Raw genomic sequence first — 72,089 nt, 5'->3', positions numbered from 1 at the left:
GAATTCTTGGACTCATGTATTTCTATCATTGTTACCCGATTTTGGCTCCTCTACATGCTCCAAGCTTTCGGTGGCCTCCACCCCTTGCAATATCGACCCCTCTATTTGCATACTGTCCTCATCTACGTTGGGAACATTGCTTTGATCATATACTCTCGCACTTCGGAGAGCTGAAGGTACAACATACCACCATCGAGGTTGTCGGGGGTTTGGATAGAAAATTACTAGTTCAAAATCACGTACAAGAGAGATTTAACTTTACGACATGTATCATGTAATAAAATTTAAAAAAAACATGAGTTCATGCACATGTTCACAATAGGCCGGGAATACAAACGTGTCGCGCAAATCTGTCTATCTTTTTTCGGAATCTATTTCGAGAAATCCAGATAGACATCGTCGAACTGTTATCCCAACTTTTTCAAGTACCACTTTGAAGCAGTGCACATTGAATAGGATCATGGAGATGCTACGGTATTCCACCGTGATAATACTTTGCAAGTTTCCAAAATACTCCATCTCATCTATAACAGTGCTTGGATCCGTTACTCGTTATTGGCTCTCTTGCTCGAACTTCGCCATGATACCACAATCTGTTGTGGAGCGTCTCTATCTCAGACTCCAAGATTGTAGGAAAGTCTGGAAGGCTACCTGTCTCCTCTCGTATTGACAGTATAGATTGGATAGTACCTTTCAAGTGGTAGATTGGCTCAAGCACTCTATCCATCGCATGTCCATGAACTCTTCTAACTAGCCACAAAGGGTGCACTCCTCCTTGGGATGAGACGTCACCTCCCTGTAATAAATTTTATGGCCACGTCCAATGTTTTTGTATATGATATTCAATTAGTTTGCAAATATAATGCATGATTAATATACACTTTTCTTACCGTTTGCTCAAAATTTGAGATTGCTTGATCAATGATCTCTGAAGCATCGTATGTGTTCTATGGACAGTGTTCTATGGACAATCGATGTTTTCGTCTAATTGCTAACTTACATTGAGAGCAAGGACATGGAACATGCTGATTAAGATACACCTTGCGATCTTGAACATCACGGCCTTCATCGTTTTCCATTTGGTTTACGTTATGACAAACGATTTGTTTCTGTTATTATTCTTCTTTTTTTTATTGTTTAAGAAGGGATTTCTTCTCTTGTAACTCAACAAAATTAACGTATGTAAAGTTTCCATCCACCTACGGACGGGCCTATAGTATGTAAAGTCTAATATGCTATGCATGGGGATAAGGAAGTAGCTACCCTATGTCGGAGTGTTTCCCGTCCCGTGGTATTGCATCGGACCTCGCCGCCTTTTTTCCTTTGTGTGCGACTCGATATGTAGAGCGTAGAAGGAGGTAGTGCAAAGCATGTCAATAAAACCATCCGTTCACCTCCAAGTCCAATCTCTCTTTCGCTTTATTGGGCCTGGATACACAAGCCTTCCATACCTTTCTGAAGCGTCGAACATACCTAAGGTACACCCTTAACAATATATGTATATATATATATATCTCTCTTTCTCTTCTACTAGTACTACCACCACCTCTCTCTCTCTACTACTACTACTACTACCACCACCACCACCACCACTACTCACCTTCCCGAAGCGTCAAACATACCCAAGGTGCACCTTTAACAAAACCTCTCTCTCTCTCTACTACTACCACTACTCCTACTAGTACTCGCCTTCTCGAACACACCAAAGGTGTACCTTTAATAAAACCTCTCTCTCTCTACTACTACCACTACCATCACCACCACTACTACTACTGCTTGCCTTCTCGAAGCGTCGAACACACCCAATGTGTACCTTTAACAAAACATCTCTTTCTCTACTACTACTACTACTACTACTACTACTACTACTACTACTACTATTTTATACTACTACGATAAATTAAAGAATTATTACTACTACCACCACTACTACTACTACAAACAAAAAACGAATAAATTAAAGAACTACTACTACCACTACCACCACCACCACCACCACTACCACTACAAATAAGAAAAGAAGAAATTAAATAACTACTACTACTACTACTACAAACAAGAAAAGAAGAAATTAAAGAACAAGATTTTACCCTCTCTTTGTTTTTTATCCATTCATTCTCCTCTTTCCCTCCCTTTCTCTCTCGTTTTTTCTCTCCTACTACTACTAATACTCTTCTTCTTGTTTTTCTTTTTCTTCTTATTTTTCTTCTGTTGTTGCTGTTGTTGCTACTACTATTGCTACAAATAAGAAAATAAGAAATTAAAGAACTACTACTACTACTACTACAAACAAGAAACGAAGAAATTAAAGAACTACTACTACTACTACTACTACTACCACCACCACCACCACCACCACCACCACCACCACCACCACCACCACCACCACTACCACTACCACTACAAATAAGAAAATAAGAAATTAAAGAACTACTACTACAAACAAGAAAAGAAGAAATTAAAAAACAAGATCTTACCCTCTCTTTGTTTTTTATCCATTCATTCTCCTCTCTCCCTCCCTCTCCCTCCCTCCCTCCCTCCCTCTCTCCCTCTCTCTCTCTCTCTCTCTCTCTCTCTCTCTCATTCCTTCTTTCTTTTTCTCTATTCCTCTCCCTCTCTCATTTCCTCTCTTTCTCTCTCAGTACACATCATTTTTAACAAAAATAAGAAAAAGAAAAGGAGAAAAAACTAAAATAAACCAAGAGGGAGCAATGTACTCACCGCAAAGGCCCGATGAGGATGGATTCCACGACTTCTCTTCACGATGGACGCTCCTCTTTGCCCTTCATGTACTTCCTCCTCTTCTTCGCAAATGGTGGCATCGGCGGCGATGAGAAGCTCTTCTTCTCCCTCTTTCTCTCTTTCTTTCCCTCTTCCTCTCAAACACACGATACAATTCACTCTCTCTTTCGCTCCCTCTTTCACTATTTTGCGCAAAATGCCGCGCTTGGATTTCGACCCGCTTTTTTTCGTCCGAGTACCGTCGCTATTTGCGTAAATAGTGATGCCACTAATTTGCATCGGAAATAGCGTCACTATTCTCCTATATCCTTGTAGTGCTTCTCCTCCTCCTCCTCCTCCTCTCTCTCTCTCTCTCTCTCATTATATATATATTTGTGTGTGTGTGTGTGTGTGTGCACAATGCATTAATCAAAATATAATTATATATCTTTTATTAATAATTAATGAGTGCTATCTAATCATTTACATTATGGTATCATTATACATATTACAATGATTAGTACTACAAATAATACATAAATGGTAATGATACATAATAGTAATAAGTAATAATAATAATAATACACTAATTAGTATTATAGATTATAGTGGAAGCTACTCCTCTAAGAATAAAGGGATGCTTGACAAACCTCTCTCCATGAGAGTTTTTGTATTACACTTAAAAGAAATACAAATGGACCTAGCCAAGGCTAACTCTTTTTTGGGCCATGCAATGACAATTATGGGCAATGATAATTCCAAACATGCATAAAAAAAGATTCGAGAGTTTTAGGCTAGCTTTTCTCCTTTGTCTTAATGCTCAATGCATCATAATATTCTTGATAAGTGCTACTCAGAGGTAAAAAAGCATATTGAGAGGGTTGTTCAAGGAAACTTGGATATGTTTGGATGTACCAATATGCTAGACGGTTGGTCCAACATTCAACGAGACGACTGTTGATAAACATGATAGTTGGTTTCACCAAAGTGGGAGTCATTCTTAAAAGCCATAGATAGCACATGGAAGATCAAATCAAGTGAGTACATTGCGAAGATCTTATACAAAACCATTGAAGAGATGGGCCTCACCATGTTGGGCAAGTGGTTATGGTGTTAAAGATTGATATGAAAATGAGAATGTAGCTTAGCTCATTGCTATTATTCATGAATGCAAGAAAGTTGTGAAGCTTATGCTCAAGAGAGAAGTAGACTGCTTGACATCTACTTTGAAACAAGGCTATTGTGATAGAGGATGTTTTCATGCATGGATAGTTATGACTAGGAGTTTGAGTAAAGCGAGCAAGTGAGGGACAAGGTTATTGAGTTGGGTTCCTTGCTTGAACAAAGACAAGTGGTGGAAGTGTATGATTGATGTATAGGTCCATGTATGATGCCCATCGTATATGCCATATGTAGCATGGAGAAAAGGGTGGCAAATATATGGAGAAAGTATGAATGATATATTGTGTTATGCAACTAAGTTTAGAGTCACGTGAGAAGATTAAAAACTCCATCCCAAAGCCATGGCATAAAGCTTTTAGGGCTTCTCAAAGGAAGGTGTTGTTAAAATATATTCAGCAAAGGTGGGTTGTCGCCTATACACCATTGCATAGCATCACATGCTTGCTATATCTTGACTATTGGGGACTAGACTTGTGGAGTGAATGGTGATGTGGATTAAGATTTCAACACTATAATCCCATGTTCTATGTGCAAGATGAGGTAGCATACAAAGAATGTGTCAAGGAGATCTCTAGATTTAGATTATGAGAATGTTCCTTTTCCAAATTCTTTGTGCAAAACATGGCCAAGGAGTAATCAATTGAAGAGTGATGGAATATGAATGTAGGGGATACTTGCCTATATTGTAGGTACTGGGCCAATACACTAGCAACTCTATCTTAGAGTGAAGTCAGAGCATATATAAATATGTACACGTGACTATTCAAAATAGGCTCATTGAGAAGTCGATGTACATATATATTACAATGAGGAGGTCTTGAGGATTTTTAAGAGCGATGACTCCAAGGAGAGTATGCCCCTATGGATGTACAATTGTGATTATGCAAGAATAGATGTTCCAATATTTGATGATGAGGACAACTATTCTAAAGGCAACAATTAGGCCATTGAAATAGACATTAAGATCAAGATGAATCTAGTGCTAGTAGACATTGACATTTAGGAATGTCTCACTTGTAGGTTGACTCGGTCCTAAGCAATGCTCAAGGAGTTGCAAGAGCAAGAGACAACAATGGATTAGATTTCAATCTTGGCATATCTACTAGCTTTGATATAAGAAACTTTAAGCATTGCAAATGATTGAGAGACTTTCTTGTGTACACTTGACTAAGAGTGTATGTGTGTGCACGCGCATGCATGTGCATGAATATGCATATGCAAGTGCTTTTTGAAAGTTAAAAGGAAATGGAGAATCAAAGAGCTATAGCACAAGTTGATCCAATCACTCTTATAATTTCTTATATCATATGTATGTACAAATGGGATTATATTACAATCCATGACTAGGTCAAATTGTAGATTCTTGATAAATTAGGGGTGCTCTCTTGTGTGCCCTCACTAGCATCTGCATAAGGCATCATAAACATTTTATACAATGCTTAGGGGACTACAAAGGAGAAATTGGGACATCTATTAGACAAAATTATTTGTTGAACCAGGTAGGCAAGATGCATGTGATGCTCATAAGGTAAAAAGTAGGAGAGTATTGCATTGTTGAAGGGCTTGTAGCACCACATACAAATAATGGTGGTGCACATGGAGGAATATAGAAACTACATTCATGAATTGGGGATGGAGCATGATTGACGTGAGGTGGTCCCATAGTATGGCCCTTGAGAAGCACCTCCACCACATGGCACTCTGCATGTACAACAATATTTATGATCACCTCATGTGCTCTTCAATGAAGGCATGCAATTGTGGTAGTGTCTAGTCATGCTAAACTTGTTGGAACTCTTCATCCCTTTGGAAAAAAAATTCTTCAAGGATTCTTCATATGCATACAAGTCCAATGCTTCCCCTTGTAGTGCCAATTATAGCTTATTCCTGGTGATTTTCACACTTCATAAGTGTATGTCTTCAATTGAATGGTTGGTCTCCTTTGAAGAGAAGTCTAGTAATAACTAACCCATCACAAAGTGCATGTACAACATCTTTGCTAGATACAAGAGGCATTAGCATTTTTGAGAGGTTGCCTAAACACCTCAAGGACCATGTGCTTGGCATTCTCCTTGATACCCCTCATGGAGGCCCTTGGCCATATGTTGTGATTTGAGCAATATTCTTTCAACTTCCATTAGTTAGATATCGCTATTTTGATATTTGTGTTTCCATTTGTTTATCATATGTCATTGTTTTAAGTTATATTAAAGTAAAATTCTCCCTTTTATGTTCTTTGTATAGGTCACTTCTTCATTATCATTTCATAAGTAATTCCTTGAACCATGAGGAATGTGCTGAGAAATAATGTGTTAGGGATTCATAGAAGACATTTGGAAACTTTACAAGAAAGGCATAGGCTTCAAGAAAGAGTAAGAACATATTTTCAAAACATTCAAAGGGGTATGAAATAACTTATGTGCAATAACTTTATGCAAGTGTAATTATTTTTACATTGGCTTGTCTTGAAATTGATAAATATGGTTGGCTATGAAATAACTTTATGCAAGTGCTGTTAGCTTTATATTGTCTTGACTTGGAATTGATAAGCATGCAATATTTTATACACAACAACTTTACAAAAATATGGTTATTTTTACATTGTGTTCACATTGTCTTGTCTTGAAATTTATAAGTATGAAACTACTTCCGCACAATAATGGTTATCTTTACATTGTCTTGCCGTGAAATTGATAAGTATGCAATGACTTATGCAGAACAACTGTATGCAATGACTTATGCATGTATGGTTATACAATCTTGTCTTGAAATTGATAAATTTGAAACTGCTTATGCACAATAACTTCATGCAAGTAAGGTTAGCTTCACATTGTCTTGTCTTGGAATTGATAAGTATGCAACAAGGACTTATGTACAATAACTTTATGTAATGACAATACTCAATTATGGTTATCTTAATATTGTCTTGTCTTGGAATTGATATGCATGCACTGAATTATACACAATGATGTTATGCAAGTGTTGTCTTATCTTAAAATTTATAAGTATGCAACAACACGTTGTCTTTTCTTTGTGCTGCTAAGTATGCGATGACTTTATGCAAGTATTGAAATTGATAAATATGCAATAACTTATGCATGTCTACTTATGGAATGACTTTATGCAAGTATGGTTAGCTTTACATTGTGTTGTCTTGAAATAGATAAGTATAAAGTAACTTATGCACAAGAACATATGCATACTCTGGGTTAAACCTGACATGGCTCCTTCCTCAGCTGATGCTTACACCTTAGTTTACTTGTGACCCAATGACACTTGGGTTGCAAGGAAGATCCTAATTCCTCATTTGGACAAGGATGATAAATTTTACCATGTCCTAAATGAGTTTATGCAACATTTGCTTGGATTTGATAGATTCCTTCTTTTATAGGTATATCAATCTCATGTGGAGTAAACACATGAACAAGAGTCTTTGGAACTTGCAATTGTCACATATAAGCCTCTCTTTGTGTTGAGTTGTGCATACAAGGGAACCTCTACCTCGATCCTCTAGAGGAGCTTCTAATGTCCTTTGTAGAAGACATAAGATTACTAATCTCCACATCCTCATCACAGCATGGCTTCTCCAAAGCTAGATTTTCAATATCACAAGGACCAAATGGTGTATCACAATAAGCCTATACATTATCGATGATGGATAGAACTTGATGAATGTGAGAAAAATGGCTTTTAAAGGTAAGCCTCAAGCCATATAGATGCTTACAATCAGTAATCCAATTAGTGCTTGCAATAATTTGATTGCATACTCACATGATACCATTTTTCTTGTTTAATCATATGGGTCATCTTGAAGAGCATAGTTTCTACATTATTGACTTGGAGAGAGGAGGGATCAATTTCATATTGCTAGAATATATTCTCCAATGTTGACAATTGAACAATATGACTCTTACTTGATCCATAGATATTGAAGCACTTAGAGTCAGTTGCTCAAATATAGCCATGTTCAAAGAATTGATTCCGTACAACAACAAAAAAAACAAAACTCATAGTTACTATTGAAGTCATTACCTATCTCTTGCTTTTGTTTGAAAAACTCCTGCATAGTTCCTCCCATTCTAGACCCTGTTGAAGATGAGTTTCCCACAAGGGTGTATAGTATGTTAAGTATAGATCTATTGATCCTAGCATAAAGAAGAGTATACTTAATGTATTGCCCTACTCTCTCAATGAGATTATTTGTGTCAATATTACTGTGAAGAAATATGTGACCGATGGCCATTTTCTATGCCAAATACAAGTGTTCCCACACCATCTATTATGATATAACACACCACATTTGGATGAGATGAATAACATTGTACCATTTGTTAGAACATCTCATCAAACCATAACTAAGTTAAACAATGCATGAGATTGGACGAGAATGCATATACATGACTAGACTTATCTTGAGGAACCTTAATTCACTAGAAGATGGAAATTAATCACTACCAAACTCATTTCAAACTCATTTCAAACACATATAAAGTGATGCTTAAAATTGAAAATAATATAGCAATGTGTATCTAGGGGAGAATATTCTCAACCCAAGCCTTCTTTCTATGGAACCAATATAGAATAATATGGCATGCAAATTGACAACCATCGAGGTAGTCCGTAGTCCAACAATATGGATCATCTCCAACAATCTTGGAGAGTGCCTCTAGCTACAATTGGGACTTTTCAATCACAAGAGTAGTAGAGCATACCTCACCCATTCTAGAGACCATTATTGTCATTGTGATTTGCAAAGTCACAATCTCCTAGTTGAAACCATTGTCACTGTGTACAACATAAACCAGATAGGGATATACATACTATATTGGTTTGGAAAAATTATTGCATAAAGTGGACGATCAAACAAATTGGTCTTTAATGTACTGTCAATCGTCCAAGTATTATTCTTGGAGAATCTCTTGCTCATTTCTAATATTTACTCATCCTAGATAACTAGTATGAATGTTTTATCCTTGTCCTCTTTTACATTAGAATTATATAGTTGGTAGTGTATGACACCTACATGAACCGAAAATGCTTTATCACATAGATATAATAATATCTATAACACATAAATATAAAAATGTGTTACATCAAATACCTTGTTTTGGTCTTGTAGAAGAGCATCCAAGTACATCATTGTCCAACATCCTTGGAAAGTTTGCCAACAAGGTAGCAATAGTATTGATGTTCAAAGCAATTTTCTTTTTTCCATTCAAATCACTCAGCATCAAGCTATAGCTCTCTCTATCAAAAGAGAAGTACTTTGATGAGGTGAAACTGAGTGGGCTTGCTACAATGATACTACTTTCTTATGATGCTAAATCATTATCTTCAGCAAAGAGTTCATGCATCTCAACCTGGTCACTTGATGTTATATTTGACATTTCTTCATTCGTGTAGAATTCGTCAATCTCAATATCGCTCTCTATAATTCATATTCATTGACTATATAGACATGTATCACCAAAACATCATGACAATGTCACAATGCATCTATTGGAAACATGAGAGAGAGAGAGAGAGAGAGAGAGAGAGAGAGAGAGATGTACCTTGATGTGGAAGACATAACAACCAAATTGCAAAGATTTTCACCTTAGTAGCTTGGATGTGGCTGAAATAAGGACCTTAGAGCCTCAATCCAAATATTCACGCAATACGATTTGTGTGCAAAAAATTTATATTGGTAAGATCAAGAGCAATTTTTGTGATAATAGTTTTGAGCTACCTTTTGGATTTTGGTTGGTCTTGTTTACTATATTTGACTAGGTTTACATTTTTTGATGAGTTTACATTTGGTCTAAGTTGCAAACCACCATAATCTTGGGAGTCCATGCCACTTTATTTAATATTCAAGTGGATCCCATAGAATTTTTCACAATCGCACCTGAAAAGTTTGGTGGAGCCCATGCAACACGTAGTGATAAAAACTGGCAACTAATCAACTTTTCAATTGGTTGCGTGTACTTTCGTGGATGGGTTTACTTTGAAGAAGGACCAGCCATGATCGCTTCCATGTATCAGATGCATTGGGGGGTGTAGATCCCAACTCCTGGGGGTCTGATAGATAGTGTCGAGGGAGGGGGAGCAGTGGAGTGGGGGAGGGAGAGGGAGAGGGAGAGGGAGAGAGAGGGAGAGGGAGAGGCAAAAAAAGTGATGTATTGAAGTTTGCACATGACTAAGAGAGACCGAAGAAAAGGAAGAAGATAGATTTTTCTAATAAATCCTTTTTTCTTATTATTATTAGTTTTATAGGCCTAAAAGGGGCCACTTGGAACAAAAAGAGATGGCTTGGGAGCATGTTATACATGCCACATAGATTGGATTTAGATTCATGAAATCCGTCAATTATAAGAAAAGAGATGGCTTGGGAGCAAATTATACATGGCACATAGGATTGGATTCCTGTTTGTGAAATCTGTTCATTATAAGATATTATAAGATTATAAGATCGTATAGATTTGGGAACTTTGATGGGGTCATTTTGGTATTTTTTCCATAGATTCTTACACGTCTTTATTACATTTTATCACAATTAGTGTTCATATGATGCTTGCAAATCTATATTGTAGTTATTCTTATGTATGGACATTTTTGTGATTATTCTTACATGTAAACATTTCCTAAATTCAATTTATACCATCAATAAACACAAAATATATGATTATTCTATCATAAATCACGTGGTGGGGAGACTTGCTTGAGCTACTGTACCGAACATATATAATATATACACACGAGGAAATTCACTCTAGAGCACAAGAAGAGAGATGGAGGCAAAAATATTTTCTTGCTAGTTTTTCTTTTTACTTCTTCCACACACAATGTAATGAACACAAAGTATGGATAACATACAATATAAAGAAAAGTGGCCTACTAAGCTAAAGAATGAATAAATGATTATACTAGTCAACTATTATTATAACTATACTAGCTATAGGTAGGTGTAACAAACCAAATAGAATAATTGATAGGTTAGTAGCCATGTTATGATCATAATGACCGCCAATGTGCTAAGTGTAGACGTGCAAACCCATCTAACCATATAGTCCATCATTAATTTTCACACATGTCGAGCTTGCCATCTTAACACTTCCCCTCAAGCTCAACTACATCTCTGCAATTGCAAACAAGCTTCAAAATTTTCAAAGCTTCTCAGTACCGAGTGCCTTTGTGAAAATGCCAAATTTCTGATCCTTTGTGCTAACATATACCAAGTCAATCTCTCCTGCAAGTATCCTTTCTCTCACGAAATGGTAATGCACCTCAATGTGTTTTATCTTAGCATGAAACACTAGGTTCCTAGCTATATTGCTCATGTTGTTATGGTGCATGATAACTCAACCACCTTCCTGAACATCCAAATTACCCACCAATACTTTTTGTAGCCATACCACCTCACATGCTACCATAGCGACATCTTTATACTCAACCTCTGCACTTGATAAAGCAATCATTGGTTGCTTCTTATTGCTCCAAGTAACTACTACACTACCAAGGGAAAACATGAATTCATTGGTAGATCTTCTATCAGACTTGCTACTAGCCCAATCTACATCTTTGTACCCAAACACCGGCATATCCTTACATGCCTCATAAAAAAGTCCATAATGCAAGGTGGACTTCACATAGCTTAATATGCATTTGATTACATCCAAATGAGACTTCCCAGGTATCTGCATAAACTGACTTACAAGTCTAATAGCATAGGTCAAGTCTAGCCTTGTGATAGTCATATAGATCAAACTCACTACTATCTTTCTAAATATAGTAGGGTCTTCTATCTCATCCCCAATATCATCACTCAACTTTACATTTTGCTCCAAGGGAACTAAAAGAGGCTTACGTGTTGTCATACCATACTTAGATAATATATCCAAGCCTTATTGCCTTTGGGATAGCCATATACTATTAGCACATTTGATCACCTCAATGCTAAGAAAGTACCTTACCTCACCCAAATTCTTCATCTCAAAATTTTCCTTCAAAAGAACCTTGACATTAGTAATCCCAGTGTCAGTCTCACTTGTAATAATCAAGTCATCCATATAGATGGCTATGACAACCAAAGTTGCATCACCCTTCTTCACATAAAGTGAGTGATTTGCATCTAAAATGTAAAAGCCAATGTTGACAAGATACTCTCCAATCTTGTCAAACCATGCTCTAAATGCTTGTTTCAATCCATAGAGTGCATTCTTTAATGTGCACATATATGTGGGATGCTCTAAATCCTCATAACCTATTGGCTACTCCATATAGAATTCTTCTTACAAATCACCATGCAAGAAGGTATACTTCACATTCAATTTTTTTAAACTCCAACCTTTGGTTGTAGCTAAAGAAATCAAACATCTAATAGTTGCAATCCTAGCAATTAGACTAAATGTCTCCTCATAATCTATACCATACATATGTACATAGGCTTTTGCAACCAGCCTTGCCTTATACCTGCTAATAGATCCATGTACATTATGCTTTATTTTGTAGACTCACTTACAACCAATAGCTTTCTTTCCTTTAGGTAACAACAATATGAAATCCTAAGTCATGTTGGCCTCTAATATAGCCATCTCCTCATCCATTGCTACATCCCAATGAGCATAGTCAATAGCCTCCTCAAAACTAGTGGGCTCAACATCCTCAACTACCTTCACCATATAGGTAAAATGGTGAGTTGCATAACCCTCAAAACCAAATCTTCTAATATGTGTATTACTAGATTACTCAATGGAGCCTTTACATTACCATGTTCTCTCTGTATACTTGGTGTTCTAATTGAAGGAATACCAAGCTCATCATCCAAACTTTCTGAGCCACTAGAATCACCATTAAGAATTGCATGACTAGTAGACACATTATTACATTTTGACACTTTATTCTTCCCTTTGTTATTACATGCAACACTAGTAGATGCATCTAAAGATGTGGGACTAGTCCTTAGTCTCCTAGACTGAGGACTGACTATATATCTACTACTACCAGATGATGTCTCTAGTCCATTAAGAGTCTATGATTCATACTTTTCTATTTGCACATGACTCATGATGATCAACATCATCCAATGCATCTCTAGTAGATGCATACCAACTGCTTATCTCATTGAAGATAACATCCTTGTTTACTCGAATTCACCACTAATAGGGTTATAACAATGATACTCTTTCTGGTTAGTAGAGTATCCAATGAAAATACATTTTTCAGCCTTAGGGTCCAATTTCTTCCTTAATATATCATGCACATGAATATATGCAATACAACCAAACACTTTCAAGTGTAATATATCAAGTTTATTGCATGTAAAACATTCTTCATGAGTCATATCACGAACTATGGTTGTGGGAGACCTGTTCATAATGTAGATAGTAGTATGAATGGCCTCACACAAAAAATCCTTGGGCATGTTTTTCTTAGCCTCATGCAAATTCTACAAAATGTATGTTTTTTCTTTGTGCAATCCCATTTTGTTGTGGGGTATACATGCATGTAAACTATTTCTTTATCCCATGAGACCTCAAAAAGTCACCAAACTCATTAGAGAGGTATTCTCCTCTCTCCATCTCACCTCGAGTACTTAAACTTTCAAGCCTATATCTGTTTCAACAACAGCCTTGAAAGTTTTGAAGTGCTTAAACAATTTACTCTTTTCCTTCATGAAATATACCTAGAGTTTTCTAGAGCAATTATCAATGAATGTGACAAAATACTTGCTACTATCAAGAGATGCATTCTAGTTAGAACCCCAAATTTATGTATACACAATGTCAAGTATATTCTTGCTTACATCTCTATCATGCGAAAACAATTGCCTTGCTTGCTTCCAAAATTGACATGCTTCACAAATTTTATGTAATTCTACAACTCTGAATGTAGATAAACATGTAACCAACCCTTTGGACTACATTAATTTCAACCTTTGTAGCTTTATATGTCTAATATGTTTGTGCCATATTTTAATGTTTGCAACCACACCTTTGCCTTTAGCTTACATAACAACACTTATAGTAGGGATTTCAATATCCAAGGTGCGATCGACTCTGCTTTCTTTTGCAATCAACCTATAGTTATTGGTAAAGTCTTCAACCAAATAGCCTTTTGCATTAAATCTAACATGGAGCCCTTACTCTACCATTTGGCCAATAGATACCAAATTCTTTGTGATGGATGGCACATGTAAAACATCTAGCAAACACTTTGTTTGACCATCATGCAAAGACAAAGAAACTTTTCTAATATGTGAAATTGAATGACAGAAATCATCACCTATCTCTATATAACCTAGACTTTGTAAATCTTGCATCTCTCCAAACCATTCAGCATGGCTGGTCATATGATTAAATGCACCAAAATCAATATACCATACATTATCACATGTCTCCTTTCTTGTAAGAGCATTCATCATATGCTACATGACAAACAAATAGTCATTTTTTTCAGTATTCTTTCTTAAAGGCAATGCATAATTTCCTTGCTACAACTTGTCGCGATGAATGTCATCCTTCTTATCAAAACAATGGGTTGACTTATTCTTCCATAATAATGATAAATAATTCTAAAATTATGAGAACCTCGATTCTGCCATCCACCTCTTTCTCTAGAGCTCCCTTATCTCTAGAATTACCACGACCTCCCGAAATTTGCTCCTTGTCTCGAGAATTACCACAACCTCCCGAAATTAGCATATCAACATATCACCAAACTATTTATTTGACATGTTTTGCTAGTTATCACCAACATGTCCATACCATGGCCTCTTGAAGAGGATTTGCCACATTCCCTTCCTAAACTTGAGTAGAATGCTTGGATGTAATCACCACTCCTTTTAGATGATTCATCTTGCATGTTGATCTCTTCAATGATCATAAGAGAGACCAACTCATCAAAATATGAAAATGGTTTTCATACATACATAGAAGTAACAAACTATTTCCAGGTCTTCTTATTATTAAGGCTACTCAAAGTAGATGAAACCAAATCATCATCATTAGGTATTGTATCAATAGCTGCTAAGGCATATACAATGCTTACCACCTTCAAAACATATTCATTTATATACATCTTTCCTTTCTTTAAGGTATTCAACTCTTGCTTGAGTTGGATCTTCCCTTCCTTTGTATTCATTGAAAACACATTCTCGAAGATTGTCCAAGTTGTGTGTGAATTTTTTGCATTTCTGATATACCCCAGCATAATATTATCAATGATTGTAGATAGCCAATACATTGTCTTTTTGTCTTTTGCATTCCATTCTTTCTACACCTTTAATTCTTTTGCAATTTGCAAGATTACTTAGCTATGGTTCCTTTTCTTTACCTAACACAAACTCGAAGGTCTTTTCTAATAAAAAAGTTCATTACATGGAACTTCCATGATGGATAATTGTTCTTGTCTAGCTTCTCAATTATTGGATTTTCACTATTCTCAGACATTATGACACAATTGAGTATCAAACAGTAAGCAAAACTTGTGTAACTCTTCACAAGATATGCATAGTAATAAACTAGGCAACCTTTTTCATTGATTACTCAATAATACATACAATCAGCAACTTACTATCGATAAACCTTGTGTTTGCTCCTTGATAAACACCTTAAAACTTACATATTTGAAATATGTAGCCTGTGTACAGGAAATGACTGACACAGCCAAAATTACAGTATGCCCTCAAATTGTCGTCCACAACCTTGCAAATCTAAAACGGTGCCTAAAATGACCTTAAATGGCCAAAAGCACAATGGGCAACCTAAAGGACTTATCTTTAAAATATACACAGATCTACTTGTACAACAAATCTCGTAGCAATTTGAGATTTTTGCTTTGCCCTGCTTCTAGTGTCGCACTATTCAAGGGAAAGAGAGAGAATGAGAGTGCTTCTTATTGATTTCTTGCTTGCTTGAATCTTTACTCCTCCTTCACTTTAGTCTTCAAAATTAGCCTCTCTTAGTGGTGTCGCTCTAATACTATGTCATAAATCGTGTAGTGGGGGGTTTGCTTGAGCTACTATGCCGAATATACACAATGCACACAGGAGAAAGCTCACTCAAGAGCATGAGAAGAGAACATAGCAAATGGTTGTAATGAATTAACCTCTGAAGATTGTACAGCTTTTGGAGAAAGAAAATGTATGTGGAATTGTAATATATATATTGATATTAGAATATTTGCAACCTTACAAGAAAAGCATCATTCCTTAAGAGAGCATTATAGCTTAGAGATCACTAACTTATAACTATCCTCTTTGCTTATAGCCTTAATTTTTGAGATCGCCCATTGACAAAACTTATCCAAATGATTAGTTGGATCAAACAAGATCCAAGGTTTACTAAGGCATTTCTTCCTTCCCATATCTTGACTATAGCAACACCTTCTCAGAATTTGCCATATTTAGAAACTATTGGGAACATTCTTCCTTTTTGTCCCCTAGCAAGGCCATTTTTCAAACCATACCATGCAATTGGGATCTAAGTTACCACACTCCTATAGCTTGTGCCATATCCTTTATACAACACTACAAGGCCAAAAAAAATGAAAGATATTATCCTAAAAACCCCGACAAAGAGGGAAATCAACCTATTTCCATCTCTACTCATAATATCTTAGTCCAAAAACTTGATCAAGAGGATTCTCCATACCATCAAATAATGCATTTTGAAATGTGTGGCCTTCCAAGATGCCAACACTAGGTTGCATAACTTTTTACTTGACAAAGTGCGATAACATTTGTGTGTGCATGCCTTTAGTACTGAGTCATTAGTAGTGTTCATTGGAATTTTATTCTAAGCTTGGAAATTGAAATATCATTTAAACTTGGATGGTTCCAATAGAAATCCAATATGGGTAAAAGTGTCAACTCCGCCTTGATCTTAGATCAAATCTAGATGAGACCCTCTTTTACTTTATTAGATAAAAGGAGCTTTCAATCAAAATAAAGGATTCTAACACATCACAACTTTTAGTTGATGGTTGGTAAAAGACCTTACATCAAATAGTTTGGCAGTTTTCGAGAGCTTAAAAGGACAATGCTCAATGGCACACCCAATGCATGCTCAAATTTTATATGTAAAGTTGTTTGTTACATGTGAGATTGAATGTGGACAATTAGCTTCAATTTCAACCCTTCCATGTGGATGAGTCGAAACATGCCTTAGAGAACCTTCCCTTTTGTATACAAAGAGACAATGAATGTATATAACTATTTTTCCAAATTCACTACACTTCATTCCAAGGGTAACATACTTGTAACCCTTTGTTTGAAGTGTAAGACCCATTTTTAAATATGTTTGGACCAAATTTTAGGCCACAAAGCCACCATTATGTGACAAATTATGAACAAATTTTGCATTGATCTCCTCATGACCAATTATCATACCTAAGGAATCCTCTTACATTTTTAATGGAAGAAAGTAGAATTGTAGAGTACAACTATAAACAAAATATCTATGTAGATATTTAGAGAAAAAACCATCCATCTTTTCATTCAAACTTGTGTACAAAAGCATATCCATGATCTTATTCCATTGAAATGTTCGCATCTTTGTTTGTGTATGGCACTTAATCACCATCACAATGATGTCCTTCAAGCCTTGGTTTTGTAGTGATTGCTTTGATTTTTTGTTATATTGATGACCTTTGAGTTCTAATTCAATTGACCCTTCATTTTTCTCCCCTTTAATACTTTACATGCATGGCCCTTCCTTTTCTCACTACCCTTGACCTTCCATTAGCATAACACTAAAATGCCACCTTTCCTTCACACAAAAAGGGCACATAGAACCTATTCTACATGTTGACTAACTAAAGGAATAAAATTAAATGGTGCTTCCTAATTATATTGAAAGCTTTAACATCCTTACCATTGATAAAATCATCAAATTAAGCCATGCTCCCACATGATATTCAAAGCTTTACCATACCTACTAACCAATTATTGAATAAATGAATAAAATTAATCAATGCTCCCTAGTGATATTTGAAGCTTTAATGTTCAATGGAAATATCAAGTCATGTGAAGTAGATCCCAACAATTAATCATCCCTTTTTGAAATGCGATTTGAAGTTATAACTTGGAAGCTCAAGTTAGACAGAATAACTTTAGTTACCCAAATATGAGGGCGCAAGGAGGGCACATAGACCCTAGTCTACATGTTGACTAATGAAACAAATAAAATTAAATGGTGCTTCCTAATTATATTGAAAGCTTTAACATCCTTGCCATTGATTAAATGATCAGATTACCCGATGCTCCCAAATGATATTCAAAGTTTAAACATCCCTATTAACCAATTATTGAATAAATGAATAAAATTAAGCAATGCTCCTGATGATATTTGAAGCTGTAATGTTCAATTGAAACTATCAAGCCATGTAAATAGATCCCAACAATAAATCATCCTTTTTTGAAATATGTTATGAAGTTATAATTTGGAAGCTCTCATAAGACATTATAATTTTAGTTGCCCAAATATAGTGGCACTTATGAATGCAAAGAAATCTAGATCATGCATTCTTTTATTTTACCCTTGCAAGGCTTGGTATAGAATGGAACTCTTGACAAGCAAGGTTCTTTAGTAAACTCTTTTACTTGATAAGACATATTGTAAGATGTCACAACTTATGCATACTAAGGCTAGACCTTTTTTTTTACATGAAGATTGATATAAAGCAATGATCTATCAACTAATCTCATGTCTTGCTCATTTCCAACGTAACTTATGTTCAGACTAAGTTCCAAGGTAGATACAATCCCATGCATATCCCACATGATCTATGTCTAGGCTTGATGTTTGCATTGTCCTATTCACAACGTAATTAGTCAACTAATAATGCCTTATTTCAATTCAAAACAGGGGGTTGCAATCTCATAGAGATATTCTTATAATTGGTAGCCTTTTTTATAAAAATAGATGCCAAACAAACTTCTTGAGAGTTCATATTTCCCCTTTAAACTTAGACACATGGCTAGAGCCTTAATAAAGATGGACAAGCAAAAAGAAAGAAAGAAAGAAAGAAAGAAAGAAAACCTTTGCATGGAAGCCCGTTCACTAATTAATTAGTCCAATACAAATGCTTTATTTCTATCAAAACAAGGGGTGGCAATATATTTTGATCCATGTCATAGAGATATTCTCCTAATTGGCAACCATATTTTATTAATACATGCCAAACAAACTTCTTGAGATTCATGTTTCCACTTTAAACTTGGACACATTGGCTAGAGCCTTAATAAAGGTTGACAAGCAAGAAGAAGCAAACGGGCTGAGAAACTCTGAAATCTTCGCCTACAAGTAAACTTGTTTCGCTTAGTTTCTCAATGCAAAAAGGTTGAGAGTCTTTAGAAATTCACAGCCCTCGACTGATTTTTCAATTGTAGCTGATAATAAAACCTTGGATCAACACCCCATATGGATATTAATACCCCAGCGGTCTATTTATTTCCATGTCTCTCGCAAGTGCATTAAACTCATGTCTCTTGCTGGTACCTCCAACCCAGCTCAGAGATGATCCCAAGTACTAATGATGTAACTGCTTGAACATAGAGTCCTGAACATCGTGTTCCTCGCCGAGTGTTAAAAAACTTGGGCTACATAGTTACCCCCTTAATTCAACATGTCTTTTTTCTGGTTCAACGGTTTACAAACCAAATCCCTAGTACCAAGCTCTTGTTCTCTTATATAAACAAGACAAAGCATAAGCTCTTTAGTAAACAGCTACTGCACCATGGAGGCCAAGAAAAACCACAAGAGCTGACATTCCCTCACTATATACCAGAAGTTCGGACACATTTGAGACCACATCCTTTCACAACGAAAATGGGAATGCCACCCTATACCAGCACTGCATATCCTATCCAAACCTGTTTATCACTTGTGGCACTGTCCTTTGATGAATATTGTGTTTAATAATAGCATGTGACTCTGAAGTTTCTGTCGGCTTAAGACAAAAGTAACTATGATATCCTTCCCAGTTTTAATGACCTTCGCTTATACACAAGCCTGGTACAAATAAACTTGTAGAAGTATACTGTCAGATTAACAACTAAACAATGAGAGCACTCCTGCACATAAGTTCTAAAGCTGGAAACTTTTGCAATATACAGCTATGTACAGTTACAAGTTTCCAAGCCCAACTATGTCAAGACATACATTTTGAAGCCACAATAGGTGTACAAATGGGTAGAGATTGAATATCAAGAAACCTTGGTCACACCCATGCTATCTAGCCTGCAAATTAGCAAACAATTGAACTGTTTCAGTTAACTTGCAACAAATTTATCTGCAATGACTACAAAGCCTCAGCAGAGCAACAATGTAAAACATTTATCAATAGCACTTCCATAGCTGAAAAAGAAATAATTTACTTCTGGACACAAAGTGGCATGCATGAACCATTTAACAAGCTGTTAGCAACCTTCGACCAGTGTATCAGCAGCTGGTTGTTTCCAGTCAAAAGTTGAAGAGGACCAACAAATTGGTCGTTTCAGAGACGTCTGTCTCCTGTGTTTTACAAGTTTTAACCCCTTCCAAGTAACATTTCTGTAATCAAGAACTTGTCCCCACACACAATTTGACAAACTCCATATGATATGTTCCACAATCCAAGCCTCTTAGTAGATGAAAGAGTCATGGGTGGTAGCAAATAGTCCTTTAAGAAGGAGAGGGGCTTTGGTGGTCAAAGGCCAATCCTTGCTTCACTCAAGAGATGGCTGCAACATTGGGTGCCTATAAGAGGCTGGGAAGAAGAGATGTTTAGTGTAGAAATAATAGTAATACCATGTCACACTTACATAGGTATAAAATAGAGAGAGATGTAATTTTTCATATCTTTTTGAAATATAATATATTACTATTTCTTTCCTCACCAGCTTGCTCACAGCTTCTATGGCTTCGCAACCTCTTTCTCTCTCTCTCCTTTTCTATTCTTTCTCTCTCCTCGTCACTCTCTTTCTCTCTCTTCTCCAGTATTCTCTCTCCTCTTTCTCTCTCTCTAGTCCACTTCTTAAAAAGTGGTATCAAAGCATTGGTCTTTGATCCATTTTTCTCCTCTTTTCTTCATATTCAGTCCAATTTTTCATAATAAAAACCAATTTCAAACAAGTACTACAGGTACAAGACATGGACAATGACTAGCAGTGACTTGCAAGACATCCACTGTTAGAAGAAGATTAAATCTTGAGATCTTTGGGACAGATATGGTGGTGGATGGACAAAATAACAAGTTGTCATCAAACTTTCATGCAAAGTTAGGACATATTTGGTAAAATAGGTACTGACTCGACTAGGAGAAGACTTAACCTCAGTTACTTTTTGGAGTAGAGCTTTCTTCTCCTTCTCTTTCAAGCTTTAGGCTAAAGCTTCCATGGTGACTTCCAAGAAATGCAATATCCTGCTCTCCAATGATCTTTTCTTCGTGTCTAACCATGGGGCAATGATTCTTCAGCCCTTGAGAATCAAATAGATTATCATTGAGTGATAAGTGATGAAGCATTGGTACCAGAGAACAGTCCGAAAAATGCGCCGAAATTTGGGCTGATTTACTGCTCACAATCCACAGTCTACAACAAGCAACAATCATTTGCTTATAGATTGCCTAACAATTGAACCATTACTTGGCTTTGTATTCAACAAGAACAAGCCTTGAAAGTCACTGATCTTTATATTTTCTCTCTGAAACCCTAATACACAGCAAGGCAGCCATAGCTTCAAATAGGGAAGCTTCAATTTCTTCAATCTTTGGCTCTTCCCGATCTCCAAAGTCTCTCTATCATCATTTTGAAGCAAAATGGACTCCAAGATTCAAGGCATTGCAATGATTTCAGCATATTGAGGTTCTTGAAGCTCATATTGAAGGATTATTTTGGAGCAAATTCAAGGAGCTTAAATCTTCGACACTAAAGTGTTCAAGCAAGCTCGGGGCATTGATTCTTCACAAATTCAATTATATTTGAGCTTATATGGACTGATCTTATAGACTTTTCAAGCTTTATGATGGATGGTGGATTATGGAGGGCTCTTCTAATATTTGGATAGAAGCTAGCATCAATCATCTTCAAATTTAATCAAGGTATTCCACTTTCTTAATCTTTGAAATCTCTCAATAATCCCCTTGCTTAAGCTTTTCCACTTGTTGATGAGAGATTATTGGTCAATTAATTCTCTGAATTGATCAGTAGATCAAAGATTAGTACTCTTACCATTAATCAAAGCCTATTACATGGAATCTCAACATTCATTTCAATCTTATTCCATCATGGATATCATTTACAATGTTTTGATGTATAATCTTGACTTAATTGGCTGATTTCTTTCACCCAAGATTGAAATATTACTAAGGGTAAGTACTAGCAATCAGTGAGTCACTGAATTGCATTGGTAAGACCCTTAACTAACAATTTACTATTTCATATTAAACTTTCATTGATCAATTATGCATATCATGCTAATTAATTAGGGTAGTATGCCACTGCCATGTTGATATTCCCACCGAGGAAAAAGGTGGATGCTGAGGGAGATAGTGGGATAATAGAGAGGTGACCCTCCCCTACTATTAAAGATCCTCAATTGATGCAACCAACTAACCTAGGGAGAACTTTACCCACCTCTCGATTATTTGAAACCCCTGTAGAAAGCCTGTCCAACCATTTTATCCCTCACACAAGTACAACGAGTGAAGAATTGAAGATTGAAGCACTTTTAAAAACTCAAGTACCTTCAAGATCAAAATAGGGTAAAATAAGGGATTTACAAGACACTGTAGGGTATATACAGGTCATTACAAGTACCATCTTTATTACTAAAGTACAAGTGCAAATATTATAGGGTGTCCACAGGTCCTATCCAGCTTCTTACAAGGTTTAGTAGCCATTAGGCACTACCATTTTACTCTCACATGTGAAAATAGGATACTTATAGGTGTAAACAGGGTGCAAAACTGGATAGTTCAGCTTCAAAGATTGAATTGCAAAATTTTCTGTTCTAAACTTGCTATGACGTGCTATAGCTGTTCGCTTCGATTTGAATCAGAAAGTTTGGGAATCGAACTTTCCTAGCTCAAGTTATAGCCAATTTTGTGACAAGGGGTACTGCAGGACTACACTACTATGGCAAGTCATAAGGGAAAGAGCCCAAGATGAGTATGCTCAACAAATCAAAGATTCCATGTTGGAAAATACACCTCAAGAGGGCCCTAATGAGCCTCAAATGCAAGAAATCACTGCACTCAATAATACCATGTGTGAACATGAGAATAGATAAGCTCAAAGGCATGGAGTTATTATCTAGAGTGGAACATATGGTATTATCTAGTAATCAAACGAAGTCTTCCATTGAGAAGTTGGTGGATTCCACTACCCAAATGAAGGTTTCAATTGACAAATTAGTAGAATCCAATGCTCAAATAATAACTCAATTCTCCCAATGGATGCAAATGCGAATGGAAATCAAGGAAGCTAAGAAGAAAGCTAATTCAAATAGTGAACCTTCAGTCCCACTTTAACCACCTAACTAAAATGGTTAAGGTCATGGTATCATTGGACGAAGGGGTATTCCCAATAGTCAATATGAAGTAGGTGAGACTTCACAAAGACATGATGACTATTTGGACAATTTGAATGGTACTCATTCCCAAGCTTATGGACTGAATTCCCAAACTCCAAGAGATTCTCTACCATCAGGAAGGTTTCACACGAGTTCTCAACCACCCATTGGAAGAGTACCATCTTACTTTGGAGGTTCAATGCCTACTAACCATGAGCAGTCCATTTTGGAACAACCCTTTTATAAGAGGGAGTTGAAGGATAAGATCATTTTAGCAAAGCACAATGGGCAATCATCTTTACCATCCGAACTAGAGGAATGGATTTCAAAATTGGAATCCTACTTTGATATATTCCCCAGAACAGATGATATGAAGATTCATTTTGCATCTTTACATTTGGAAGGATTTGCGCATACTTGGTAGGGATACATCAAGAAAGATAACATACTTGTAGAGACTTGGGATGCATTCAAGACACTTATGGTTAAAGTCATTGTCTCATCTTTTGAAAAAGAAAAATTGACATAGAGATGGTAGGGATTAGAGCAAAGAGGCCTAAGTATATGGGATTACACAAACCAATTCCTCAACCTTACCATGTATGTAGAGAGCATTAATGATGAAGCTAAACCCCAAGTATATGTATGGTTTAGGATATTTTTTATCAGTTGATGTTATGGTGCAAAACCCTACCAACCTTTTCAAAGCTATTGAGCTTGTAAAGCGTTATGGAAAGAAGTATATGTTGGGAATAAAGGGCCCTCGTGTATATATATATATATATATATATATATATATATATATATATATATATATATATATATATATATATCTAAAAAACCTAAAGAGATACACTCATCATTGTACCTACAAGTCATGCTCACTATCCTCTCTCCTCTACACACACACTGTGTGTGTGTGCGTGCGCGCGCACTGTGAGAAACCATTACGTGTCTTGATCCTCACGCTCTGTCTTAACAAATTGGTATCAGAGAGTTGGTTACAACGTTCGCGTTTCCAAGGAGTGTCGGGTCGTAGGACTGACAGAAGTCTACAAACAACACTTCACAACTGAGGCAAAATAGGTCACGTGCAAACGACATGTGTAGCACAGGTCATGCAGAAGACTAGCAAGCAATCGTATACCAGCGACGCCAAGCGAGAGGTAACAAGTGTCAACAATCGAATGATGCAACTAACGGACCAGGCGACCGACTGGTCGCGACGGACTGTTGTGCGACAGGGCTGGAGACGTGCATCAAACGCTCATGCGTGACGCGGACAGGGTGTCGAGGGCTGCACGGACAACGGATATCACGCAGCTGCACCACGGACCCCGGGCAGGTCAACACCCTATTTATTTTTTTAATTGAAATTGGAAATTTTTCAATCCGATTTATTTCCCCCTTCTTCCGGGTGTTCACGTGAGCAAGCATAGAGGCCGAATCTATGCAAATTTTCCTCTTAAAATTTGCGACTTTTCCCAAATTTGGTACCTGACACATATTGCAATGATCTCTGGACCATAAATAGCAGACATTGAGTGCGCAGGACTCAAAAATTTTGGGGATTTTCAAATGCAAGAGAAATTTTTGCTTAGTTGAGCCAATTTCTTGGAAATTTGTGCACACCGAACCCAAGAAATTTGGGGATTTGTCCAAATTTGGTGCGAGCAAGACACAACAGTGATATTTGTCTCTAAAATTGCAAGAACTTGTGACATTTTGCCTTCGACATTTGAAGCTTTTCATGTACACGCAAGAATTGGGCTGAAATTTACCCAGTTTCTCGACATTGATGCACATTGGACCCCATGCAATTTGGGGCTTTTGTTGTTTGGGAAAATTTTATGCGCCATTTGCTCATTTTATGTACATGCGGGATTAATTCCATGCAATTTGGACACCTAGCACTTGGAAAAATTTGGGGGTTTTGCTAAAATTGCTCTACTTTGGCAAAATTGGCCTATTCTATGCATGTTAGAGACAGTGCAAATGTATGGTTGATGCTTTGAGCACGAAAATTTTGGGGCTTTTGACCGTGCGTGTCAAATTTTGTGCCTGTGGGTGCATGTACAACAGAAATTGCGCCTAAAATTTGGAACTTCTCATGTAATGTGATGTATTTCCCCCTGAAACAACTGTAATCAGTTGTGGAGTGCTGTAGCACAAGGTTTAGTGCTTCTGAAAATTTATCTACAGGTCTGAAATTTTTACTTCTACGTGGTTATTTATTGCTGGTTGGTACTTGTTTGTACCTTGGTCACTTGTGTGCAATTTGGGCCTGCATTTGCTGAACTTTTTGGTCACATTTGGGCTAAAAATCATGGCTAGCAGCAGTGACAGCAATAATCTCATGCACATTAAGAAGCGTGAAGGAGCACATAGCTTTGTAGTCTGGCAAAAATAGTGCTATAATAACCTGTTGCAGAAGAAGCAGGCAAAGCCGATTAAGACCAAAGGGACAAAGCCCGCAGACATGGAACAGAAAGATTGGGATGAGTTAAATGAGCTTGCACGCTCAACCATCAAGCTATCGATTTTTTATGCCTTGTTGTTTAACATTGAAGGTTTGGATTCTACATTTGCTATTTGGACTCGATTGGAAGAACTGTATGCACAGAAGAGTGCCGCAAGCAAAGTGTATTGGCTAGAAAAGCTTATGGATTTGCGTATGAAAGAGGGTACAGCAATTTCTACTCACTTGAGTGAGTTTAACCCTATTTTCAGCCAGCTGGTTGCCTTGAAGTTCTTGCTTGATGAAGAATTTAAGGCCACGTTCTTGCTCTGTACTTTGCCAAGGAGTTGGGATACATTCAAGATTGCTATGAGCAATTCTAATGCGATCCTTCTGTATGCTAATGCAGAAAGTGCTCTACTCATGGAAGAAATGAATCGACAAAACAAATGCATCCACTAAGTCTTCCAATGCTTTCCATACTAGGGGCAAATCATAGCAGAAAGGCAAATCTAATAGCAAGGGATGCAGTAAATCACATGGCAAGGATGTTGAATGCCATCATTGTGGCAAGAAGGGTCTCTTTAAATGTGACTGCTACAAATGGAAAAAAGAGAAAGAAAAGGGCAATAAGACAAATAATAGCAAGGAAGAGAATAAAGAGAGTCAGCCCAAGAATAGCAATGTCAAAATCGAAGAGGTGAATGTAGTCACTCATGACAGTGACAGTGGCAATGACGTACTCTTTGTCTCCTCACACTTTAGTACATATGCTTTACTTGCAGATACGGATGATGACATGCATACTTGGATTCTAGATTCAGGTGATTCCTTTTATGTCAACCCTCATCGTGAGTGGTTTTCTAACTATACAGGGGGTTGACATGGTGTTATCCATCTTGGGGACAACTATGCATGTGACATTGCAGGGATTGGCAGTGTGTAGTTGTAGTTTCAGCATGGTTCTGTCTTCACACTTCAACATGTACGACATGTACCTCAGCTCAAGAAGAGCTTGATTAGCACAAGGCAGCTAGATGACGATGGATTTCATACCACATTTGGTGATGGGATGCCAAAGGTTGTAAAAGTGATACCTTGTATCCTTTCCATGTATCTAGTATGAGTGATCATGTTGTTGCCGTGATCGAGCAGCCAAGTGTTTCTTTGTGGCATAGCTGGTTGGGACACATGAATCAAACTAGAATGAAAGCGCTTTCTCGTTTGGGTTACTTGCCTTGTCTTCGTTATGCTGATTTTAAGCATTGTGATCATTGTGTTTATGGTAAACATGCACAGACGTCTCATAAGAAGTCTCTTTCGTTGAAATCTTCTCCTCTAGAGTTAGTACATTCCGATGTATGTCAGATGCCAAAGTTATCTTTAGAGGGAAAGAAATACTTTGTCACCTTTGTCGATGATGCTACACGGAAGATATGGGTTTATCCTATTCGTAGCAAGGATGAAGTGCTTGACAAGTTTAAAAATTTCTTGGCATTGGTTGAGAATCAAACTGATAAGACACTTAAAAGTGTCTTCGCTCTGACAATGGTGAGGAATAAGTGTCCAAGGTCTTTTAGGCATTTTGTGACAGCAAAGGGATAAAGAGGGAGCTCACTGTCTCTCGTAATCCACACCAAAATGGAGTTGTAGAGTATATGAATCAGACCATACAGGATAAGGTCCGTACAATGTTGTTTCATGCTACATTACCCCATGGTTTTTGGGCAGAGGCTGTTATGACAGCCATACATTTAATTAATCAGTCACCAAATAGGTCTTTGGGGGGAAAGGGGAGTTCCCCAAGAAGTGTGGTCGGGCAGGCCACCTTTATATCCACACTTAAAAGTGTTTGGCTGCAAAACATTTGTGCACATATGTAAGGAAAAACGCAACAAACTTGAGCCAAAGTCTTGTAAATGTATTTTTCTAGGATATGGCGATGAAGGTGAAATGGGGTATAGATTATGGGTTCCCGAGAAAAGGAAAGTAGTACGTAGCAATGATGTTATCTTTCGGGAAGATCGCATGCAAAAACAGGCCGAAAAGACTGAGGAGGTCCGTAGGGTTGTATTCCGGGAAAAAATACATTTTGGACAGCAAAATATGCCCGCTGTACAACAGCAAATACCTGTTGTAAATGAACCTGCAAATGCAGAAAATAATGCTGGAAATGATCAGCCAGCTATTGCCCATAATGATGAGCCACTAGATGTGCACGAACAGCCAGGACAACAAGCTGTTAATGCTGATTTGCACGCTGAAATGCTAGGACAACGAGCTGAAAATGCTCAACAGCCAACAAACAATGAGCATTGGGTTAGGATGCGGAGAATCAATGTAGCTACTCGAAAAAGTGTGCATAAGAGGAAGATAGGAGCTCAAAGTACAATAACAAAATTTTGTTTACTAAGTTGCTCAAGGTACAACTTGGGTATACTCTATCTCAAGTTTGATAGTGACCCATAAGCTGTTTATATAGCCCTTGTCTAGCTAGGGTTAGGGTTTCCCCTGCCCTTTAGGCTATTCACACATATCTGCCCTCATACACCCTTGCTTACAGTGGGTTTCTATGCCTATCTTCTAACACCCTTCCTCAATGCTAGGATGGCATTGGATTGCTAGCAGGGATACTCATCCCTTGGACTCACTGAAGCAAAGTCTTCATGGCAGCTTTGACATGAAGGATCTTGGTAATGCAAATCACATTCTTGGCATGCAAATACTCAGAGATAGGTCAAAAGGATTACTCTATCTCAGCAAGAGTATATCTCCAAGGTTTTGCAACGTTTCAATATGGAGGGGGGGAAAACAATTGGGTTTCCATTGCCTCCATATGTGAAACTCAGTGCAAAGGACAGCCCTACATCTGATGATGAGAAGGCTGGAATGGCTAAGATACCATATGCTTCAATTTTTGGCAGTTTGATGTATGCTATGGTTGCCACACGTCTTGACATTGCCTTTGTAGTGGGAGTGGTTAGCAAATACATGGCAAACCCTGGTAAAAAGCATTGGAAAGCAGTGAAAGGTATTATAAGATACCTCAAAGGCACAAAGGATTTGTGCATCTGCTTTGGAAAGCAGAAGGCATCTGTCGGCTTTACGGATACAAACTATGCTGGTCATGCGGACTGCAGAAAGTCCACTTCTGGATATATGTTTACCTTCACAGGAGGAGCAGTCTCTTGGATCTCCAGGCTACAAAAGTGTGTTGCATTGTCTACTACAGAGGCAGAGTATGTGGCTGCCATTGAGGTATGCTAGGAGGCTGTATGGCTTTCACGTCTGGTGGGAGAGCTTGGCATTACAGAGTTACCTGTTCTCCATTGTGATAGTCAAAGTGCTATCATGCTAGCATGGAATCCCGTCTTTCATGCAAAGATGAAGCACATACAGGTAAAGTATCACTTTATCAGAGATCTACTTGATGGCAAGAGCATTGAGCTTCTCAAAGTGCATTTAGATGATAATCTTGTAGACCTTCTCACGAAGGGTCTTCCAACACAGCAATTTGCTCATTGCCGACAGATAATGGAAGTTAGATAGGTATGTGTATTTAAGCTTTGTACATACCTAGACTTAGCTTATTATTTTCTCCTCTTAAGGCACATTGCCTTTAGGTGGGAGCTTGTTGGAAATAAAGGGCCCTCGTGCCTTTTACATGTGCACGGGTGTGAACACACCCTTAGTACATTTGTACTTTCCTATATATATCTATCTAAAAAACCTAAAGAGATACACTCGTCATTGTACCCACAAGTTGTGCTCACTCTCCTCTCTATTCTACTCTGCTCTCTCTCTCTCTCTCTCTCTCTCTCTCTCTCTCTCTCTCTGTGTGTGTGTGTGTGCTGTGAGACCATTACGTGTCTCGATCCTCACGCTCTATGTCTTAACAATATAGAAGGGGATCTTCATTTTAGCCTAGTGATGGACAACCAAGGACTGTTCTAAAACAAGGACAAGTTGGCAATGTTTATGGCAGCAATCATGCACCAAGGGGAAGGCCAAGACTTCCAACTTATCCATCGTTCAATGCTTTAAGACCTCAAAGCAATTTCAAGATAGCAAACAGTCCAAAAGTGGATTTTCAACAAAGGGACAATAAGTTTAAATCTACTTCAGTCAATATGAATCCAAAGTCTATTCGTATGAACCTCTACAAAGAAAGGAAGGAAAAAGGCTTATGCTTCAAATGTACGGAAAAGTATACAGTTGATCATACAACAAAGTGTGCATACAAAAATGTAAAAGCCAAGGTTCACAGTAAGTTAGTCTTTGAAGATTCAGAGGATGACATTGATGAGGTTAATACATTTGTAACTACCGCTGAAAATGAGGATGTTGAGGAAGAAGTTGAGCAATAATATTTTATGATCCTACCGACACTTTTCCTTTTGATCCTAGTGGTAGCGTTTCTTTTGATGCAAGAGGAACTTATGATGAGCCACTTGCTGCCACTAATTGTTCCGTTTTCATGGATACTTGGATAGGATCTAAGAGCCCTAATACACTTCGAATGAAGGGTAATATTCATAGAAGGGATGTGTTTATCTTGATAAATAGTGGCAATACACAGAGTTTTGTGAATAAGTCCATTATGGATAAATTGAATTGTCTTCCCATTGATTTACAGTAGTCCATAAGAGTTCAATAGCCAATTGTGAAAAAGAAATCAGCACTCAAATATGCCCACAAGTTTCTCTACAAGCTGACTGAAAATTATGAAGCAAAAGTAAATCTAATAACTTTCGAAATGGGGCCCATAGATATTGTACTCGGGTGTGATTGGCTGATGATATTGGGCAAAATTACTATGGATTTCTCACAGCTGTATATGGAGTTTATCTTTGATGGATAGCTCGTCCATTTACAAGGAATCTCTAGTAAATCAAATTTTCAGCTTATCACCATTCAACAACTCAAGGAGTACAAGAGGCGCTCACAGATTTTTGTTTTGCACTTGAATAAAGAGGTTGAAGATCAGTCCACAAATTCAGCAAATCATCTAGCTTTGAAAGCTCTTCTTGAGGAGTACAAGGATTTGTTTGAAATACCTACTTCATTGCCTCCTAAGAGAGCAGTAGATCACCCAATTGATTTGGAGCCCAACTCAAAGCCAATTAATAAGTCACCCTATAGATTGTCCAAGTGTAAGTGTAAAGCAAATCAAGGAGCTTCTTGAAATGGGATTCATTGCTTCTTGAAAATGAGATTCATTAAACCTAGTTCTTCACCTTATGTATCTCTGATTTTGTTATTGAAAAAGAAAGATGGATCTTTCACGATGTGTATTGATTACAAGGATCTAAATAAGATCACAATGAAAAACATATACCCAATACCCAAAATTGATGATTTGCTTGATGAGCTTAAGGAGGCTAGATTCTTTACAAAGATTGACTTTGTGAGAGGGTGAGAGGATCGAAGCTCAACTGAGAGTGCAGTAGACAGTGTGGAGCGTGAAGCACGACACCCAATGCAATAGATTGAAAAGAGTGCAAACTGAAAGTACAAAGTATAACCCTTAAACCTTAGGGTTGTCGGGAGTATTCACACTCGAATACAATAAGTATCCATAAGTGTGTAACATAAGCACATACAAAAGAAGACTAAGTTTGGGGAAAAAAAACCTCTCGTACCGAGAGTAAAAAGTGCCCCAGTGTCCTACTGATCACCGACACTCCTTTGTGAGCGTAGGTGTGAGTGAAACCCAACAAACCCCCTTGGAGTGAAGAGTGATTAAAAGTACAAGGATCATCCGCCACCAAAGGAGATCAAATTTAAAGCATTGCGAAATGCTTCAAATTTGTTACGAGGAAAAGCTTTGGTGAGAAAGTCTGTCACATTACTGGTGGTGGGACAATAGACAAGGCTGATATCACTTGCATGTAGCTCTCTTTCTGACAAAGTGATAATGTGTCTAAATGTGTTTCGTGCGTGCATGAAACACTGGCTTTCGTGCCACTGCAATGGCACTTTGACTGTCAGTGAACAAAGGAGTAGGCTTCGTAACAGATACATCCAAATCACTCACAAAATTACAGCCATGAAAATGTAAAAGTAATGGATACAAGATTGAGGATTGAAGATGGGCAAATCCCCCCCCCCCCCCACCGAAGGAATGTATTTCTGCTCAACCCAAGTCCCTTAGGGAAGAGCTCAGTTACAATCAACCTAAGAGTGAGGAGAAGTGATTCTCACTCTCACAAAATCATGCAAAGATGTACAAACACATATGCATTATCTATTATGCAATGATAAGAACTGATTTCTTTACAGTACGAGAGAAGAAAGAGGGAAAATCAGCCTTTCTTCATCGTTGATCGGCAGTACATGGATAGAGCTTACTTCTTGTTGCTAAAATGGAAAAAAGAGCTCGAGAAGGAGGTGCTGTAATGAATTTACAGGCTTGTTGTCCTGTAAAACAGCAGTGATAGAAGAGGAAATATGGAGGAATTTGATAATGGAGAAGTGGGGGATGATGATGGGGATGAATGGGGCCAATTTCTGGCTATCTGTGGGTGCTGTACATGAGTTTACAGCAAAGAAAAATGATGCTGAATGAAGAAAAACGAGCTCTTATTTATAGGAGAGGGAAGAGCTAGCACAAAAGGGGAAAGTGGAGTAGCACAAGACAAGTGTCCAGCCACATGTCATGAGATGTGACAAGTGGTGGAACACTTGGAAACTTGTGTGACAAGCGTCTTGACACTTGTCTCTTCTCTATGGCCTTCCTTTTTGGGCTGAATACTGTCAAGAATAGAAACAACCAAATTTAGTAAGCACAGTCAGAGTACAGAATTTACTATTTTTAGAATGACATCCCTATTTTTTAGGACTAGCATTTTTAGGCTAATTTGAGGCTCCTAAAATTTAGGGCTCCTAAAATTTAGGGAACCCCCAATATGGGTGTCATATGAAAGCTTTTTCCGTATACATCGCAAAAACGGTATCAGAATCTTCATGTGACTTTCCTATACAAAGAAATGTGCATTTCAAGCGTTCAGCCCACACATGCACTTTGTACAAGCATTTCATGATCATGCCATCGTATTGATTGTAACTGTCTGTTTTGGCAGATCTAGCCCACACTTCAAGGCATCAATCATTTCTATGAGCGAGTCTAACCTTGATATGCGTGAGTTCTGGTCACATGCGCCCAATCGGGCCATATAGGTGGAAGTGTGATCTATCTTTTCTCTAACCCACCACGTGGGTCCACCATAACCTATGACCACTCATCAGTGACCAGCTCCTAATGCACTTTTCTTTATATCTAATTAGTGCAAAGGAAACAAATTTAATAAATCATTATATAGACAAATTAATGAAAAAGGATACAAATTCTGTTTCTATAGAGTTGTGACAACCCTCTGGCTTTTATTCAGCTGTCCTTGGCTGAAAAGCTTCTTGATATGGCTGAAGAATGTCTAGGTAATCCTTCATGAATTTTTCATCTACCCACTGTGCATCTGTTGTAGGTAGATTCTTGAATTTTAGTAAGAATTCTTGTGTCACAAGACCACTTCTCGTGGCTCGATCCTTGTGAAACAAAATATGTTCAGGTTCCAAGAGTTGCTCTGTTTCTTCAACTTCTGGGGGATCTTCAATAATGGGTTCCTTTGGTTCTGGTTTTAGCAAACTTACATGAAAAGCATTGTGTATTTTCCAATGAGCACGAAGCTCAAGTCGATAAGAAACTTCATTTCTTTTCTCAATCACTTTGAAGGGTCCAAAGTATCTACTGGAGAGCTTTGGAAAAATTTTGACCGGAACCTTGTTTGAGCCTGCTTTTATCAAACTTTAGCAAGACATATTGACATTTTTCAAAAGCCAAAGGTCTTCTTCGTTTATCTGCTTGCTTCTTTTGTCGCTCTTGGGCAACTTTGATAGTGGCTCAAACTTGATCCATTGCTGTTTTTAAATCTGAAGCAAACTCATCAGCAACAAAAATCTTATCTTCAGTGCGAATAATTGGAGGAGGAATCACTTTACCCTGTACTATTTCATTTGTAGCTTTCCCTGTGGATGAGTGCACTGTATTGTTGTAAGCAAACTCCAATAATGGAAGATATTTCTCCCATTGTGACTTATGTTCACTAACATAAGCTTTCAACATATCCAAAAGAGTGAGATTCATCACCTCTGTTTGGCCGTCAGTTTGAGGATGAAAAGCTCAGGAGAACTTTAAAGTGGTTCCAAATTCTCAAATAAAGCACGCCAAAAGTTACTTATGAATTTGGAGTCTCTATCTGAAATGATCTCAAAAGGCATACCATGTAATCTGAAGATATGTTGAATGAAAAGTCTTGCAGCTTGTGCGGATTTCAATGTTTTATGACATGGAATAAAATGTGATTGCTTGCTGAATCGATCAATTATGACCCAAATCATATCATGACCTTGAGGTGTTCTTGGAATACCTGAGATAAAATCCATTGTGATAAATTCCCATGGATCTTTGGGCACTGGAAGAGGTTGCAACAATCCTAAAGTCTTCTGTCTATCATACTTGGATTTTTGGCATACTAAACAAGCCTCAATGAAGTTATGTGTATCTCTTCGTAATGTTGGCCAATAAAAGTAGCGCTCAATTGCACTTAGAGTGGCTACCCTCCCTCTATGCCCTGCATAAGGGGGTTCGTGACTTTCTTTAAGCACCTTTTGTCAAACAGGAAGAGTGACACAAAGGCGGTTGTTCATGAGAAGGTAACCGTCTTTGATTGAATAATCTGGATGAAAACCTGCTTGCTGTAAATTCGACCAAATTGCTGCAAAATCAGTATCTTCATCATAAGTATTTTTCATCGTTTGAAAGTCTTCATGAAGAGCCACTGTAATAGTTGCAATGCGAGGCACTCTAGAAAGTGCATCAGCAACTACATTTTGTTTCCCTGGAGTGTACATAATTTGAAAATGAAACATAGACAAGGAATTTTTCCATCTTGCATGTTTCTCCTGCAAATGCTTTTGAGTCTTGAAATACTGCAAGCTCTGATGATCAATTTTAATAAGGAATTCATTGCCTAAAAGATAATATTTCCATATCTTCAAAGCATGAACCACTGCTAAGAGCTCCTTTTCATAAATGTCATACATTTTCTCCACATCATTTAGACGACGGCTTTCAAAGGCTATGGCATGGCCTTCTTGATTTAGCACTGCACCAATACAATCACCACAAGCATCTGCTTCCACCACAAATGGTTTTACCAAATCTGGAATGATAAGAAAAGGTCCAGAAGTAAGAGCTGTTTTCAGCCTTGTGAAAGGCTGCCTTCTCTTTTTCCTTCCATTGGAAAGAGGTCTTCTTCTTTGTAAGGTCATGAAGTGGAGAAACCATATGTGCAAAATGCTTGATGAAGTGGCGGTAATAAGAGCATAAGCCAAGAAACGATCGCACCTCATGTGCATCATGAAGATGAGGCCATTCTTGGATTATCCTGATCTTTTCAGGATCCATCTGAATCCCTTCAGAAGAGATGACATGCCCAAGGTAATTTATTTTATGAATGAAAAATTCACTCTTTTTACCATTTACCAAGAGTTGATTTTGTTGAAGTAATTGTAGAACAATCTCCAAGTGTTGATGATGCTCCTCTTCATTCTTGCTAAAGACAAGAATATCATCAAAGAAAGTACCGACATATTGTCGATGCTCTCTAAAGATGCGCTCCATCATTCGATTAAAGGTGGCTGGTGCATTAGATAATCCGAAAGGAACCACCAAGAATTCATAAAGACCGTATGAAGTGCAGAAAGCAGTTTTGTGTACATCTTGTGGTATTACCCTAATTTGATGATAACCACTCTTTAGATCAATGCGGCTGAAAACCTTTGAGCCTCCTAGACGATCCAAAATGTCATTAATTCTGGGAATAGGAAACCGATTCTTCGCAGTGATTTTGTTGAGGGCTCGATAATCAATGCACATCCTGAATGTGCCATCTTTCTTTTGAACAAGAAAAACCGGTGAACAAAATGGTGAGCTACTTGACCTAATTAGCCCATGGTTGAGTAGGTCTTCGACTTGCTTTCTGATTTCTTCTTGTTGAGGACGGCTCACACGGTATGGTGCTATATTAGGAGAAGAACTGCCCGGAATAATATCAATATGATGGTCTTCTGGCCTTTCCGGGGGAAGGTGATAAGGAAGATCTTCCGAAAAACAATCTTTATACTTTTCCAAGAGCTGAAGTCGCTCTTGGTTTTCAGCATTCATATTATCTCTTACATCAATGACATAAACCAAACAACATTGAACACAATCCTTAATTGCTCTAGAGACTTGCATATGGCTTACCATAGGTATGGTGTCTCCAAAAACTCCAGCTTGGATCTCGTACTTCTTGCCTTTGTTGGTGAGTTCTACCTTCTTTTTCTAAGAGAAGATGGTTGAATCTACTCTATGATTCCAAGGCATGCCAAAAATCACATCGCAACCATCAAGGTCTCCGATACAGAAGGTATCTTCGTCACTATAGCCTTGAATTTGAAACTTGAATTTGCCAATGTAGGGTGTCACAGTCTTCACTGTGTCACCTTCATCGGCATTTAAAGCTTGTCGAACTTCTGCCGGAGTGTCCATCTCTTCATTCTTTAATCCAAGCTCTTTAGCTAATTGCAAGGAAATGACATTTTCATTTGCCCCAAGATCTATCAAGAATAGTGCTTGCTTACCTTGCAACTATCCCCAAGCTTTTAATAATTTGCACATCTCTGGAATGTGAGTTGTGTTTGCAACTACATCACTGATAGCATTGATTTTCACTAGCGACTTAGGTTTGTTGTCAGAAACCTTGCTTTGTCCTTTGTTTGGACATTGCTTCGCTATGTGGCCTGTTTGTCTACATTTAAAGCACTTCCCTTCTTTCATGAAGCGCTGCTTTTCTTCTTCGGAAAGTTGCTTTGCTTGTGGGTATAGATTGGAGCGAAGTTGAGGAGCATTAGGAGGTGCATAGGGCTTCATTTTCTTTTGATTTAATGGCTGCTTTTGCCGCTGTTTTTGTCCTTCATTTGGGGCTGAATACTCCTCATCATCAGCTACTCTCTTCTTATCATTCTTTTGGAATGATTTGTTGCCATTGTGCTCCATTTCCCATGTCTCAGCATGGTCAATGAGTTCCCTGAGTCTAGAACAATGATAATGATTAAAAGCAGTACGAAGTTTAAAATACAAACCTCCTTGAAACTTCCTAAGCTTTTCCGAATTGCTGATCTTCTTGAAATGTTGAACCTTCAAAAGTAGCTCCCAAAATCTCTTGGTATAGTCACCAAGTGACTCATTTTTCCTTTGCCAAAGCCGATCCCATTCCATTTTTACATCTCTTTTGAAATGAACAGGAAGAAATTGGCTTTGTATCATGCGAACAAAGGACCGCCATGATTTTGGGGCAGCATGATCATATTCCAACCCCGTCCACCAAGTATGGGCTAAGTCGGTCAAATGTAAAGCTACAAACTTAATCTTTTCTTTTTCTTTATACTTGTCACGACCATACAAAATTTGAAATTGACAAATAAACTTCAAAAGAAGATCAGGATTTCGGGAACCATCATATATACTGAACTTGATCTTCTTTTCAAGTTGAGATAGTGACTTAGTCTTCTTCTTCTTCTTATGCCTTCGTCCATGCCCGGATCTTGAGGTTAAAGATGGTGAAGTGCTTGATGGAGATGAAGATGGAGACGAGGGTGAAGAATGTCGACGCCTTTGACGATGATGAGGTCTTCCACGAGAAGGGTGTGACTCTTCGTCACTAGAAGAGGGTCCATCAGAGTAGGCGCCAAATAACTTTGAAGAAAAGGATGAGCTTTGACGCGATCTCTTTCTTTGTCTTGAAGTAGAATGGGACTGCCTCTTAGAAGTAGTTGAACTTCTTAATCGGCTCCTTTCATTGATATGGCTTTGTCTCTTTAAAGCAGATGGGCTTCTTTCCTTGAATTCTTTGGGATTCTCAACTTTTTCTAGATTGAGAAGTTGCTCACGAATTTGCTGATTCTCCTCTCTAAGACTTTGAATGGCTTGAAGGATAGCACTTGACTGATCCATTGAGACTGAAAAATATGCACAAGCACTCAATGCAAGGGCTGAAAACAAACAAACTTATAATTGTAAGCACTACCAGTGTTGGGGTGAGGACCGAGCCAAAGCTCTGATACCACTGTAAACGCCCCGAACAACGTAGTATGCTTAACAATTATGAAATTCGCTTGTTTTCGAGATTTAATATAAAAGAGAATGAACACTTAAAGCTAAAAATGAAAATTACTCACAAAATTACAGCCATGAAAATGTAAAAGTAATGGAGACAAGATTGAGGGTTGAAGATGGGCAAACCCCCCCTCCTCCCCCCGAAGGAACGTATTTCTGCTCAACCCAAGTCCCTTAGGGAAGAGCTCAGTTACAATCAACCTGAGAGTGAGGAGAAGTAATTCTCACTCTCACAAGATCATGCAAAGATGTACAAACACATATGCATTATCTATTATGCAATGATAAGAACTGATTTCTTTACAGTACGAGAGAAGAAAGAGGGAAAATCAGCATTTCTTCATCGTTGATCGGCAGTACATGGATAGGGCTTGCTTCTTGTTGCTAAAATGGAAGAAAGAGCTCGAGAAGGAGGTGCTGTAATGAATTTACAGGCTTGTTGTCCTGTAAAACAGCAGTGATAGAAGAGGAAATATGGAGGAATTTGATAATGGAGAAGTGGGGGATGATGATGGGGATGAATGGGGCCAGTTTTTGGCTATCTGTGGGTGCTGTACATGAGTTTACAGCAAAGAAAAATGATGCTGAATGAAGAAAAACGAGCTCTTATTTATAGGAGAGGGAAGACATAGTACAAAAGGGGAAAGTGGAGTAGCACAAGACAAGTGTCCAGCCACATGTCATGAGATGTGACAAGTGGTGGGACACTTGGAAACTTGTGTAACAAGTATCTTGACACTTGTCTCTTCTCTATGGCCTTCCTTTTTGGGCTGAATACTGTCAAGAATAGAAGCAACCAAATTTAGTAAGCACAGTCAGAGTACAGAATTTACTATTTTTAGAATGATATCCCTATTTTTTAGGACTAGCATTTTTAGGCTAATTCGAGGCTCCTAAAATTTAGGGACCCCCCAATATGGGTGTCATATGAAAGCTTTTTCCGTGTACATCGCAAAAGCGGTATCAAAATCTTCATGTGACTTTCCTATGCAAAGAAATGTGCATTTCAAGCTTTCAGCCCACACATGCACTTTCTACAAGCATTTCATGATCATGCCATCTTATTGACTGTAACTGTCTGTTCTGGCGGATCTAGCCCACATTTCAAGGCATCAATCCTTTCTGTGTGCAAGTCTAACCCTGATATGCATGAGTTCTGGTCACAGGCGCCCAATCAGGCCATATAGGTGGAAGTGTGATCTATCTTTTCTCTAACCCACCGCATGGGTCCACCATAACCTGTGACCACTCATCAGTGGCTAGCTCCTAATGCACTTTTCTTTATATCTAATTAGTGCAAAGGAAACAAATTTAATAAATCATTATATAGACAAATTAATGAAAAACGATACAAATTCTGTTTCTATAGAGTTGTGACATAACCCATGACATAGAGTGTCAATCAAGACCAAACTCATATGTTCCTTATCTCTCACCATGCATTTGTCATCATCAAAGGTGACCTGAAATCCACAACGTGCCAAACAAGAAATAGAGAGCAGATTCTTCTTTATATCTGGCACAAACAAAGTGAAAGCAACCTTCCTTCTTGAAATGGGTGGTGATAACCTGATTTAAGAGTTAATTACAGCAATAAATAAATGCATATAAAATGAAATACACACTTTACCATAACATTCTTGGACAGTAGACTCCTTATTGGCCCCAAAACTGGCGCCCCTTGCGGTATTTCTTTAGCTTTCATTCAATTGGAAGAAGTGCAACTCGAGATTCTTCAATCTCCTCCTGCTAACCAATTGCTCTTGCTGTCATAAATAACCAGCAAGCCTTTTGGGTCATTTGCCCCTTGATTCACCCAGGACTTCTTCTCCAATTTGACCCTTGGCTGGCCAAATACTGCCCCAAATCAATTCAGGATGGGTTGGCTCTTAAAATCCCTTGATAATCTTCAATTATCAGCTGCTGATTTCAGTCCCTTGAGCCTTCAATCTCTGGCACGGATCCCAAGGTGGCTGCTAAACCCTAATTTCTGCTGTAAATTAGGGTTTACTGTCCGAATGGCTGAGAATTGCTGAGAATGGTTGAACATAGGCTGAAGGAGATGAGAGAAAATTCTGAGATTTGTCGCAAAGAACTGATCAAAATCAGCAGCTGCCCTACTGTACCAGCCCCAAACGGAAGCACCAACAACAATAGGAGCATCAGAGACTTTGATCTTCAAGAGAAAGTGCATCAGCAACAATTGCCAGCTTCCCAAGGTCAAGAATATGCAATCTCCATCACCAAAATGGTCTCGAATGGCTGGGAAATGGCCCCAAAAGCTGGCAGCAACAATCCAACACCTCTTCCCAACAGCTTCAAAATGAAAAAACGAGATTTCCCTCTCCCTTCAGCCCTATTTAGCCTTTCCCCCACTTGCATGGAAAGTTTTGCCAAGTGACAACTTTCTTAATCCATTTTCAGCAATTTCCAATCATTCAATTAATTTTCAAAAATTAATTACTGAGGATGGTCTGCCAAGTCATCCTCTTCCATCCATTTAGCATCCATTGGTGAACAGTTGTGAAACTTCACTCAATAGCTTATGGAAGCTTTACCTTTGACATTTTCTCTTTATGTGCCAAAATCTGCTCAGATGCCAATATCTTATTCAGCTCCTCTTCATTGGACTGAATTTCAGCAGATACATCCTTAGACACATCACCATAAAAAGGCCTCAACAAGCTCAAATGAAAGGCATAGTGTATCTGCTAGTGTAGAGGCAATTTCAGCCGATATACCACATCGATGATCCTCTCTAACACCTAGAAAGGTCCATAGTTCCTCATTCTGAACTGTTGATACATTCTCATTTGCCCTTTCATCTTTTTCAGCCTTGACTTTTCAAAACGCAGCAATACATAATCACCCTTTAAGAAATACAACACACATCCATGGTGGTCAGTTGCTCCCTTTTACGTTCCTTTAAGTTCTCTGAAACGCATACTTTATCCTTACATAAGCTGTAATAAACTACGGCATCTTTTGCCTACCATGCTTCACTTGCTAACATACAATGCAAGTCCGATCTTTCATCACATGCAACCCAATGTGATATTCCATACATCACTGATTCTCTCATGTGCTATCATCATCATCAGCTTGTTGTTTACATCATGACCAAGCCCAAATGAAGCATTTGGATGACCAGCAGTCATTCCTTGAGCCCCATAAGCATTCGGGGGTGCAAATGCATTGCCAAACATTCCACTTTGTGCCACAGGCATCAAGCCAATGCTACCATACATAGGGTTTTGCACATTTCCAACCATACCCGAATACAATGGGCCTTGCACACCATGCATTGGCTGTTGCATACCACAGGGATTTGTACCATGCATTCCCGTATGCAGCCCTTGGTCAACCATTGCATGAAAAATCGTGCTACCACCAAAGTATCCTGGCTGCCCTGTCATAGCATGCAAACTTTGCTGTCCAAAAACCATAGGATTAGCATTTACATCATGAACCTGCATTTAAATTTCTTGCCCAACTGGCACCAACTGCATTTCACCATGAGCATCTTTAGGAGTATCTTGAGAAAGCTTTGGCTTGTTCTTCGGTGCATCTTGCTGTCCCGAAGTTCTAGAAGAGGATTTTCTCTTCTTGCCCTTGTTGTCGTTTGTAGGAGTGTTCAAAAACCGAGTAAACTGAGGATCTTTTGCCAATTCAGCAAAGATATTGGTTGCTGCCCTCATTCGATTCTTGAATGGGACATCGAATTCCATTTCCCCTTGTTGATCATCATCCTCTTTCTGCATTGAGGGTCCAACATCTTAGCTTTCAGCCACATTTTCAGGATGTTGTCCATGATTCGCACCTTGTCCAAGATCAAGCATTGCATTTCCTTCTTCCCCATGTGAATGTACATCATGAGAGGCATCATCACTGCTTGATTCCATCTCACTGTATGAAGACATGTTGCTGTAATTTCTCAGTTGAGCACAAAAATCCGCACTAGCACAAAGCTTTGGCTTGCAATCAGGTGTCTCGGGCTCACCAAATCAAGAGATTTAGTGATTATCCCGGGAATGGAACCATGAAACCAGCCTTTCTTCTTGGAATGGGTGGTGATAACCTGATTTAAGAGTTAATTACAGCAATAAATAAATGTACATAAAATGAAATACACACTTTACCATAACATTCTTGGACAGTAGACTCCCTGTTGGCCCCAAAACTGGTGCCCCTTGCGGTATTTCTTTAGCTTTCATTCAATTGGAAGGAGTACAACTCGAGATTCTTCAATCTCCTTCTGCTAACCAATTGCTCTTGCTGTCATAAATGACCAGCAAGCCGTTTGGGTCATTTGCCCCTTGATTCACCCAGGACTTCTTCTCCAATTTGACCCTTGGCTGGCCAAATACTGCCCCAAATCAATTCGGGATGGGCTGGCTCTTGAAATCCCTTGATAATCTTCAATTATCAGCTGCTGATTTCAGTCCCTTGAGCCTTCAATCTTTGGCACGGATCCCATGGTGGCTGCTAAACCCTAATTTCTGCTGTAAATTAGGGTTTACTGCAGAAATTACAGATCAGCCCACCAAAAATGGCTGAGATCTCCTCCGAATGGCTGAGAATTGCTGAGAATGGCTGAGCATAGACTGAAGGAGATGAGAGAAAATTCTGAGATTTGTCGCGAAGAACTGATCAAAATCAGCAGCTGCCCTGCTGTACCAGCCCCAAACGGATGCACCAACAACAATAGGAGCATCAGAGACTGTGATCTTCAGGAGAAAGTGCATCACAGCAATTGCCAGCTTCCCAAGGTCAAGAATATGCAATCTCCATCACCAAAATGATCTCCAATGGCTGGGAAATGGCCCCAAAAGCTGGTAGCAATAGTCCAACACCTCTTCCCAACAGCTCCAAAATGAAAAAACGAGATTTCCCTCTCCCTTCAGCCCTATTTAGCCTTTCCCCCACTTGCATGGGAAAGTTTTGCCAAGTGGCAGCTTTCTTAATCCATTTTCAGCAATTTCCAGCCATTTAATTCTGAAAATTAATTCAACCCTTAATCCATGCCCAAAAAATTGACCTTGCCCATCCAAAAATTAATTGGCTAGGCCATTTGCAACCCAAAGTAGTCCCATGCATTAATTGACCGTTAGACAAGCATTAATCCATTAATTAATGCCTAGTCCCTAGTATCATCACTGACACTTAATGACCAATTAATGGTCCTAGGGGCAAACTGACACCAAATTTCACCTAGAATCTAACAAGTGTAACTTGTTACAACTATTGCCTTCGACACCTATCTTTTTCACAAGGTCCTTGGGCCTTCAACTGTAAAAAAGTAGCTTGCACCTCACATGTGCAACACATGTGCATCTTTTACTTGCACATTTGATTAATCCTTTAATCAAATGTCAATTAAACATAAGCAAAGCATCAAATTTTCACGTCCTCGTGACACAAAGCATCCTGTAGGCGGAGAATAGAGCCATCAATGGCTGTGAGCACAATCTCCCCAATACCTCGAATAGGGTATGATGTATTATTGGCACACTAAACAAACTTGCCAACTGGAGCTGCACCAGCAGAAGTAAACAAATCTCTACGAGAAGTGATGTGCCTAGAAGCACCACTACCAAAAAACCAAGTGCTTGCATCCTCAATAGAGCTAAATGCTCTATCAGTCCAAGAAGAGTCATAACCGCATGTGTAAAAGCAATAGTCCCTGTTTGCAAACAAAGGACACTTACTCAGTAGCAGTGGAAGGAGCATCAGAAATAGACATCCCTGCCTCCTTTTTCTTCTCCTTGGCGATGCACTTTCTACACTCAGTAATGTAATGACCTGGCTTCTTGCAATAATGGGATTTTCCCTTCTTGTCTTGCATGCCCCCTTGTTTTTTATTACCCTGTGAAGTGCCTAAAGTCCCTGAGCTTTGCGGCACATTCTTTACTTGGTTGCCTTTGCCCTTCTATCTTGTGATAAAAGCCTGCTCAGAGGCTATGGCATCCACACCACTATTTCTTCTTGTCTGCTCCTCCTCTAGAAGCAAACTGACTAACTGAAGAAAAGAAATAAGTTGTGGGACAATCCTCATAGTTAGGTTTAGGGCCATATGAAAAGCCAAGTATGAAGGAGGTAATGAGTTCAATGTAGTAGATATCAGTTGTGCATCTAAATAGTCCTCATCGACATTCATAAGTTGCTCACGCAAGTCCTGAATTTTATTCAAGTGCTCGTGCATAGAATCACCCTCATCCATTTTCAATGTCTCAAGCTTTTTCTTTAAGAAAGAGATGTGGGTCTCATTCTTACCAGTAAACATCTGCTCCAAAGTTAGCCAAACTTCTCGTGAAGAAGCTATAGACCGAATGTGAGGGATGACGGACCGCTGATTTGCCAATGCAATCAACAACAAAGCTTGTGCATCCCGTGTAGCCCATGCTTTTTGAGCTGCTACTCTTTGGGGAAGTGGCTGAAGTAAAGCAAGTTGAACAGGCTGAGGTGCCCGTTGTCGACGTCTTCCTGGAGGAGTAGCAGGAGCCACAACTCCGGGCCTAACTTCTTCTCCACTAACATAGTTCCAAAGATTTTTCACAACAAGCACATTCTTCATCATGAAGGACCAAAGTGAATAGTTGTTACCATCCAATCTGTCCTCCTTGGATACATAGGTAAATGCATCTCCTCCCTGATTTGCCATGATAATCAATACCAAGAGAAGGCAAAAGAGCAATGTCCAAGCTGGACTAACCTACAAATCTCCAAAATTTCCAGAAATTACAACAAATAGCTTGCTACAATTAGTACATTGAGGTACATTGTCAAAATTGTTTGTAATGCACGAAATCCCAAGGTGCATTCAATGTTCAGCAACATTGTATGAGCAAAAACCCCAAAATTATCCAAAACAATCTATCTTTGACTGAGACTGCAGTTAATGTGCCAATGTCTTCAAAAATATCAAAAGCCCCAAATTTTCACAAAATCTTTGCGTGAAATGTGTCCTAGACACTTACAAATGCAGAGATATGCTACCCAAGCACAATGCTTTTCTACAAGTAAGTTTTGAAATAAATAATTGATTTTAAAATGCCTTTTTACCCTGATTTTCGGAGCTTGAGGTTCAGCTGGACTGTCAGGCAGTGCGACAGATTTGAAGGATACTCGTGAAGCTCGAGCTGCAAGTTGGGGAGCTGCACATTGGACCAGGCAGTGCTGCAGGTGTGTATTGCGGAGAACGTGGTGGGTTGGCGGCTCAAGGCGCAGGATATGGGCCAAGGGGCTGTGCTAACAACGTAGGGGCGGCACAGGCGAGCTGGAGGTAGGCATGGCAAGCGCTACCACAGGTGAGCAGCAGCAAAGTCCTGGAGAGAGGGCACAGATTGGCGGCGCTTCCAGGTGAGCGCAACACAAAAGGCGGGTACTCCCAGGTCACAGTCAAAAAGGCAGTCGTGGTGGAGGCGCAGGGACAACGGGCACAATAATGTTGGCTAACTGGGTGAGAGCAAGGCAGCTTCTTCTGAAGTGGTGCTGGCTGACTAAGCAGGAGCAAGGCAGCTCTCGCTAATAGTGGACAAGGGGCAAATCTGGTATTGAGCGGGGACTCTTTGAGGCTAAGCAAAGCTAAGAAGTTGGAGCTCTGATACCAAATGTGAGAGGGTGAGAGGATCAAAGCTCAACTAAGAGTGCAATAAACAATGTGGAGAGTGAAGCACGACGCCCAATGCAATAGACTGAAAAGAGTGCAAACTAAAAGTACAAAGGACAACCCTTAAACCTTAGGGTTGTAGGGGATGTTCACACCCGAACACAATAAGTGCTCGTAAGTGTGTAACATAAGCACGTACGAAAGAAGACAAAAAGTCTAGGAAAAAAACCTCTCGTACCGAGAGTAAAAAGTGTTAGAGATCATAGCCTGCACAGTCAGTCGGACTGCCACGTGGCAGTCCGACTGTCTGCAGCCCAGTCGGCTGCATTTAATGCAGCCGACTTGTTTCCAGGCTGCGCCCTGTTTCTGGCGCCCCAGTTCGTGGCAGATTTCGACTATTTAATAGTCGACACTTTCAGCAGTCTACACACTTCTTCTCTGACGCAGATTACAGACCGGTGACGCGCAGTCTCTGTCTCTGTTCACAGATTTCAGACAGCAGACAGTGCAGACTGCAGCAGACTTTGAGGTGGACAGCAGGTCGCATCGTCGAGGTGGAGACACGCAGTCCAGCGCACTGCGCCCGTGTATATCTTTGTATTCAGCATTCTTTATACAGCAGATCTTCATCGTCCACTGTCTCTTTCTCTCCCTTCTCTCTCTGCGTTCTCTCTCTCTCAGTCCTACGCTTCCGCACCGCTGCACTCTGACATGGTATCAGAGCAGTGTTTAAGGGCTGTCTGAGCGCAGAATCAACCTGAAGAGGAGTTTCCATCGCGACACAAATTTGCGTTTTTTGCGTTTAAGGGCAGACAGGAGGGCTGCGCCTTGGAACAAGGCTGAAACGAGTGTGGGCGCACAGGAAAGGAGTACAGGTGGTGGATTTGCTGCTGTTTACTGCTGTTTGACGCGGAGGAAGTTTGAGTTTTCAGCCTACAAGTGCAGGTTTTGCTTTTTCATCGCCTCCGGCGGGTGAAGAAGGTTCAGGACGCGGAAGAGCCTTAGCAGGCTGAGTTTTCCCAGTCAGAGGGGGCTGCTTTTGCGTTTGTGAAGGCATTGCAGGTGAAGATGTCTACAGAGATTGACTTGGAGTTCCAGGCGATTATGGACCGGAAGGTGCCTGTCTTACCGGCTCTTCCTACAGATCAGAAGCTCGACGGCGACAACTACCGCATTTGGCGCGTCATGATGTTGGCCATTCTAGAGTCCTATGATTTGGCGGAGTTGGTACAGGAGGAGATTGACCGGCCCTCGGTAAGAGATGAGTCCAAACTCTCTTCCGAAGCTCATGCGGAGTTGGCCAAGGCCCAGTCTCATTGGGACAAACTGAATGCCAGGATTCGATCCTTTCTCTTTCTATCATGCACTACAGCCGTGATCGCTCACATCGAGCACTTGATGGTGGCTCGTGAGATATGGCTGGAGCTTGATCAAATGTACAATCGGATGACCTTAATGAAGAGGGTTTCTTTGGAGGTACAGATGCGAACTTTGTCCGTAAATAAGTCTTCTTCGCTACGGGAGCACATTAACAAGCTAAGGCAGCTACGGATGCAGGTTCAGAATGCGGGGAAGCCGATCTCCTCCGAAGACATGGCGATCACACTACTGTGCCAGTTGCCGCCACGATTCGGTACATTTTACTCTGCCCTCATTGCTTCTGGGCGAGAGTCTACTCTTCGGTGGGAAGAGTTGGTTCCTATGGTCTTGGACCAAGAGGAACAGTTAAAGGGACAGAATGCTTCCAAGTCGGAGGCGCTGACAGGTCAAGCCTCTCAGAAGAAGGGGAAGGACCAAAAGAAGAAGAAGGGGGATAAAGGAGAAGGACAAGGACAAAGACTCCACATGCCATATTTGTGGAAAGACTGGCCATTGGAAGAAGGATTGCCCTGACAAAGACACGAAGGACACCAAGAAGAAGGAAACCAAGGATTCTGGAGCAGTGGCTGCACCCTCATCAGCTGCATTTCTTCATCTAGCTGTCATTGAGGACGCTTTACCGAATGCTTCTGATGCTGCGATGATGGCCCCCCAGGCTCGAGAGTGGATTGTTGATAGTGGTGCCTCACGGCACATGACTCCTTCATCAGATGGTGTTGCCCAGTTGCGACCCTCGCGTGGGCAGGTTCTCATTGGCGACAGCTCTTCAGTTTCTGTTGCAGGTCGGGGTAAATGCAGCTTATTCCGGATGGACGAGGTGGTACCCATACCTCAGAGGTTTTGCATGTACCAGGTCTAGGGTACCATCTCCTTTCAGTTCATAAGATTTGCTCCCTTGGTCTTCTGGTGGAGTTTGACAGTACTACAGTGCGAGTCCTTGATCGTGAATCGAGGAAGGTTCTATCATCTGGATATGAGGAGAACGGCATTTACAAATTGAAGTCTTCCACCGCCCTCTCTACTCTTCTTCTTACCTCACAGTCACAGTCAGAGTTATGGCATGCTAGGTTTGGTCACCTGAACTATGACTATCTTCGGAAGGCGTCGCGTGGACAGCTTGTTCGAGGGTTGCCGAATATAGTGGTGAGCCAGCAGCAATGTGTCTCCTGCATACGGGGGAAGCAGCATAGGGATGCCATTCCCCACACAGCTTCGCGGCGGTCTACTTCCCCGATGGAGCTAGTATCTACGGATCTATGTGGCCCTATGAGGAATGAGTCCCTGCGTGGGAGCTCGTACTTCATGCTGATCGTGGATGACTACAGCAGGATGACATGGGCCTATTTTTTGGCACTCAAGTCAGAAGCTTTCTCGCACTTCAAGGATTGGCTTCTCTTTGAGGAGAACCGATCAGGCCGGAAGTTGAAGACCTTGCGATCCGACAAGGAGGTGAATTTGTGTCTAATGAGTTTGCTCGGTTTTGTGCAGATAGAGGCATTCACCAGGAGTTTGCCAATACCAATACTCCTCAAGAAAATGGTATTCTTGAACGGAAGAACCGCAGTGTGATCGAGATGGCGCGCACCATGATGGAGCACCGACAGACCCCTCAGGTTCTGTGGGCCGAGGCTGTGGCTACTGCAGTCCACATCCTTAATCGATCCCCTACTTCGGCCGTGGAAGGGATGACTCCATTTGAGGCTTATTTTGAGACGAAGCCAGATGTTTCTTACTTTCGGGTCTTTGGGTGTGATGCCTATGTTCACATTCCCAAGGCTCACCGTGATAAATTTGAAGCGGCTTCTCGAAAACAGGTATTTGTTGGCTACAGCTCCCAGTCCCAAGGCTACCGATTGTATGATCCCGTCAAGCGGGATGTATATACTAGCCGTGATGTGCGGTTTGTGGAGGTTCCGGCTACTTCAACGGGTGAGGAGCATCCCGTTCTTGGAGATCCAGGGGAGAGTTGGGCTCCTTCTACAGTTCCACTGGAGCCCGTGCCTTTTGATTATGATTCTGTTTCTGACACAGAGTCTACTGTTCCACCGGACCCCTCTGAGGAGTTACCACCGGTGGATATTCCAGAGTCTTCAGGTGATGGAGAACGACGAGGGGAGGTTCGGCCTCCTCCTCGCTGGGCCCGTGACACACTCCGTGATTCAGGGATCGAGGGGGTTCCTGAGAAGTGGGGACCGCAGGATGGTCCGCGGCGGTCACGGAGGCACCAGGCGCATTCTTCGGAGCTTGTTTGCTCCAACTATTGTTTGATGTCCCGTCTTATGCAGGATCGAGAGCCCACCTCCGTGAAGGAGGCTTTACAGTCCGCCCCATGGAAGAAAGCTATGGAAGCTGAGTTGGAGGCTATTGAGAGGAATGGCACTTGGTCACTTGTGCCACGCCCCCCGAAGAAGAAGGTGATTGGAGTCAAGTGGGTCTTCAAGACCAAATATCTCAGTGATGGTACTTTGGATAAGCACAAGGCTCGCCTTGTTGCTAAGGGTTTTGCACAGCGCCCAGGGATTGACTGTCATGACACCTTTGCCCCCACAGCTCGTATGGCAACCATTAGAGCTGTTCTTGCTTTGGCTGGCCATAGGAGATGGCCTGTTTATCAGTTGGATGTGAAGTCGGCCTTCCTGAATGGTGATTTGAAGGAGGAGATCTACGTTGAGCAGCCTCCAGGCTTTGGTTCTTCCGATGGGAAAGTCTACAGGTTGAAGAAGGCCCTGTATGGCCTCAAGCAGGCCCCGCGAGCTTGGAACGAGAAGATTGATTCGTTCCTCCAGTCTCAGTTGGGATATCGGCGGTCCAAGGCCGATCCGCAGCTGTATGTTCACACTTCCGAGGATGGTTGTGTGTTGTTTGTATTATATGTTGATGATTTGATTGTCACAGGTGATGATGCACAGCAGGTCCAGGAGACAAAGTCAGCTTTACATCGGACGTTCGAGATGACGGATTTGGGGCTACTCCATTTCTTTTTGGGCCATGAGATTTATCAGTCTCAGAGGGGGATCTTTATCTCTCAACAGAGATATGTACAGGAGCTCTTGGTGTCTTTTGAGATGGAAGACTGTCGGGCCCTCTCTACTCCTATGGATCCGAACTGGAAGGCCACTTCCCATTCAGCTTCTCCTTTGGCGGATGCGTCCCGCTATCGACAGTTAATTGGGTCTTTGATTTGGCTTCTCAACACGAGGGTTGATCTATGTTTTGCTGTTGGGCTCTTGGCAGGGTTCATGAGTGAACCTAAGACGGTGCATTGGCAAGCTGCTCAGAGGATACTTCGGTATCTGAGGGGGACGTCTGATTTAGGGATTCATTACCCCGCAGGGACAGATGGGTCAGATCTTGTACTTGCAGGTTGGAGCGACTCGGATTGGGCCGGTGACGTGGACCACAGGCGGTCTACTACAGGTTACTGCTTTACTTTGGGTGCAGGTGTTATTTCATGGAGTAGCAAGAAGCAGCCCACGGTAGCCCTTTCGTCTACTGAGACGGAGTATCGGGCCGCGTCTTCCACCACATGCGAGGTTGTGTGGCTTCGGAGATTGTTGGAGGAGCTTGGGTGCCCCCAGACTCGTCCTACATTGCTGCGATGTGACAATGAAAGTTGCATTGCCTTGGCAAGGAACCTTGTTTTTCATGCCCGGACGAAGCACATTGAGATTCAGTACCACTTCATCCGAGAAAAGCTTCTGGATGAGACCATCACTGTGGAGTATTGCAAGACAGAGGACAATCTTGCGGATTCGTTTACGAAGGCGCTTCCTCAGGCTCTACTTCGGCAACATTCCAGATCCCTCAGGCTTCTGCCCTGTCCAGGCTCTGAGAGGGGGTGTTAGAGATCATAGCCTGCACAGTCAGTCGGACTGCCACGTGGCAGTCCGACTGTCTGCAGCCCAGTGACTTGTTTCCAGGCTGCGCCCTGTTTCTGGCGCCCCAGTTCGTGGCAGATTTCGACTATTTAATAGTCGACACTTTCAACAGTCTACATACTTCTTCTCTGACGCAGATTACAGACCGGTGACGCGCAGTCTCTGTCTCTGTTCACAGATTTCAGACAGCAGACAGTGCAGACTGCAGCAGACTTCGAGGTGGACAGCAGGTCGCATCGTCGAGGTGGAGACACGCAGTCCAGCGCACTGCGCCCGTGTATATCTTTGTATTCAGCATTCTTTATACAGCAGATCTTCATCGTCCACTGTCTCTTTCTCTCCCTTCTCTCTCTGCGTTCTCTCTCTCTCAGTCCTACGCTTCCGCACCGCTGCACTCTGACAAAAAGTACCCCAGTGTCCTACTGATCACCGACACTCCTCTTTGAGCATAAGCGTGAGTGAAACTCAACAGACTTGAGGTCAAGATATCATCAGATCCATATGCAGGAGGGTGATAAAATCAAGACTACCTTTAGGACTAATCAAGGGCTCTACCATTTTCTAGTGATACCATTTGAGCTTATTAATGCTCGAGCTACCTTCCAAACGCTGATGAACAAGATTTTGCAGTCTTTCCTCTTTGAGTTTGTCCTGGTGACATTTTGATTTACAACAAGACTCTTCACAACCATTTATCACACATGAGGAAGGTTTTCGATGAATTGAGGCATCACAGACTCTTTGCGAAAGAAAAAAAATGCCCTTTCATGCAAACTAAAGTGGAGTACTTGGGACAAAGTCAATGAAAAAATGATCCCGGCTACCCCTAAGAAGGTGCTGTGTGTTAAAGGTTGGCCAACACCTACTACCACTACTTCACTTAGAGGGTTTCTTGGTCTATCCTCATTTTATCGCCAATTCATCAAGCACTATGCGGCTATTGCAGCTCCTTTGATTGACACATTGAAGAAGGAAGCTTTCTTTTAGGATCCACTTGCAGATAGTAGCTTCAACCAGTTAAAGGAACTCCTTACTTTTGCTCCTATACCAATATACCTAGATTTTTCGATGAAGTTTACCATACAGTGTGATATCGATGGCCAAGGCATAGAGGCTATTTTGTTACAAGAGCATGGAGTGATTGCCTTTGAAAGTCCCAAGCTTACAGATAAGGAAATAGCTATAAATGTCTATGACCAAGAGATGTTGGCAATCTAACATGCGATAAATAAATTGCACCATTATTTGTATAGCAGCCGGTTTAGAGTTTAAAGTGATCACAGGGTCCTAAAGTATTTCCTCACTCAGTCCAATATTACTCCTAAGTAGCGTAGGTGGTAAGTTACATTGTAAAATTATAATTTTGACATCACTCATACAAGGGGTAAAGACAATATAGTGGCTAATTCTCTCTCGTATGTGGGCATGTAAAGTTTTCGCTATGACTGAGCTACATAGTGACTAGATTGAAGAATTATAGAAAGCCTATTTTTTGGATGAAGAGCTCAATAATGTTTTTCAGAAATTACAGCAAGGTCTCATGGAGGATAACTCCCATTATCAACTTAAAAAAAGGCCCATTACCTATTCCTATGGGCAAATAGACACACATTACCATGAACTTCATTACTGGCTTGCCTACTACCAAAAAGGGATGGAATAGTATATATGTGGTGGTGGATAGACTCACCAAGGCAGCCCATTTCATTTCAACCAAGACTCAGTTTACTTCTTCTCAAGTGGCCAATCACTTTATGGAGCAGATTTTCACACCATGGATTACTGTAGGTGATTATTCATGATAGAGATTCAAAGTTCATGAGTAACTTTTGAAAAGTGATATTCATATCCATGGGCACTAAATTCGCTTCTTCTACAGTTTATCACCCACAAACTGATGGACAGACAGAAAGGGTAAACAAGTGGTTGGAAACTTATCTTTGCCATTTCTGTCATGATGTGTAGAATTCATGGGATTTTTTGTTGCACTTGGCTGAGTTTGCCTACAATAACTCCACTCATGTTAGCATTGGAGTTTCACCCTTTGAGGCTATATATAGTTATAACGTACCCTTACCCACGGTCATTTTCAATGAGAAAATCAATCCTCATGGGAAAGAAGAATTGAAAAGAATGCAAACCCTTCTTCAGCAGTGTAAGGTGAATCTTAGGAAAGCCCAAGATCAGATGAAGATGTATGCAGATGAGAAGAGGCGACCCCTAGAGTTCCAAGAAAGAGAATTAGTTTTGCTGAAAGTGCCCAAGTCTCGTTATTCTACCTTGAAGGACGGATCCAATAACAAGCTTTTCCACAAGTTTTATGGATCCTACAGGATCCTAAAGCACATTGGAGACTTGGCATATAGATTGGAACTATCCTCTTCCACTAAGATTCATAGTATATTCCATGTTAGTCAGCTCAAGCCTTTTTATAGTGCTCATGTTGATACAGTTGATGAGCTGCCACCTATTGATGAAGAAGGTCTTATTCAGTATATCCCTGAGGCTGTCATAGGTCAGTGTGGAAATAAGCTTTGCTCTCGCTCTATCATTGAATATTTGATTAAATGGAGAGGTTTGCCACTTGAGGTCCTGACAACAGATTGTTTTAGAACAGATTTTATTCTGCCTAATTTTCAAAATTATGTCACCTACATAGGGTCAAAGTACTCTTCAAAAGCTACGTTTTGACATGTGGTACGCTTTGTTTGGATACTTCTACCAGAAGTTATGGCAATTTTGATTCGCCGGGGTTTATTCTTACAACAAGCTGTCTTCTTCATTTTGAGTCCATCTCTTGAAGACTTTAAGGCTCCAAATACTTTTGAATTACTTTTGGATCATGTATATAGCTGAGGCTTACTCTCATTCCTTCATTTCAGTCCATATATCTTTAATCTTTCATTCATTTCCCTACTTGTATAGTTGAAAACAGAGTAGTACTTAGTTTCATCCATCCTTTCTAACTTTTGTAAGTTTGTTTTTTAAGGCAAAAACCTTTGGGACAGGATAGATTGTAAGAAGCTAGGAAGAAGAGATGTTTAGTGTAGAAATAATAGTAATACCATGTCACATCGACATAGGTATAAAAGAAAGAGAGATGTAATTTTTCATATATTTTTGAAACATAATACATTACTATCTCTTTCCTCATCACCTTGCTCACTGCTTCTATGGCTTCTTACCTCTTTCTATCTTTCTCTCTCCTCATCACTCTCTTTCTCTCTCTTCTGCAATCTTCTCTCTCCTCTTTCTCTCTCTCCAGTCCACTTCTTGATAGTGCCCCGCATTTGTTCCACAAAAAAAGAACTTTTATATGTCCTCTTGCATTTGTCACCAAATCAAGAGGCACTTTGCCCAATTTATGTGTTGATTGCATTTACAGCAAGGGGATTTTGGATCAACCAAGGAGATTGTGGAATCTCAACTTATACCCAATCCTCTAGTCAATAAAGATAAAGAAATACCGAAAGAGACGCTAGTTTTGGGGCCAGTAGGGTGTCTATTGTCCAAGATTATGAAGGTAAAGTGTGTATTTCAATTTACTGATTGTTGTAACTAAGTGCTTGATCAAGAATTACCACCCTATGATCAGGAATTTCCACCCTATCCGAGAAGGAAGGCTGGTTTCATGGTTCCATTGCTAGGATATCACTCAATCCCTTGATTCGGTGGGCATGAAGCACCTAATTGCAAGCCAAAGATTTGTACTAGTTCTAATTTTTGTGCTCAACCAAGAAATTACAACAACAGTCAACCAATTAGATCTATTATCAGATGGTCGAGACCAAGAGATGGATTACTGGGAAGGCTAATAAATTATGGCATATTCGAGATAGCCAAAAGAAGTGGCACAAAAGATTTATCCAACTCTAGAAGTTTAAGGTTCCTTATCAGGGTCAAGTGCTCATGTGGAGGTTGCTTATTGGGGCTCTTCCAATTGCGGACGTGTTGCATGCTTGCAAGTTCTCTAGTGGTCGCTGTGTATTTTGCACTACATGTGGTGAGACATTGCTTCATCTCTTTGTCTCTTGCCCTGTTGCTCGACAAATTTGGAGTTTTGTTTCCCTTGTGTGGTCCTCAATGACTCAGTCAACAGATATCAGTTCGTTCATGGATTATGGGAAGGATGACTTCTATGTCTACTTTGCAATCAGTTCCTCTTTCATTTCCTTAGATGGACAGCTCTCTGACATATTTGGCGTACTCGGAATGCCTTTATTTTTGATTCAGCCTCGAGCATCCATGGTCATGCGACCCATGTTCATGGTTTAGTGTTATGGCAGATCTCCTCTATGGTTTCAGCTGATCTAGTTCTTCCTGACATTGCTGCTCCCTGGTTGGATATTGTTTGCTCTACACCAGCTGTCCTTTCTGTGTGATATTTGTGTGAGTCTTGGTAGCCTTTCATTTGTGTCTGTTTTCTTAGCTGACCTGATGGTCTAATGTAAATATTGCTACTTAATTCAATTATCTTCACGAAAAGAGAGAGAGAGAACTCAAAAAATGAAGAGTGTTGAAGACTGCAAACTGGAACTGAATATGTACAAGGGCGAGTGCTGGAGTATGCACTCAGCTTAACCTCACTCTCACTGACAAATCACAATGTACAAGACCATGTAGGTGGGAGACTGCCTAAATAGGCTGTAGGAGGAAAAGAAAAGAATCAGGTTGGCCAGCATAAACTGGCTGGCTGCTGCCACGTGGCAGTCAAAAGTGCTGGTCCAACTGCACCTACCTACTGCCCATATCCTGCACACCACCTGGCTGCCCATCCACTGCCTTGCACACTGCCTGCCTGCCTGCCACCTGTGTCCACCTGCTCAAAGGCTGCCTGTCTAGGTGTATACTCTATCATATGGTAGTCTCACACTGGTGTGCATAATCATTCTGATCAGTGTACAGCAATTGGTATCAGTCTCTCTCATCCAATATCTTTATTTTATGTGTATCCTCTAACATATGGTAATCTCACACTGGTGTGCATAATCATTCCGACCAGTGTACAACAACGGGTATCAGCCTCTCTCATTTAGTATCTTTATTTCATGTTCATGTGTGTGTGTGCATTCATCATGGCTCCATCAGGGAACTTTGTATGATCACAAAGCCTGTCACATGGGCAATGATTTACATAATGTGGCTTGCAAACTTAAATCACACATGATTGACAGACTCATAATGACAATCCATAAGCTTGTTAAAGTGAATTGAGGAAACTTCTCCGCCATCATATCCTATCTTTCAGACCACTAACCATAGGGTTGTGTGGAGCATTTGTACCTTTTCTACCACCTAAGAATGACATGACTATATTTCATGGTCTCCAAAGCCCCACCCAATTAGGTTTCTACAGTATGAGGAACCCCAGAAAGGCACAATAAGCAAATGTCATCGATATTGTCCCCAAACATGGCATACTTACATAGTTCCATGTATACATACAGCAACCTTGTTATTAAAACTCAAAATTGACTATTTAAACTAGTTCAAGCAAATGACCTGTGAAAAGCTTGAGGTGGACTATCATTGAATAGCCGAGTCAACTGCCGAGTTGACGGTCTTGGTTCTTTGGGTTTCTTGCGCAGCCCAAACAGGTCTTGTACAAGTGGGATGTGAACCAAGATTAGCTTCCATGCCAAAAACCATCCTGTACAGAAATAGGCTACTGAATTGTCATTGTTATGACTCTTGAGGCAAACTTAAGAAACTAAAACATAGCAATCTCAATGTCAAAGACCCAGATTGCACAGCACACATCAACCAATGCAAGCATGAAATGCCTCTTGGACTTTGGGCATGTAACTTATCTCTTGTTTGTGAAAGTGTATTCATGTGTGTTTAGTCATTGCTGTTGACATCATGATTGGAATGCTTCTGCTTTGTGCTTGTTTACATTCTTTATAGAATGCTTAGTGTAACTTATCCCGTGTGTATAATGCATTAATGTAACTTATCTCTTGTGTCTTGTAATTGCTATCAGAGACTATGCCTTGATTCCCCTTTCTTTCAGCTTGTTTCAATGCTACATAAGATACTTAGCTTAGCTGAACTGCGTGTCTCCATCATCACAAGATGAGATATCACAGTTACATGTTGTTTGTAGGAAAATTTGTAAGCAGATACCCATTTAATTATATGCTCCATCATCATGGAGAACATCATTGATTCATGTACCCATTTAATTATCTGCTCCATCATCATGGAGAACATCATTGATTCATGTATTGAGGACAATCTCAAACTGCTCATAAGTCGCTTGTTCTTAGAATCTGATTTGGTGAAGGGGATTTTGGAAGCAAATGCCGACCATTTTGCCCCCCTACAAAGCAAGGTGTACCTTTATCACCTGATGTACATCTCTTCTTCTCTATCCTAATCAACCGGGGACTTCAACAATCGTTTCGGTTAAAACAATCATTTAAGCTTTACAAATGCATGTCTCTCAAACAAACATGTTAATGACGGTTCAAAATTTTCTGAAACACGCTGATGCAATGACAATCTACACATAAGAATTGGTGAAACATTAAGAAAACAAGCAATCATTCCAATGACAGTCAAAAAATTGCTGACACACCAGAATAGAATGACCGTTTATAGACTTACTGAAACACTGAACAACAACAGTGAACCTCAACGCCTAGATTGAAGATTACTCCATGGTACTTGTAAACGGATCTAAGCACCTAAAACAGGATTTCCACGTCGGAAAAATATAAATTGAAGTGGTCGGTAGCATACCGAGGAATATGCTGACAGTGATGAGCAAAAAGGCCACGAAGAGACGAAGAGCTGCTAACAGGACATGGGCAGCCGGCATGACTGTTATCCTGTCAAGACATAGGCTCTCTCTCTCTCTCTCTCTCTCTCTCTCTCTCTCTCTCTCGCTGTGCGCTCAAAAAATCTCTGTTATAAGCAAAGTTGAAGCTTTTCCTTAAATAAATAGAGAAAAGAGATAAAACTATGGTTAGTCGGCATGCATTCGTCCCCTAAAATGGGCCTACTCATCAACATATTTATACATTATCGTTATTATAATTATAATTATAAATTCTTATTTTCAGACGGCAGATTCTTTTTGGTTTTGAGCAATGTTCATTTTTAAACTGCAAAGTGGATTTTAAAACTAATATTAAAATATCTTATCTAATTAATCTTTTTTTCCAATGCAATTAGTTTGCATCGAAGAATTTGAGCTAGTATTTTCAAGTTATAGTCTTCGAGTGAATTTGAGCTAGTATTTTCAAACCTTTCAATGAATTTCCTAGATTATCTTTTGCATGTATGAGGATTATCTTTGGAATGACCCCCCCCCCTTCTCTCTCTCTCTAATGTGTACCTCAATGCATCATCTAAGGATTCAAACGTGCATGGAGATAGAGGATTGCATGCGCCAACTTTGTGACAAAGAGCCAAAGACAAAGGAGCATTACATGTGTCGATGTACTGTATACTATGGCATTTGAGGAAGATATCACTATCTGTTCCAATAGGGTTTTGACCCTCTACAATGGGTGATGTAGTTTGAGGATTAGAGGTATTTGGGATTCTTCCTCTTGAAGCTTCAAAGATGTAAGACTACTATTCTACAAGATAGGAGCCTTCCACAACTAGGTCCACCTAGACAAAGGGTTGTTACTAACCTTTTCACTACTACATAGTCAATGAGTATGGGGACCGGACCATTACCAATGCTAAAGACATCGAACATGGCTACATTCTAAAGAAGCTTCATCTTTAGGAGGTATCTCCTTAGATAGAGCATTTGCACTTAGTGAAGTGAGACACCCAAACACCCTTATCATAGATAGATTTGAGTTATCATTGAACGCCACAAGAGATAGATGCCAAGGCACCTTAATTGCTAAGAGCTACATTTCCACCTTAGGGATATACCTCATTGAGAAAAATAGCATTTCTATATTTTTCCTTCCCCTTTTTTTTTAAGTTTCATCGACATTTACACCACATATATATTCTTACATAGAATATCATCTAGCATCTAGTCTCATAGGCATGTCTTTTACCCTTTGTTTTAAATGAGAGATACACTTTGTTGTATATATTGGTGCGGTCTCATAGGCCACATTGGCCTTTTAGATGTGTTAATATTCTCTCTCTCTCTCTCTCTCTCTCTCTCTCTCTCTCTCTCTCTCTCTCTCTCTCTCTCTCTCTCTCTCTCTCTCTCTCTCACAAAATAGGAAGGTTTTCTTATTAGTCAACCTATCAAGTCAGATCGAATTCCTTCTCCTCCTTGAATGCTTTTCTTAAGGTTAGGCTATTTTTTGTGTATAATTAAGACCTAGGATACCATCCATGCTTCTTTTCTTTCCCTAAGGTCATATTCAATCTGCTCTTTCTCTCTACTTCTCAAGTTTGACCACGACCTCAATAGATGTTGACTTTTGTTGCTTCATTGGCGGCTTGACATGGACCATTAATGATCAGGCATTCACAATGCCTTTCATTTAAGTATGTCCAATCAATCAATGACACTTGCCTTGACCAGATTGAAGAATAAGAAACTACGAAACTACATCAGAGCACAACTAGTCAATGTGCTCTCTCAAGCAATCACTAAGAAATTTATGGCTATGGGTGATTGGCTCAATGTGCTATTTGGGTAATTAGAGATGGTAATTTGGGATAGTAACCATCAACAGACCAAAAGCATGGAACCATAATTCTATTATAATAGCCAACTTTCCTGTTTATATTGTAAATAGTAAACTATCTACAATACAAATGAGAAAACACTTAGCTTGGGGATGATAGGTATCATCATGCAAATGTGAAAGGACTCTAGTTCTCTAACAAACTCTTGGACTCCCCACAAAAACTTGCTAAGTCTATTAGATAGGGAAGCTTATGTTCCAAAAGAAAAATGTCCATGGGATTTTCCTCAAATGTAGGTGGATATATGAAGGAGCTAGGTGGTTACTTTGCAGCTTCTCTATGTTGTCATCCACAAATAGTATCTTTGTAGGGCTAAAGTGTTGCCCCTCAATATCATTGAAATATTTTAGGAAGTGTGGCTCAACTTGAGTCTTTCCCAAAGACTAAGTTTTAGAAACTATCTTCCACTTGTCTTGACCATAATGAAACACAAATTGTGGTACTCATGTCATTTGCTTTATACAATCACTTCTCATCATGTAAAGCAAGTCACTCAACTTCTTCTCCTTCATTAAGCTCCATATGGCAATATCAAACAATGTATGCATCTATGTCAAAAACTTTGCAAGGGTTGGCTACAAGATGACCCAATATCTACCTATCCCCAAGGATTCAACTAGTAATGACCCCTTTTGCTAGAGTTATCTATATAGAACCACCCCATTTACATTAAATATAATAAGCTTCCTAGTTGTTGGGGATAGTTGTAGATGAATATTAGGAGATATGAGAACATGTATATATTGCTACAAAAAAAAGAAAGCTATATTCACTTTTATCATTATAGAGGTTTAGTTAAATATATTACTTTTGTTCTTAAACATCTATGCTTTTCAACAATGAAGTGATACAAGCATATTCCTTGTCTTTGAAAATCCAATGCTATTGACACAAGGTTAGTGCAATCTACATTGCAATCCAAGATTTGTTGAAATGGCAAGCTTAACACATGCAAACATTGATGATGTACCGTCTAGTTGGATGAGTCTATACATCTATACTTAGCACATTGGTGGTCATTATGATCCTTACATGGCCACTAACTTATCACTTATTATATGTTGGTTTGTTGCACCTCCCTATAACTGGCATAGTTAAAACACCAATATATTAGCAAAGTCAGTCAATTATGCATTGTTTGACTTAGTAGGCCATTTCACACCCCATTTTAGACTCTCAAGGTTGCAAACAACGATTTCGTGGTATACTACACTTTCGATTGTGCTGATCGAAGTGGCCATGTAGGTTACAAATTTCAAATCTGTCAAGTACTGAGGTGTTTGCAGGAAGCAAACATAAGTTTTATCTATAAATTAGTTGCAAATTATATTTATTGTTGAGCAATCCGTAAAAGAGACTGCTTGATGTGTTATTGTACACTTATTGAAAAAGGTTGTAGAAGACTTGCTTACTATTTTGTATTAGCTTTTTGAAAATGGTAGAGAATAGTAGAAACCCCATCACTGAGAAGTTGGACAAGAACAATTACCCATCATGGAAGTTTCGTGTGATGAATTTTCTTGTTGAAAAAGGCCTTTAAAAGTTGGTTTTAGGTGAAGAAAATGAGCCATAGGTAACTAATCTTGTGATTGCATAAGAATTAAAGGCTTGAAAAGAATGAAATGTAAAGGACAAAAGGTAATGTATTGGCTATCTGCAATCATTGATAATACTACATTGGAACATATAAAAAATATAAAAACTTTACATGCAACTTGGACAATTTTGAGAACATGTTTTTAGTAAATACAAAGGCATGAAAGATTCAACTCAAGCAAGAGTTGAATACTTTGAACAAGGGGAATATGCTTATAAATAAATATGTTTTAAAAGTGAGAAGCATTATAGATGTCAATAGCTATTGATGCAATGCCTGATGATGATGATTTGGTTTCATCTACCTTGGGTGGCCTTAATAACGAGAAAACTTAGAAATCGTTTGTCACTTCTATGTATATACGGAAGCCAATTTTAATTTTTGATGAGTTGGTCTCTCTCATGATTACTAAAAAGATCAATATGCAAGGTGAATCCTTTGAAAGAAGTGGCAAACAAGTCCAAGAATTTTACTCAAGTTTAAGAAGAGGACATGGCAGATCCTCTTCAAGAGGCTATGGTATGGGGCGTGCTAGTGATAACTAGCAAAATATGTTAAATCAATAGTTTGCAAGCTTTAGGAGGCTGTGGAAACTTTAGAGATAGGGGGCTCTAAAGGAAGAGATGGATGGCTAAATAAAGGTTCTAGAAATTCTAGTATTGTTTGTCATTATTGTGGCAAAATAGGTTATATTATGGCCTAGTATTATGCTAAGATGAATTATGTCCATAGTGATAAAATTGTAGCAAGGAAACTATGCATCATCTTCAGAAAGAATGAAACAAAAAAGAGCATATATTTGTTATGCAATATATGATGATTGCTATTACATGAAAGAGGATACATGATGATGTATAGTATGTTGATTTAGGCACATCTAATCATATGCAAAACAAAATCCAAGTTATGTGTAGACAAGTGATGATTCATGACACCCAATTTCATACATTGGAAAAGTTCCCTTGTCTTTATATGATGGTCAATGGACAAAGATTCTATCAAATGTATTACATGTGCCATCTATTATAAATAACTTAGTGTGTGTTGACTAAATGGTAATGGTGGAGCAAGGGTTGTATGTTTAATTTAATGCAAAAGGTTGTTTTATGTAATATTTTAATTATAATTATAGGTTGGTCACAAAAGGAAGTAAAGTTGGCTACATGTTCACTTTAGATGCTAGAATTTTTGTTATGTATGCTAAAGGCAAAGCAGTGGTTGTTTGCAGAAATTGAAATATAGTACAAGCAAATTGGACATGCAAATGTACAAAGGTTAAAATTAATGCAGTCCAAAGGGTTGTCTGCTTTTAAAGTTACAAGATTTCATAAAGTGTGTGAAGCATGTTAGTTTGGTAAGTAGGCAAAATAACATTTTTCGCACGATAGAGATGTGAACAAGAATATACTCGATATTGTATATATAAATGTTTGGGGGCCTATACAAAACATGTCTCTTGGTGGTAGCGAATATTGTGTCATGTTTATTGTTCAAGACAGTTGTGGATATATTTCATGAAGGAAAAGAGTGATGTGTTGAGCACTTCAAAACTTTCAAGGCTACAGGTAAAACATAAACAAGCTTGAAAGTTAAGTACTTGAGGTCACATGGAGGGGGAGAGTGTCTCTCTAATGAGTTCAGTGACTCCTTGAGGTGTCATGGGATAAGAAGACAATTTGCTTGTAGGTATACTTTAGCAAAATGGAGTTGTAGAAAGAAAAAATGGATGTATTATAGAAGTTGCACGGGCATTGATGGTGGCTAAAAAGAATTTACCGAAATATTTTTGGTTTGAAAGTATTCATATTGCTATTTATATGAGAACTCCCATAGCTATAGTTTATGGGATGATCCCTAGAGAATGCTATACAAGTAAGAATCCTTATGTGTCACACTTGAAAGTGTTTGGTTGTATTGCATACGTTCATGTGTTAGATGAGCTATGAAAGAAACTTGATCCAAAGGCTATAAAATATATTTTTATTGGATACTCTTTAGAGCAAAAATAATATCATTATTATAACATTGTCATAGGTGAGTTTACAATAAGCAAGGATATTATTTTTCATGAGATGAGTAGTTGGTATGCATCTAGTAGTGATACACTGGATGATGACAATGATAATGAAAGCAAGAATCACAAAGCCTTAGTGGATCAGAAGCATCATGTGGTACTATATCTACAGTTAACACTTAGTCCAAGAGACTAAGGAGCAATTTCACATCTTTAGGTGCATCTATTAGTGTTGCAAGTAACGAAAAAGGAAAGAAGAAGGTGTCAAATGATGGTAATGATGCATCTACTAATCATTTGGGATTTGATGGAGATTACAATGGTTCATAGAATCTGGACGATGAGCTTGGTATTTCTTCAGTCAGGACACTAGGTGTATAAAGAGCACCTGGTAATGTAAAGGCTCCACTGAATGATCTAGTGGTACGCAAGTCTAGTATGGTCAAATACCCTACTAAAAGATTTGGTTTTAAAGGTTACGTTGACAATTATGCTTATATGGTAAAGGTGGTTAAGAATGTTGAGCCCACTTGTTTTGAGGATGTTATTGATCATGCTCATTAGGATGTAGTAAGGGATGAGGAGATGGTTGCATTAGAAGACAATAATACTTGGGATCTAGTACAATTTCCTAAGGGAAAGTAAGATATTGGATGTAAGTGGATCTACAAAATTAAACATAGTGTATATAGTTCTATTAGCAAGTATAAGGCTAGGCTAGTTGCAAAAGGCTATAATCAAACATATAGCATAGATTATGAAGAGACATTCAATCTAGTTGCTAGGATGACAACTGTTAGATGTGTGATTACTTTGGCAACAGCCAAAGGTTGCAATTTGCAGAGCAAATAGATATAAAGAATGCCTTCTTGCATGGTGAATTACAAGAAGAGGTGTATATGAAGCATCTTCTAGGTTATGAGGATATAGAGTATCCTACCTATGTTGGCTATTCCTGGGGGCTAGGGGATCTACAATAGCCCTTGGGGGCACTTGGCAAGGTCAAGGGGGCTTCGATGTAGCCCGGGAAGAAGCCGATGAAGGTCCGAAAGCTTGGGGAGGAGACAGGAGATCAAAGCGTACCTGGAAATGAAGGTGCCATGGATGCCATTGAAGCTCGGGTTGAAGCTCTTCAAATCCGGGCTGAAGAGAATGCCGGGCAAGCTGTAATGCCTTTGCTCTAATACTAGTTGAAAGGGAAGTGGAACCCAGGAGGAAGAAGCTTGGCGGTGAGAGCTATGGCAGATGGAGAGCAAGAGCAAGAGCACACAGAGAGAGAGAGAGAGAGAGAGAGAGAGAGAGAGAGAGAGAGAGAGAGAGAGAGAGAGAGAGAGAGAGAGAGAGAGAGAGAGAGAGAGAGAGAGAAAGACTCAAAAGTGGGAACTCCAACAACCACAATGTGTGGTGGGGTTTTCCTTTATTCAAACTGTCACTAAAAGAATAAAGAATAAGTGACTGTGATGGATGTCCACCACCTGCAGTGTGCAATGGTGGGTACTGTTAGTGTAGTAATACACGGGCGGCTAGGCGGAGGCGCCTTTACCCCCAATAATTGTTAGGTTAGGGGCACTGGCCCCGAATCCCCATCAGGGAGTTGTAGGCTCCCCTGAGACCCTCTAACCAAGGGCCTCTTCCATGGCCCCCAAACTCCAAAACAAGGGCCTTTGATGACTCCCACAACCTCACAACTTGATGCATTGTGCCTCGAGTTGCTACCAGCATAGCTACTCTATTTAAATCAAAGGCTACATCCACAAAAGTCACCTTTTTGCCATTCAATCACATAGACCTCATTTGACATATAAGTTAGGACCCATCCAACGTTTGTGCTCACACATGACTTCTCCTCATAATGGGGGTCTTACAACTTAGAGCATCGTGGATCATGGTTGCACCTTACGAGGGTGGGGCATTGAGTATATTTAACACCCCCCTCAATATCCACCCACAGTGAACTACATTCTTGGCCCAACGTCAAGTCTTTGAAGATGAATTCAAAGAAGATCCTTTGAAAGAGATTTGGTGAAGATATTTGCTCCATTCTCCTCCATTGGACAATATACCAGCTCTATTATCCCATCCTCGATCAAGCCACACACATAGTGATACTGGATCTTAATGTGTTTGGTGCATGCATAAAAAATTGGGTTTTTGGCAATGGCGATGTAATTTTGATTATCACATCTTAGCAGTGTTAGATCTTCATCCTATACTCCCATATGCCATAGGATTCTCCTTAACCATATTGCTTTACGTGTAGTAAAGTAAGCTGCCTTGTACTCTGGTTCACTAGAAGACAATGCCACATTTGGTTGCTTCTTAACGATCCAAGAGAATATTCTTGAATGTAAAGAGAAACAATATCCAAAAATTGATTTCCTAAAATCATTGTCACCATCCAATCTGAGTCACATTTCCCCATAAGAGCACTTCCCGAATTGTATATGATACCACAGTCAAGAGTTCCCTTCAAGTATTTGAGCACCCGCATCCTAGCTTTCCAATGACTTTCTCGGGGTTTGTTGAGAACCTGCTCAAAACCCCAATAGCAAAAGTGATATCTGGGTGTTACACAAGTAGATGAGACTGCCAACCAACCTCCTATACCTCCCAATGTTTGCTAGTGTTGATGTATCTTCAATGGATAACTTTACATTGACCTCCATAGGTGTAGCTATCTCCTTACACTCGGTCATTCCAAATTCTTTTAAGATCTCCCATGCATACTTGTTTTGAGAGATGAAGATTTTGCTAGACTTCAATCCCCAAACAATAGTGCAACAAGCCCAAGTTTGTCATTTCAAACTCAGAGCTCAAAGCCTTTCAAGTCTGATGGATCATATCTTCATACTCACCTGTAATATGAAGGTTGTCCATATATAGAACAATCACTACAGACTTTTCACCATCCTTGTAAACATACAAGTTAGCATCTAAGGTACATCTTTCGAAATTCAAACCTAAAAGAATTTATCTATCCACTAGTATCATGCTCTAGGGTCTTGTTTCGGCCCATATAATACCTTCTTTAGCTTACAAACTTTGTTCTTAGAATGGGGGGTCTCAAACCTTGGTGGTGGCTAAGCCATGTATATCTCCTCCTTGAGGTGGCCATTCAAGAATGGTGATTTAATATCCATTTGGTAAACTAGCCACTTCTTATATGAGCAGCCATTGCAAACAAGTATTGTGTAAATAGTGATCATTCTAGCAGTTGGAGCAAATGATTCTTGAAAGTCAAATCCTTCAACTTGTAAAAATCTCTGTGCAACTAATCTAGCTTTGTACTTTTCTAAGTTGCCATCAGCTTTGTACTTTAGTTTCCATACCCACTTGGTGTCAATAATCTTCCTCTTTTTTGGTTGATCCACTAGCTCTTAAGTGTCATTCTTCATTATGTTGTCATACTTAGCTTGCGTAGCTGCTCTCCATACTGGATCGACAAGCGTTTCTTCCAAGTCTGATGGCTCCTTTACTTCTCTTATAATCTCAGCCATCAAGGCCATATTGACTATATGAGCAAAAGCCTTTCTTTGTTCCTCTATTCTCAAAGATCTCCTTGGTCCATATGCATTTTCCTCGATTGTGATATGCATACAATAATCATAGAGTTGCTTCACTCATCGTGGCAATGGCTTTTTCGGTGGCGTGATTGCAGGTTGGTGAACTTTGTCCTCATCATTTGAAGACCATGCTTCATCCTCCTTGAGAGTAGGGACAACTCTTGGGATATGTTCGTAGGGGACTACTTCTTCACTGGATGATAAGGGGGAAGAACTTATATTCTCCTCCTCCATTATATGTGGTTGCTCCTTGAAAACCACATCACGGCTTGCTATGATCTTCTTTGAAACATACAACACATTTGAAAGATTCTTGGGTTCACCATTTGCATTAATAAAGGAAATAGTACATGTGCCATTAGCAAGGCATTTTGCATCATTCCCAACTATCTCGGTGATAGATTCTTGTAGAGGCTTCATAGAACTATATAGACATTTCTTGTTGGTCATGTGATGGGAAGCACCACTATCCAATATATATGAGTCATTGTTATATATTTCTTGTGCCGAGGAACACACTTCCTCAATGGTTTCCATTAATAACTCCAACTCTGCTTCAGCCATATTGGTTGTCTCCTTCTCTTTAGTCTTCATGGTGCCATTCTTTTCATCTATCTTCTTGACATGACAATAATATGCAATTGCATATCCTTTCTTCTTGTAGTAGAAGCACTCTCCTTGAAACTTTTACTTACCATTATTCTTCTTTTTTTCACCATTGTTAGAGGAACCACCTTTACTTCAGTTGTCTCTCCAAATTCTCGTTGCCCAAATTCTTGATCCGAGTGATGAATGCTTCAGTCATCTCTCCTTCAGTAAACTTCTCTATTGCTAGTTGATACTTCAAGTTTTGAATCCTTGTTTGATTTCACGTTTTGTACCGACTCATCAATACGTTCCAAGCCTCTGATGCCTTGGTTGTATGTTGAATCAAGGTCAAAATATTTTCAAATAACAACTTGTAACTAAGGCATACAGTGCATTTGTGTTTCTTTATTTCTAAGCTTGTAGAAGATTTGCATTTGGAGGAATCATAACACTTGAATTTGATGGGTCGGGGTGGGTTGTGGTTTTGGGTTAGTCCCTAACACATCTCTAGAAGTTCATGTAATATCTCCGCACAATAAAAGTTAGTTAGTTGGTTCAAAAGTTAGCTAGTCAATTAATAAGTTAGTAAGTTTACTAGCAAAAGACTAATTAAGGTAAAAACTAACTAACATTAATTATTAATAATTTTTATTGAATTTAAAATATTTTATTTAGAAAAATCGAGAGTCGTAAATTCGATATTTTTCTCAGATTGGCAAGGATCGTAGCTACCCTTCACATAAATTACAACGTGAAGGAGACTTATGAGTTATATTAATCACTAGGTTAATGTGTATAGTTTGGATGGTCCAAAAATATTAGATTTTGGGCAAAACTAGTATATTTTAGATACTTTAGCTATTATCCTAAAAAAAGATATGGAGATTTTTAGAAACTGGATGTCATTTAAAAGAAAAGACAAGAGATATTTTAGTTAGTTTGGAGATTTTATAAAAAAGAAAAAAATAAAGAGAGGATTTGCGAAATCACGTGCGCCGCGATCGCAGTGGACAGCAGTTCGAAACAGAGAAAAGAAGAAGGAGTGAACTGAGAGCTTTCTAATCAAGTGTCTTGGGGTTTTACCCCCCTTTTAGAGACAATGGAACCATCAGATTTATGATCTGAGCATCAGATCATTGATCTTTCCAAGATCCCCCTCCACAAAGAGCTCCACTTCTCAACCACAAGCACTCTTCTCTAATTCACTATAAATATGAGGCATGAGAGAGGCATAAAAAGCATAAGGAGACCCTGAAAGGCTGCAAGAGAGAGGGAGAGAGAGAGTATACCCCTCCAAGAGATTGTGAGTGAGAGCTTGAGAGAGAGAGAGAGAGAGAGAGAGAGAGAGAGAGAGAGAGAGAGAAGAGTCACCCCGAGAGGCTGCAAGGAAGAGAATTAGCTCAATTCCCTCTATCTCGATCCTCGACTTAACCATCTTCTCTTACGCTCCCCCATCTTGAATCTATTCTACCTTCTTAATCTCTTGAGTCTATTTGCGGGCGATGGCCTCCAAGCAAAGAATGTCGCGTGTGGATGACAATCCTGCAACCAGCAACAAGGCTTCGGGCAAAGGCATCACTGTCAATCCAACTGTGGTTCCGATCGTAAGTAATGTATTTTCAAATTGATAGATGCTTGCTTTGATTCTCGTATGAGATACGTTAGGCCCCATACTATTGCGCAAGAATATGTCATGGGAAAGGATAAATTTCATCTCGCCTACTCGGAAGATGGAGTTTGTGAAGTGCATATATCAAGGGAAGATAATTGCACCTACATATGACTTATTTGCTAGTAGAGTAATTACAAGGAAGAATTAGTCAAGCGTTATGAATGGCATAGTCATCAAAAGAATGACATTAAAAGATTGTGCATATAAGTGCTAGATTAAAGCATAGTCAAGGGTTACAAATGACATAATTACTAAAAGAAGATGACATTGAGATTCATGAATAGAAAGTACTAGTTTAAAGTTTAGATACTTCAAAAGTACTTAGCCTAAGAGCCCAAACATTAAGAAAAACTAGATTCTAGCTCAATGCACGGCCTATTGGAGTCTAATTACTTGAGATCATCTCGCACTTATCTTATCAAGTATTTACACGATATGCCTATAACATGTTTGATATATGAGGATAATTTTCTAGTTGCCTCATGACTTGACTAAGAGCTAGTACAAGAAATTAATCATAAGGGTTAAAACTAAGATGTTTTGAGTTCCGTCCGATAACGATGACTTTTGCCAATCCAAATCCAGGGTTGGGTTATCAAGCAAGGTAAGTGGCCTATAGAACTTACATCATGAATAGTGTTTGAACCCTTAACATATGCCCTAGCCGAAGGAAGGAAGTGTTAAGAACATTTTTGCATAATATTGCTCTTAGATCCCAAGGGGGAGAGCAAATATGCAATGGAAAATATTATATCATCTACTCTTGCATTGTTTTGGAAAGAATGCAATTGGTTTTTTTGGTTGATCGAACAATATCCTAGATGCTTTTACATTCAACTGGTTGTTAGTTGTTGTTTGGATGATTATTCCAAGTACTTGTGATTTATAGTAAATGCATGGCAAGGGTCTGTGATGACAAGTCGCCATGGGAATAAAGGAATGTTTTCTTGGAAAATGATATTAGGGCTGAATGCCTTGTTTGTGCTTAATTCTTAAAGGATTTAATTAAGGAAGGATATATTGCACGGGTGGATCACCTCCATGGTCGCACCGCGTAGTAACCCGAGAGGGCACTGCTCGATTCATGGGCCGAAGGTCGAGTGGTGAAAAGGCCAACACGGGAATGATGTTTCGCTCCTAGACAGTTTGCGGGTCAGTTGGAGCTCTGGACACCCCTTGCTAGGTCTAGAATGGAGTTGAAGACCTCCGTGGCCCCCAACATCTGGGCATGTTGGGAGATCCTATTCTAGATAAAGGATTGAGTTGTGGTGCCATGTCAATTGGACCAGTTACTTCTGCAGGGCAGAAGGGATACTTCTGTTGGACAGAAGTGAAACATAATTTCTCTTGTATGGGCGGGAGACCAAGATTAACTTGAAGATAAGTTAAGGAACTTGTTTGAACTTGTTTGTCAATAGATTGCTTTGCTCTGTTTTCGTATTTGTGCTATAAGTTATGCGAACGAACCCTGTTCCCTAAAAGGCTTAATTAATGAAGCTGACTTTAAGTGTCACACATAAATGTGGCAGTACCTAATTAGAAAACTAAAGCTATTAAGGGAAGCGGGTTGGCGAAACCCTCGATGGGTCTGTCCTACGGCAGGGTGGTCCCAGAGAACTGGGAGGCTTCTCACAAGTTTTTATCGTCATTCGACCTTTAGGTATTGATAGGTTAGAACCCGATTCATGCCGTTTTAGGGGACCGGAATGGGACTATGCCCTATGGGCAGAGAGGTTGAGCAGCGCATCCCTCTCGTTTCCCATTCTCTTTGAACCAAGTGCGGCATGGATCTGCTTCGGATTAGGTATCTCTGCGTAAAGTAGGATGTCCAAAACTCGACGCTAGAATGCTAACAGGAGACCTTGACAACTAGGAACCTGAATTTCAGGTCGATCCTAGTGGGTTCGATCATGAACGTTCCGTTGTGAGGCAGATTCGGGAAACCCTAGGCGAAAAAACTCGAAACATTCCCTGGGAGTATCGGGCAGTGACGCTTAGATTCGTTTCTCGATAGACCGCTAAAAGAGTGCCTGGAAAGCCGATGGGCGGGCACCTCACCGTTCATAAGAATCAAGGATAGTTGTGATTTTAAACTTCCACAAGGTATAATTTGTACCATCTAACTTGCCTTCATTGAAGGTTGGCAGGCGAATCCTCAGTGTTTGAATTTCTGATACAATAGCAACACCACCTAATGCACCAACACCGCTACTTGATGCAACATACAACATTTGTCCACTTTGATGTTGAAGCCCTTGCCTCTTGTGTACTTTTCACTCCTCAAAGCCCCCAGGACTTTGATACTATGTAGAAATTACATATCACAATAGACAAAATCTAAGCAAGGAGTAGAAAACACACAACAATATGAGAAGAATAAAGATTGCTTAAATTTTAAATGAACTAATACAAAGATGGCTCCATCCACCCATGCATTTTCGCTATGAAGCTTAGATGGCAATCCAGACAGATGATAGATGAAGAGCTTAAGGGTAGCTGGAAGAACTCTAACTAGATGAAATATAAATTAATGATGGATTTAGAGAGGTCTTCCTTTTATAGCATGTGAAGGTAGCCTGGTCGACATATCTGACCATATTATGAATCTTGCCTAGTTGACCAAGGAATATTCAATTTACCGGTTGACAAGCGAGGGACATTATCCACAGATTCTCGTCAGGGGGGCCATTGGACCCCCTAAGACCTCCTAGTTAAGAGCCCATAGACTCCAAAATAGGGGCCCTTGATAACTTCCACACCCCAGAACTTGATGCATTGTGCCTCAAGTTGCTACTGGCATAATTTCTCTATCTAACCCAAAGGCTAGATCCACAAAGGTTGTTGCGGGTAAAGGCACCTCCATCTAGATGCCTGTGTATTACTACACTGATAGTACCTGCCACTGCACACTGCAGGTGGTGGGCGCCCATCACAGTCACTTATTCTTTATTCTTTTAGTGACAGTTTGAATAAAGAAAGGCCCAGCCACACATTGTGGT

The 72,089-nt window shown here is 39.6% G+C and overlaps 1 protein-coding gene across 1 annotated transcript; it reads right to left on the bottom strand.

The window, feature by feature from the left end:
* Positions 1-19,098: 19,098 nt before the first annotated feature.
* LOC148029169 (uncharacterized) lies at positions 19,099-57,884 on the bottom strand. Its single transcript, XM_087688673.1, has 3 exons — positions 57,722-57,884; positions 56,480-56,627; positions 19,099-20,123 (listed from the first exon to the last, which is right to left on the bottom strand). The coding sequence occupies exons 1-3, from the start codon at positions 57,798-57,800 to the stop codon at positions 20,090-20,092; spliced, it is 261 nt and encodes an 86-aa protein (XP_087544799.1). The 5' UTR covers positions 57,801-57,884; the 3' UTR covers positions 19,099-20,089.
* Positions 57,885-72,089: the final 14,205 nt, after the last annotated feature.

Source organism: Lygodium microphyllum, chromosome 11 (assembly GCF_053477565.2).
Source record: "Lygodium microphyllum isolate KBCC chromosome 11, Lygodium_microphyllum_v1.1.10, whole genome shotgun sequence".
NCBI classification, from domain to species: Eukaryota; Viridiplantae; Streptophyta; class Polypodiopsida; order Schizaeales; family Lygodiaceae; genus Lygodium; species Lygodium microphyllum.
This window is presented reverse-complemented; position numbering and strand designations above follow the sequence as displayed.

Excerpts from the sequence above, each read along its gene's own strand:
- LOC148029169 (XM_087688673.1), bottom strand. The coding sequence starts at position 57,800 with ATGCCGGCTGCCCATGTCCTGTTAGCAGCTCTTCGTCTCTTCGTGGCC. Across the intron at positions 56,628-57,721 it reads CACTGTCAGCATATTCCTCG|GATGGTTTTTGGCATGGAAG; the intron begins GTATGCTACCGA and ends ATTTCTGTACAG. Across the intron at positions 20,124-56,479 it reads CCACCTCAAGCTTTTCACAG|GCTAGATAGCATGGGTGTGA; the intron begins GTCATTTGCTTG and ends GCTAATTTGCAG.